Source organism: Dreissena polymorpha, chromosome 12 (genome assembly GCF_020536995.1).
Source record: "Dreissena polymorpha isolate Duluth1 chromosome 12, UMN_Dpol_1.0, whole genome shotgun sequence".
NCBI lineage: Eukaryota > Metazoa > Mollusca > Bivalvia > Myida > Dreissenidae > Dreissena > Dreissena polymorpha.
This window is the reverse complement of record NC_068366.1, coordinates 11,700,686-11,772,774: the sequence shown is the minus strand read 5'-3', so window position 1 is coordinate 11,772,774 and position 72,089 is coordinate 11,700,686. Positions and strand designations below refer to the sequence as shown.

Here is a 72,089-nt window from a genome sequence, read left to right as displayed (position 1 = left end):
ATTAAACATTTATTAACAAAAAAATATAACAAAGTTCTCGTTTAACATTGTAGCAATGTCAAAATAAAACGAAACCTTAACAGTTATTCACTTAATAGTTTGTTTGTTAACATATGCTTTTCAACGTTCATTAGGGCTGCAAAGGGCACCCAAAATATCCGATGATATCGGATCCTACTTCAGATTCGCGGGTACGGATCCACCCCTGGAAATTTCGGTTCCGAATAATTATTTTTATAGTTGTATGTAACCTAGCGCTGTTTTCACGAGAATTGTTTTTTATACAGACTGGTTCCATTTAAAAGATAAAAGAAACGTATAATAGTCGATATTTATTGACGTGTGACAGTCAAATAGCAGATCATTCGAGATCCTTCGGCTTTTATTGTATAAGAGTGTCATTTGCGACAAAGCAAAACTAATTCGAAATCATGGAGGATTTACACATAATGACATTACAAATGCAATTCATAATGGCAATAAGTAAGTTTTCAATCCTTATTGTCTTTCTGTTATCATAACCTCTTTAAGAGTATGAATTTAATTCAGCATTTTATTTTATAAATCAAATAATGGTGAAAACATTAACAAACACGCTTTAGTGTTCTTGCTGTGTAAATGATGTATTTAATAGAGTTAAAATAATATATTTCATTTGTTTACCTTTCAACATGACATCCTCAGTTCCATGCTATTTTTGCAAATTGTACAGCTTGACAAACATAATAATTAAAGCAGAATATGCATATGAATCTGATTATACACAGATCCAATAACATATCAATAAAATCATGTTTGTCTCTTTTACTTTTCGAACGCTACTAATCTTAAATGCTTTAACTTTGTGAGTAGACTTACTCCGATTTGCCAACACTGATTTCCGCACATTTACTCTGAAGATTTCTAATAAATATTTGTTGTTTTTTATCTCAAACGTCGTATTTTGCGTTAAATGACACTCGCATGAAATTATTCCCTAATAACCATATGATATCCGTAGTTAATTTGAATGTTATTTATCATTTTCGCTGCTCATTGCAAATTTCTCGTCTGCTTGCCGCCATCTTGAACGTGTGTAGAAACAGGCGGTATCCTCCACAATATAGAGAGAGATGTGTGGATATGCAACGTAAAATCGTATTCTGCTACATTCACGAACAATATGTAAGTAAGTTGTCGTTCAGCGACGACTAGACAAGCTTGATCGGCACTCGTACGAAATTAACTCAAAATGACATTGTAATCTTATTGGCTTTATTGGGAAAATTTTGTCATTTTTTGGGAAATTTTGGTCAGATTTTTGGGAAAAAACGTCATTTTTTGCAATTGGGAAGCAGCCGAATATCGGCAGTAATTGTGGGCAAAAAAAAATCACTGTAATTACCTTTAGATATTGCCAAAAACTGCAAGAAAAACCGTCTTTTACGCACTTAATATTTTTGCAAATGTATTTCAATAATTTGAGATATTTGCAAAAATAAAGATCTTAACAGTGTGTTTTCATTCTGTCAAGACCGTGTGTAAAACCCGGGAACCCCTGTTGATGCTGCACCCTGTTAAAGCGTTGGGTACACAAAATGTCTAAGTCCAAGGCCCATTAACTTTGCCAAAAATCAATGGACCGGAACAAACTTCACACTTCATCTGTAGGTCATGTAGTCTAGGAAGACTAACATCCGAAAATCAGCCCAATATCTGAAAGCCTTGCCTCATAAACCTCCGGAAAACTGTTATAATGTTATTATAGTGAAAATTTCTCAGTCCAAGGCCCGTAACTACCCCAAAATTCAACGGACCCGCACGAATGTCACTCTTCATCTGAAGGTCATCTATGAAGACTCATATACCAAAAATCAGCTCAATATCTTAAAGCCTTGTGTAAAAAAAAAATACGAAAATCTGTTATTATAGTGATGAACATTTCTAAGTCCAAGGCACATAACTCCGCCAAAAAATCAATGGGCAAAAACAATTTCACACTTTATCTGTAGGTCATGTAGGTAGACTCGCATACCAAAAATCAGCTAATCATCTGAAACCGTTCCGTAAAAAACATCCTGAAAACAGTCGACGGTAACTATTGAAAAAAAAAGTCCATGCTGACAAAATAAATGGTTTCAAAGTATCAAATTGTTTAAATATTATTTAGATTTGTGAAAGTTTCAGTAACATACCCGAACTAACCTGTGTCCGTGGATCTTTGCTCCGCTGTGCAGAAGACCAGAATGCAATGGCAATGAAATAGTCACCCCATTCCAGGTAACCCTCTCGCTTCCTCGAAAACTTGTCATCTCTAAAAAGGTCAAGAACACTAACTAATTCAAATGGCTGCAATGAAATATGGCGCTAATTTGCGCTTGAAAGGCAACTTTTATGTACTGTTTTTCATTTAATCGCTATATTCCAATTACACATAAATCATTTCGGAATTGATGACTTCCGGTTAATTGTAAACGTCTATTCTTCTGGTGCAGAAACGAAAATAATCTACTTCGGTGAATGAAGTATGTTTTACAAATGTTTTGAATCGGAATCTGTAGTAAAATGTTACCTAAATTATATCAAATTGTGTATATTTAAACGGGGGGGGGGTGACTTCCTATAAACGGGTATATAGGGGTGTGCCAAAAATATGGGGTGTGTTTTTCGACTAAAGTTATAGATATGGGTATGGTTTTGAGCATCTAAGTATTGATATGGGTAATGAAATCAGAAATGTACTTGTATAACAATTCAGACATATAGATGTGAAAGTATCAGTATCAAAATGGGAATGATAAAATTAATTCTTGTATTCAAATGGGTACCAAAAAGTAAATTTCGCCCAGCAGCTGTATCCGCAATCACTTAACCTGTAAATATACAGGTGTAACTTTGAACATTACTGTCTCTCCAGGGAGTAGAAACCAGACTGATAGAGATAATTCTTTTATTAAAATGGGTATTCTTTCTCAATGGTATCGTATACAAATGGTTCTTCTTTTTCAAAAATCTTGTATCGAAATGGATCTACTTTATCAGAGTTCCGGTATAAAAATGGGTCACATTTCCGAAGTCTCAGTGGGACACCCCTACCCTAAAATTTAGGAAGTTACCCCCCCCCCTCGGGTTTATCTAGTGCCGTAGTGGGTGGGATAAAGTAACATAAAATAACAACCTTGCATGCTACATTTCATTGGTATTTTATAATTTCGAGAAATTTAATTTTTTGGTACTGTCAAATTTGCCATATTGACATGGCCATGTTTTTAAGTTGTCTTTAAAAACTCATTTATTAGAAAATCTGTAACTTTGTATGTGTAGTGTTTGTTTTTTGGATTAAGGAATAATTTCTAGTCATCAATTTTTATTAACATTGATCCTATCTTCCATAAATGTTATGCATTCTCCATTTTTATAAATGTCACTTTATGTCCTGCCACCAGCACAAAGGACCACAATGGAAATATGGGTCTACTCATTTTTGTGTAATCCGTGGTGTTGGTGTGTATGTAATGGTATATTTATCTTCATGTATGTGATATTTTTATATTTTGTACATGTTGTAAATACCCATGTATGCATTCCTTGCCGAAATAAATCTATCTATCTATCTATCTATCTATGGCAGCTTAGCATGCTGATGATGGTCCTGTTCACCAAGCATTTAATTTGAACATATTATTGTAAGAATCTATAACATATACTTCAGTCTATACTGAAAATATTTCAAATCAAACAAATATGAAATGATGGAATACTGAATTAATTGTGTATTAAATTGTAAACAATTCGTTTTTAACTGAACATAAGTTCTTAATAAAACACACTGTATAATTTTATCCAGTCAATTGTCTTTTTTAACAAACATGTTAAAATATAATATTTTCTTTCCTTTCACTAATTGTCTTAATTATTATAAAAAATAAATCATAGTTGATTGATATTTTTGCCTGGTCATTAAATTGGGTAATTTTTTTTAAATAAATGAATGACAGAGAAATTAATGACCTTGCTTTAAAGGGGCCTTTTCACGTTTGGGTAAAAAGACAAAATTGAAAAAAGTTGTTTCAGATTCGCAAATATTCGTTTAAGTTATGATACATGTATTTGTGAGGAAACAGTAATACTGAACATTTACCATGCTCTAAAATAGCCATTATATGCATCTTTTGACGATTTAAAAACCCAGAAATTATAAAACGTTGCAACGCGAAACAAATTAATAATTTGGAGAGCTCTGTTGTTGTCGTTATATTTAGTGAAACTACGAGAATTGGTTATATGAAGTATAAAATACACCTGTCATTGTATTCGGAAGGATGGCCGAGTGGTCTTAGCGGGATACTTTTTACTCCAGGACTCCAGGGGTCAGTGGTTCGAGCCCTGCTGAGGGTTACTTTTTTTATTTTTTAAATTTTATTCTCGTTTTTTACTGGAGCTTTTTATATCCAATGATAACAGTTATCAATATTATGCATTTAATGACAAACTTCAAAGAAGAGCACCGCCTTGCGGGTGCAGACCGCTCATCTATTTTTTTTTTAAAGGTGAAGGGACTCTCATTTTCAATCACAAAGGAGGGAGGGGTGGAGTGAAGAGGGGTGTATAGTATGGGGGTGTGGACATTTATTACATTATATTCCAAAAATGCGAAAAAAATGCAAAAAAAAAACAAAAAAATGGGGGGGGGGAGGGTGGGGGGGGTGGGGGGGATTCTTTGGTGCGATGGTTGGACGGTATTTCAAACATAAAATAATAAAAATAAATATTTGTGTTTTTTAACCGTTTCAAAAAATAAATTTGGGGGATGAGGTGGGGGGGTATAGTGTGAGGGTGTGGTGGTAATTTGTGAGATGATCTTAAAAAAAAAATGTGGGGGGTATAGTGTGAGGGTGTGGTGGTAATTTGTGAGATGATCTTAAAAAAAATAATTTAGGGGGAGATTCGGGTGGGGGGAGGGGGGTGGGGGGATTCTTGGGTGCGATGGTCGGAGGGTATTTCAAACATAAAATATTCAAAATAAATAGTTGTGTTTTTTAACCGTTTGAAAAAAAAAATTGGGGGGGGTGGGGGGGGTATAGTGTGAGGGTGTGGTGGTCATTTGTGAGATGATCTTTAAAAAAAAAATAAAAAAAAAATAGGGGGGGTGATTCGGGGGGGGGGGGGGGCACGGGGGATGGTTTGGGTGGAGTCTATTGTGGTTTGTCAGGTAAGAGTAGTTTTGTCAAAGCATCAATCAAATCTAATCAAAGTGGATCGAAACACAAAATTTAACCATATATTCAAAGTTACTAAGTCAAAAAAGGGCCATAATTCCATAAAAATGACATCCATAGTTATGCAACTTGTCCTTTTACTGTACCCTTATGATAGTTTGCGAGTGTTCCAAGTATGAAAGCAATATCTATGATAATTTAGGGGTAAAGTGGACCAAAACACAAAACTTAACCAAATTTTCAATTTTCTAAGTATAAAGGGTCCATAATTCCGTCCAAATGCCAGTCAGAGTTACATAACTTTGCCTGCACAGTCCCCTTATGATAGTTAATACGTGTTGCAAGTATGAAAGCAATAGCTTTGATACTGTAGGAATAAACTGGACCTAAAAACAAAACTTAACAAAATTTTCAATTTTCTAAGCAAAAAAAGGCACATAATTCTGTCAAAATGCCAGTCAGAGTTACATTACTTTGCCTGCACAGTCCCCTTTAATAGTTAGTAAGTGTTGCAAGTATGAAAGCAATAGCTTTGATACTTAAGGAATAAAATGGACTTAAACACAAAACTTAACCAAAATTTTCAATTTTCTAAGTATAAAAATGGCACATAAATCTGTCAAAATGCACGCCAGAGTTATCTAACTTTGCCTGCCCAGTTCCCTCATGATAGTAAGTAAGTGTACCTAGTTTGAATGCAATAGCATAGATACTTTCTGAAAAAAGTGGACCTTAACGCAAAACTTAACCAAAATTTTCAATTTTCTAAGTATAAAAAGGGCACATAATTCAGTCAAAATGCACGCCAGAGTTATCTAACTTTGCCTGCCCAGTCCCCTCATGATAGTAAGTAAGTGTACCAAGTTTGAATACAATAGCATTGATACTTTCTGAGAAAAGTGGACCTAAACGCAAAACTTAACCGGACGCCGACGCCGACGCAGACGCCGACGCCGACGCCAAGGTGATGACAATAGCTCATAATTTAAAAAAAAAAATAGATGAGCTAAAAATGCCAAAATCTGTGAAAAGGCCTCTTTACAATGGGTTTTACTTCTGTTGTTTTTCAGACTTGACAAGGATAAGTAGATGGATTTGTAACGCTTTTAAGGTGCGAATCTGTGTAAAAAATTACATGAACACCATCAAACCACACTGAAGATGTTACACTTCGCGACCCGTGATTTTTGCCTAATTTGCGGAGTCAAGGCGGGCATTTTGCTTTTTGAGTGTAAAATCTGCACCGCGATTTCACGTGACTCGTCACTCCCACGTCGCGTGAGAGCAAGATTATCTTCGCGGTGAATCCCCTCAATGTTGTGGTGATTCGCTGCGATTCGCCGCAATTCTCCGTGATCGCAGTGGATATCGGTGACAACGATGACTTGCCAATTCATGCATAGAAACCGAATCGTATCGATAACTGTATACATGTACATAACGCTTCTAATGTTCACAATTATCCGATAATCCAACATCAAAGAAATAATCTTAAACATTTATGTCAGTAAATATGTTTGAGAATTTCATTAAAACAACCATATGACTACGCCATATTTCAGAAGTGTAAAGAGTACAGCGCATAATGTGGGACACGTGTTATTGCGTCATACGCCTTCATGTAAAAAAAGATTTCCTCTTGGAAGTTGTGCTATTAATGCATAATATTATCAAAACATTTTTTCGACACGTAAACCGTTGTAACAAATTAATATTCAATTCAAAACTAATATACCATAAGTATAAATGTTCCGTTAAATTCCCAAATGAGAAGAAAAATGTATAATCCGAAACACACTTCCGATGTTTAAATGTTAACACGACGTTTACAAATGCTTCCAATATATAGTCATCATGTATATTTCCCGACAAAAGAGCGCGAAAATTATGCGGCAATGTACAAGGTCAAGGTATACGAGCGTGCAAGTATTGATTTTTTATACAAACTGTGTAGCGCAGAGAACATTAAATTCTGTTGATTTCGGTTAAATGTTTCTTTGGTATTTTTAAAACAATTATATCGCCAACAATTTGATACTTCTTTTAAAGTCATTTCAAAACAAACACGTCGTATCCGTATCATTACTGATAAATGTAAAACATAATACCTTGACTTGTACAGTTTTTTTTGTTGTGAGAGACCATCTGAGTAAACGCTGAAAAATATATGCAAACTGTAAATTTTTGTCAATGCCCTTTGATCCATTCTCGCACTTAATAGGCAGCGCCATCCTATTGTTTCTGTGATTGTCACATGTTTTCACAGTTTGTACACGTACACAGAGTGCCAATTAGACACTAGAGCAAACACTTTCACCCGCTGGACACTACAGTACACAATAAATAATTTGAATTGAGTTGTTTTTGTTTAGGGCGCGAAAACCCAGAGAAATGCATGCACATTATACATCATCATCAAATTTATTGAACTCTGCGAACGCTAAATGCTACGTTGATATACTCGTTTTTTTTTCAGCAAAACAAACACAATGTTTAATGGCTTTAATATATAGGCAATGATGTAATAACAACATATTATATAACACGAGGTCATAATAACATATACTTAAAAATAGAACAGTAATGTATATCCGGCATATCAAGCATTGTGAATGTATGTACAACGCTCGGAAAGTAGCGCGAGTAACACGAGTTATCGGCATTGGAGCCTGAAACAGAAAATAAGTAAGTATCGCATAATTTAGTTCAAATAATTAGACGTTATCTACCGATTACATTTAACCTTTAAATGAAAGTGTCACGTAAACAATGGTTCGTGTCTTAAGGCGCGAATATTTTGCTAAACACTGTTAACAAAAGGGCTACACGTTATAATTCTTAATGAAATGCAAAAATAAGTCTTAACATAATTAATAACGTCAATAAACACACACGGTAAGATCAAAGTTTAAATGGAAAACTAATATCATATTCCTCGTAAATTACCAAATTATTAGTTTCGTCTAAATCAAATGCCATGTAAAGAGAAACAAGGTATTTATAACCGACCAATGACGAAACACTATGCAACTTTCAATTTACACAGTGCTATATGTATATGGCAACAATATGGAATTTGAACAGTGGTAGTGTATTAGGGCCTGGAATATAATTGCTTGTAAGTTTTAATAAACATTATTCTAATGCAATTAGTTAAATAATGTTTACATGTTATGTTCAATTATTATTGCAGGATCTTTCTGCGCTGTTATATTAATTTTCAGCCGTTAAAGCTTCCGACATTGCTTCATCAAGTTCATGTCGGAACGGGAGTATTTTAACTAATACGCCCATACAACAACAACACAAGCTTTATTATTGCAATGTACAGGTTTTTTTACCTTATATAACAGACGCCGAATATCGGCGTCTTCTCCCACCAAACTAGGCTGTTTTTTTCCCCTTTCAGAACCAAAAATTCCCCCTTTTTTTTAATAGAAAGACGTGTCTTATGATTATAATATCTCAATTTATTTCAATTTAATCTTGCAAAACGTAATAAATTATAAAAAAAACAATGAATATAGTGCAAACATGTACAAATGTATTGTAATAATGAGATAGTAAGTAAACAAATGCCCGAAAAAGGGGAACGCTGCGAACAATCCCACGCGCAAAATTTTTCCCCAAAGTGGAAAATCCCGCGTAAAATTTTCCACATATAAGGGCTAAAGGCCCCTTCCCCCACAACCCAAAAAAAAACCTGATGTATAATGTACGTGTATACATATATGTTACATGTACATGTTAGTGTAACCCTCAAAGTGAATCGCCTAAAAAGGTGAACCACGGTGGTTCGCAGTGATTTGCGGTGATTCGCGCTGATTGCGTAACAGCGAGATACATCGCGCGACGGTCACCGTGGAGTCGCCGAGACATCACCCAAATTTTCTTGTCGCTCGGAATCAACGCGATTTGTCACGTTGCATCGATTGCGGGGATGCGAGAATCACGGTAAAAATCACGGGTCGCGTAGTGTTATGCAGCAAGTTAATTATCAAAGCTATCACCATGCTGTGGTGTTTACGGAAAGCTATTTCAACTAACTATGGTAACAAACCATTTAATATTTATTTTTGAATAATCAAAGCAAAGTGTACGTATTGATATTTGTGTATATTTATGGGTCGTGTATCTATGCCATTGTTGAAATTGATTAGATGCATATGAAATCTGATTATGTATGTTAATAAAACAGTTGTTTCATAACAAATAACAATATAATCCCAATGATGCTTGTTTGTGGTCTGTTAAGTTTATTTAGTTTCCAATATCATCTTTATATGAATATCTGAAGTATATCAAAATAAACACTTCGTTAATAATAGCATTTCTTTATAACCAGCATTCACATCTACAAGAGTAATTATGCATCAATTACATAAAGAAGTACAGCAGTATTCACAAAGTCATTTTAATCAATTTTAAACAAGTGTTTTATGTGTATTTAAAAAACATGTAGTACATGATGTACGCCGGTTGACAACACATAAACGTCAATATTAAATATATTGAAAACAAAATGCAAACACATCCAACAAATAGTTTCAATATTTTTAAACGATAATTGATAGTCTTACCTAAACTGGATTGACAATTTGTCTTTACAACGACAGTAACGGAATTACGTTGCAACCGGAAGTCATCAGTTTTCACGGCGTTCTGGTCTATTGCAAAGTCGAGAATAGCAATGGCACATGGTAACATTGGGTATCGGGTCCGTTCGTCCTAGTTACACGTTCGCCCTGGGTCCGTTCGCCCTGGGTTCGTTCGCCCTATATTATCATTTGCATATCGGGGTATGAACAGTTGATTGTTCACACATATAAGCAAGTTTGAACCTTAAGTTTTCATTAATTAATACAGTAAGCAATTAGTGAAAATTACTGGCCTTTGTTACAAACACGCTTACGAGTCAAAGCGCGCCGTCTTGATTTTTCACACATGTAAGCAAGTTTGTACCTTAGATTTCATCATTAATTAATATAATTAGCAATTAGGGAATATTACTGGCCTTTGTTACAAATACGCTTACAAGTTAAAGAGCGCCGTCTTTTATATTTTGGTAATACTTTTTTATTTGATATGTTCGGAATAACCTAACTGTGAATTATCCCAGTATATAAAATGGAGCTCAAATGTCTGGTTCTATTATTTCAAAAATGGATAATGTGTTGTGCATTTCGTGCAATTTGGAGGTACGACCTAGACAACATGCGGTTACTTGCGACGTTTGTGAACGTAGGCAGCATCGGCTTTGTGGAACTGGTTAGTTTAATTTAATTTGTCAATTGCATATAATAAAAACATCTCAATAAAATATAACTATTCAGTTTTTATTACTTTATCATTATTACTAGCTATAATCATTTATAATAAACTATTTGGAACTGGTGAGTATGTAAACTCTAAATTATAATGTACACAATAAAAAGTGCATCATTTATTATTTTATATATAAGCTGTATATATTAAATTTATAAATAATTTGTACGTTAATATGTGTTGGTGACGCGGGCTTCCGGTTAACATGGCGGACTTTTTTTTTTCTCTCTTACAAATAAATAAAATTAATAAATATTTCGAAGAAATCGTAAGACATTGCAATTTTTCTGCAATTAAAGTATTTGATGGAGTATATTGAATGCCCTTAGGAAGTAATGAACGTTAATTCGCAGTATATATTGACTAAAAATCGGTTTTCTTCACTGTGCAATACAACAATGGATAACGAAGAGAGATCGGAAACGGAATTTTCGCAGCGCAATCAGAATGCATGGGGAAATGGTACTTTCGAGACAGTCCGGAACAGCAAACGACAACGTGTGGTCACCGGAGATGAATCAAATTTCAAAAATTTGTGTGTTGATGATAAACTGTCACTACTACTTTCGAAAATGTCAACAAACGAATCGAACATGGTCGACATCGGGCGTAAAATCGACAGTGTGCTACAACTCGGCTGCAAAGTAAGTGAAATTGAAAAAACACTAGAATATCAGGACAGTAGAATAACCTTACTTGAGTACAAGTCCGTAGATGCTGAAGCAAGATCCCGTAGAAACAATCTCATTTTCGGCGGGTTCCCCGAACTCATGGGTGAAGAGTGTTGCGATACAATCAAGACATTTCTACGTGACACTATGCGGATCCGCGATCACATTGTTATTGATAGGTCACATAGACTCGGAATGTTCAAACGGAACCAACAGCGACGCATAATAGTCCGATTTCGTGATTATACCGACACTGAACAGATTCTGTCCAATGCAACACAACTGAAAAACACTCATTTTAGTGTCAACCGTGATTATCCACAAGAAATATCCAATGCACGCAAATCCCTGTGGCCCGAATATAAAACACTAAAAAGCCAGAACCCAGAAAGTAAAGTACGAATCGTCTTTCCAGCCAAACTCATGATTGGGAACAGAGTTATCCGTGATTATTTCCCAAATTGGAACACTGTTATGAAAGGAAGCCGTCTAAATACTACAACTATACCTCAAAATCCACCCACACAAAATTTCAACAATACTACCGGATCAGTACCACGAGTTCCGCGTGCAAATATGAGTGACGCGACACAGATGGGCTGCACAGGGGGTGCTCCGAATCACGACAATGAACAAACGTGCCGACCTTCCCTCGTCAGCGTCACAGAGCAAAACTATTCCGGTGGTCCAATAAGCAGTGACCACTCGCGATTTCCAGATACGGTGATGTCCCCAAGACCTCCCATTGAGCCAGTTCGACGGAGCAGCCCGAGCCCTCGCCGCCAACGCAGAGGACGATCACAGAGTCGATCGCGTGTCCCAATAGGCCGACGGGCTAACGCACCATCTCCACAGGATCGGACCCGCATTAAGGCAACTAATCAATCACCCGCACAGGCGCTTAGTCAGTTTACCAGGCCATGGGACGAGCGCGATCCAACCACGGCCGGAAATGACCGCACACCCAACTAGGAAAATGTGAGGAACGCTACTCCGGACATAATAGCAGATTGTGCCAGTAAGCTAAAATCGCTTCCCTTAATGTTCGGGGCCTTAAACACAGACTCAAATTCCCAGAATTTATTGACTTTATTTATAGTTATGATATAATTTGTATTACTGAGACACACTTGGATAACACTGATATTATAGATGTTCCTAACTATACATTTATAGCCAAAAACAGAACTCAAACCTACCTGCGGAAATCTGGTGGAATAGGTGTTTTCGTAAAAAATGACATTCTACATGGGACAGAAACTAAAATATCTGATAGTGAGTATGTTTTATGGCTTAAGATTTCCAAAATTTTAACTAACACAGACGATGACATTATGTTAGGTGTGCTTTATGTTCCACCAGAAAAATCTAAATTCCTCAATGATGATGATTTTCTACAATTAGACCACGAAATAAGCATTACGTGCAGCGAATTTAAACACACAATTCTTTTAGGAGACATGAATGCCAGAACAGCCACCCTCCCCGATTTTACATGTATTGATGATTTCTGTGCAGATATACAGGGTATCGATCCCGACACCCTAAGTACACTTAACAAGTCCCATATCTTAACCAAATGTAATGTACCCCTGTCCAGAAAATCTGTGGATAAAAAAACCAATAGTAACGGATTAGCACTTGTCGATATTTGTCGTAATAACAATCTGTTTATCCTAAACGGTCGAATGGGCACGGATAAAGACACTGGTCAATTTACTTACCGGAATAGCTCAGTTATCGACTATGCCATTGCCACTGCTGAATGTTTTGTATTTTTAACCGAGTTCGGGATAATCGAGACGGATTCGCTGTTTTCCGATGGTCACGCTATAATTAAATTTACCGTATCTAGCAAAATTAAAGTAACACCGCCACACAAGCAGAAATTGCATAAAGATAGCACAAGCGCAAAATGGAAACAAAATTTAGCGAGCAGTTTTATTAATAATATTAACGAAGAGAATATTGACCACATTAAATATCTGTGTGATGTTTGCCCTTGTGCACCATCATCGATTGATGAAATAACTAACACTATTACCGTAATGTTCCAAAATGCCGCTGCCGAAACTTTCCCCAAACAATGTTCATACAATCATGCATTTAAAAGGCCATGGTTTGGTATTAAATGTAAACAAGCACAAACTTGCTATTATGAAGCCAAAAACATATATAAATGTGAGCGGTCGTTATCAAATAAGCAATGCATTTACTTTACATCCGTGCAAATAATTCAGATCTGCCACTAGATTTAACATTAAAACTTTTTGATCATACTATTGTACCAATACTGACATATGGCTGTGAAATATGGGGTTACGAAAATTTAGACATTATAGAACGAGGACATAGAGAATTCCTAAGAAAAATTACTATGTCACGTAAAAGTACTCCGTCATATATGCTATACGGTGAACTTGGTAGATATCCGCTACATGTCACTATTTACAGCAAAATGATAGGCTTTTGGAGTAGAACTCTTTTAGGAAATGACAATAAATATTCTAAAAAAATGTATATTAACCTTATCAACAATAACTCGCGTAACTTTAAATGGATATCTAAAATTAAACAAATATTGGATACGACAGGCAAATCGATCGTGTGGCATGAACAAAACTCGCCTAGTATGAAATCACTATCATTACAAGTTAAACGTGTACTCATTGATCAATACATTCAGCAGTGGCATGCAGACTTGAACCAATCAAACAAAGGAAAATTTTATAATTCATTTAAAAACAATTTTGAATTTGAGAATTACCTTAAGCTTCTTCCCAAATCTAAGTATGTACCTATATTAAAGCTACGCACCGCTAATCATCATTTCCCAATCGAAACTGGCAGATGGAACGGCACACCCGAACTAAATAGACTGTGCACTTTATGTAATGAAGGCTATATCGGCAATGAAAGACATTACATTTTAAACTGCACACACTTTACTACCGCTAGAATCGATATAAATATGTTCTCAAGACCTGTTCCTACTGTTAATAAACTCAAATATATAATGACCACAGGAAATGTTGATTACCTACATAGATTTAGTAAATTCGCTAACACCCTTTTAAGAAACATCAAATAATTCGCCCTTTATCCTAGTTGTGTGTGTCAAAACATATATAAAATTGAAGTGTAAATTGTATCGTTAATTGTTTTGTGAATTGTATTGTGAATTGTATTGTGAATTGTGTTGTAAATTTTATAGATGTTTGTTATACTTCCCATCATTTATACGAGTAAGAAAATACAACGCTATGTTGTTCCTTGCATTATCCCACTAACCATTGTTTTTCTGTTTGTTTTTTGTTGTTGTAATTTTCTGTCTATTTGTTTTTGTCTCTCGTACCTGTATTTTGACGGTACGCCGTTAACCGCGAAGCACATGTGCATTGAAATATTGTATAACTTCACATATATTGTTCCTCTTACTGCATACTTGTATGCCTGAGATGTAAATAAAGTTGTGTTCTGTTCTGTTCTGTTCTGTTCTTAATCATTAAGATTATGAGATTTTGAGTGTAACGTCTTGCGTTGTTTATGGTTCTTTCATTCAGCAATATATAACCACCGTCTGTAGGATTATCTAATTTCTTGTAATCTTGTCGATCCCTGCATAGGCAAATACATTTAAAATTCATATAAACATCATTAAATCTCAATAAAAACATCATCAATATTCAATTTACTAAACTGAACTTCCAATAATTCTCGCGTGTATTGCGCTGTGTGAAGTAGCAACTGGCCTTTATTGATCGTTGTCGATTAATTAAGAGATTAAAGAGATAACGGTCTGTGTTAATTGATTGATTGAGTGTCGTATCAACCTAATATAATTAACATTGAGAACAATTACTAAATCATATAGAAATTAGTTATGTAGAATATGATTATTAAGTTGAAACTATTATCCTAAAGAGTATACTAAATATTGATGCATGCATAAATAATATTTATAAAACAGAACTGTTATTATTAATTTTTTTTAGAAATTATCTTAAATATGATTATTAGCGTATGATTAAGTGAATAAACATAAATTATGTAAATGAAACAGAGCGGTATATTTTAAATTGTGTAGAAATTGGCATCAAAGAAAATGTTCAATTATAATAAATACATTAAGGTATAATATTATTATTATTTAATTATATAAATATTAAAATGGTAAGCAGCGCAACTTAAAGGCCAATTTCGTAAATTATGTAAACGGTCTCCAAATGAAGAGATAAAATGTCAATTTATATTATAACCTTAAGCGATATCGTCCGCCTTTTCAATTAAAAAGACCATTTATTGTATAAGCAAACCAAAATGACCGATATATATGATAAATTACGTCTTCGGTGATAGGTTTCTCTTCCGCAATTGACATATTATCACGACTAAATGTACTCGAGAGTAAGAGTATCTTTGCTTGATGTATTAATTCAATGCATTATTTAATTAGAATTTCATACGAGTAGATTTGAACGGATTTTGTAATATCCTGTTGATTAAATTTTGGAATTGGATGTATTGGATTTTGAAACATTATGTAAAGAACTGAATAAAGAACACAGAACTATCAATAGAGATATCTGCATACGAGTTATAACGCAACAGTTGTATTACGGACTATATTTTAAGCAATTAAAGCCGTGTTGTCAGTGAAATTTGTCGATGTCATTGTTAGTTCATAAATGTGTTGCATAATGTGTTCATTGTATTATACTTTATTCTGTATTGTTGTTCTGTTCACTGTATTTGTTTCATGTACATATGTATTGATTAATGTAAAGGTGTAACATACAGTTTTCATTAATTAATAAAATAAACAATAAGAAAAAATTACTGGCCTTTGACGGCTTTGTTACAAACACGCTTACACGTTAAAGAGGGCCGTCTTGATTTTTCACACATGTAGGCAAGTTTGTAGCTTAAGTTGTCATTTATATATTAAAATGTTAAAAAGATAACAAATTTCGTTATATTTATTGCTTCCCTACTTTGATAATAAAATTTAGGGCGAACAAACCCAGGGCGAACAGGATTTAGGGCGAACAGAAATTAGGGCGAACGGACCCGGATTCGTAACATTGGAAAGTTTGTACGAAAAGTCCTGGGAACAAATGTTGCTCAAATTTTATTTCGATATATTCAACTTCCTTGACGCGGAAGAAATATATCATTATGAAACCAAACCATTGAAAAGTGTTATGCACCTACTGTGAATACAATGAGCTTGATGACACAGACGACATTATCAAATATTAGTGATATGTCAAAATCTGAAAGTAAAATATTGCCGCGATAAAACGTCATGCGTCCAAAAGCCTATACCCAACTGTAAGGATACACACTACCAATATTTGCAAGTATAACGGAATCCTACAGCCATACTATTAACAATGATTACACTCTCCCAGAGATAAGCAGAAAAAAATCAACGTAATTTATTATAATTATTATAATATTTACTTGTTAACATTGATGATATATAGTAGAAACGGTTGTTTAATATTGTTCATGGTGAACGGAATAGCATTATATGAACACGGTCGTATATGGTGTCATAAAGATCTGCCGAAGGCATATCTCGAAAACTACAGGAATGTTCAAACGCTATATTTATATTAACTTTTGTATGTTTAAACATAAGTATGAAATACATGAGCAAAAAAAGGAATAACGGTATTCGCCTCAAAATAAAGCCAAATAGTACACCAATGTTTATGTACTTACAAGATCGCAAAATCCTGAATACCCTTTTATCTACGAGTATTCTGTTGGGCAATGAGATATGGATATCATATCTTTCTCTTAGCAATATCAATTTTACACCTTAAGTTAAGGTTAAGGTAATAATTTTTGACCCACTTATAAATCTTCATGATAATGATGCGTTGCGTGCAGCGTAAACTATGATATTTAATCTCGGCATATTGAAAGGGTTGCATTCCATAGTGCATATAAATCTTGTTAGTATAATAGTATTTCTCCACGACGAAAACAATAATGTTCGATAATATCTAAATGATTCAAATATTTCAAAGTTGAAATATCAAAATCAGGAGTTTTCAAGCCTCGATATTTGTGGAAAATGTATTCTGCGATTTTCTTTAATTGTTATTGAATCTAACAAATAATTAATGCGCAATTCCTTATTAACCAAACATTTTACCGAATATTTTAAGTCTTTATTAATTAACATGATCAACGTACGTTAACTGTTTGAAAATTACTTTAATGTGACAAAACACATCAATATTTGCATGCATGCATGGAAACCGTGTGTTTAAATTAAAATAATTTTCATATTGTACGTATGGCTGTTTACAATTTAAACTGACAAAACATAACAATGTTCATTAACATGATAGCCAACCTATTAAATGTGCATCCCTTATAAATAATTTTAAGCCATCAATACCGACATGTACATATGTACATGCACATGTAAAACCGACAAAACATACGCATCCGTGTAATATTCATGTTAAGCGACAACTGCAGTGTTTAAGATGGGTGTTTACAGTATGCCTGCATGGTGTTACCGCGGACAAAAGTAATGTTACCACGGAGAGCCATGGTGTAACTGCGGACATCGGTGATGTCACGGCGTACAGCCGTGTTGTCACCGCGGACTGCCGTAATGTCACCACGGACTTTCATGATGTCACCGCGGATCGTTTGTGATGTCACCGCGGACAGCCGTAATGTCACAGCGTCCCGAAACTGTTTCCTTTTGAGCGTCGTTATAATGACCCAAGATTACATCGCGACATTGCGGCTTTTAACCGCGACACCGCGTGTTTGTCTGGGGATTCGACAAGGGACAAATTACTACGAGCTGAAGTGTAATCGCCATACAAACAAACATTTAGACAAGGCTTTATCTGGGACATTGTTTACGCTTGTCGAATACTGACTCAACGGTACTGATACTGTCATGATATCAGAAATAACGTCCACATGTGGAAGTTAATCAAACAAACTGTAGGCGATATCATTTGATAATATAGTTAAAATGGCGGTCTTCGCGGAACATGGATTTATATGTTGCATTTTTATTTTTGTTTCATTTCAATGTGTGACAAGTAAGTTTAGTTTGATGTTTATTTGACAACGATGCTCCACATTCACATTTATATGTAAATCTTTAATTGGCGTCTTTTAAAAATATATGCTTTTAATGAATGTTCATTCAAAGAGAACGAAAGGCATTGTATCACATTCTTTTTAAGGATGCCAAAGTGTGGTAATGGCGCAACTATTTTCCAAACGGCGTATAGTGTGCATTGTTCAATATGGATAATTACGATTTCAATAAATGGAAATAAAACAGCATAACGAGAAGTGTATTCATTATTGCGAGTCGCGGTCTCATTGTATCGTGGTAAATGCTAAAAAGACAATAAAATGTGGCAATAGCATTGCTTTGAACAATATTAACTTGTGTTTATATAAAATATTTGCAAGCATTTTACAATGATCAATGATTATGATGCATTTCACCATACACGTATATAAACATGAGCGTTGTTTTATAATGGATTAACAATGCTGACTTTCATGCAAGAATATATTAAAGTACCGTTATGGAGGTTAAATCAATATCCGTACTGGAAGCGATTTTTATTTGGTCGCGTTAGCTGCGGACTTAATTTACAGAGCATGTTTTGCAAATCAGTATGTGCTTAGCTACGCTAAGGATGGTCACTGCAAGTCACTACGCTAGGAACGATTACCGCTGCCTGTTTATACTTCACTGGTACACTGCAGCACACACCTATAATTGTGTAAACAATAGGTTTAAGAGCTTGTGGGACATATTGGCCAGTCTAGTGTTTATAACAGCTTGTGCGACGACATTGGTAAGTTTATCATTGAAATCTGTACATATTGGCTGCTTTCAGGGAAAACGGGGCTTAATGCTGCATTAAAAGTCTGTCATGTGGGCAAATTGTTTCTCAATAATTTAAAGAAAATAGATAAAGTATTAGATACACATATTACAACATGTACATGATGATAGGCTTGTTATTCTTAAGCAAGGCAACCACATTTCTAAAGATGGTTGCCAGTGCAGCAACCAATTGTGAAAAAAGACATATTGTTGTTATTTTATCTAAGTTATCTCTATAACATAAATATGAGGATAAACAGTCACACACATCTCGACCTGTACTTTAAGACACACTCTTTAAAATTTAAATGGGTTGTGTTCATTTCAAACTTGCGATATAAAAAACTATAACATACGTTTGAAAGCTAATTTGCTTCTAAGGTTATGCAATAGCGAACACCTTCAGTGCTTTCAGCGCTTTGATTATCAATTGAAGCGTACCTCACTAAACACCGGTATCCTGTTAAAGCCACGTGCACAACGTACTGGGACAAAACCGGATGCAAAAAAAGGAAACATTCTCGCGTAACATTTATGCTAGTGGAGTTCAAATACCAGGTAACAAAACCCACCAACAAAACAAATTTATTTCAGTTAAAACAGCAATTGGCTTGAAATTGCAGCTTTAATTCGAAAGTCGTCCCACTTTCGTGCGGCAAATAGTTTATTAAGTAGGATTGCTGGGACACACTAAGTGTCCGCACATTATGCAGCCTCAGGCGCGGAACGACCTCTTAAACTTTGAAATGCACACACAAACTCAGCGGTGTCAGATCAATGTAGTTGCGCTGTGAGTGTAATCAATTAATGGTGTATTCTTTAAGTGTGTCAAATATCGTAGACTAGTGCGAATAAATAGGAAGAAACCATTTAGTGTATTTAATAATCTGAAATATTGCAAACCTTTCTACAATTTATATCTATGACATTTTACTGTTTTGTAGATTTGACTATACTTGGTTCAAACATTTTTTAGCGAGTTGCATCGACAGCCTTTAGCTCATATAAACCCTCTTTAGTCTGAGAATGACCAGCAGTGCATCTTTATAATATTTTGAGAACGCTCTCAAAGTGGGGATCCAACCCCTGACATTGAATTCTCAAAGCTGACACGATATTCACTACACCATTGCAGTAGTAGTTATAAATATATTAAAGCTATAGCATGGAGTCTAACCTCTGTTTTTGCTATGTTTTACAGCTGACTCACCACTGTATCCTTACACATTAACCCAACGTGCCATCATCCCAACAGAAGGCAGCTACCACCTCATCAGTAGCCCCATCCCAGTTGTGTATGAAGAAAGATCGTTTTCATCGTTTGTGGTAAGTTTAGTTCTATTACAGCATTAAGAATGGGTAGTTCTTCTTAAAGGCTCTGAGCATTTATGAGTGCATACCTATAGCGAATAGCTCGGTGGGTCAATAGGTGGGAGTTGGATTACTGCAACTATAAGATAGGGATGCTCACTTTAATTGCATATTTACATGAAATAATAAGTATATTGCGATCTTAAATCTAAGATGTAGGCCGAATCACATATTAAAGCTTCAACTCGGGGTTTGAGTCAAACTCAATCAAACATACATATGTGAAATATACGATAAGCATGGTATTAAATCGCAGCTCTTAACTAAGGAAAAAAATCAACTTTGAGTCAGAATATTAGCCCTAAGTATCTCTCTGATACTAGGCCCATAATCTAGGTTGTTGCAAATTACAATAAAAAATACTAGGTAAAGGTTACCAAAATAAATCAAATAGTGATAAGCACATATCAATGCACAGACTCCATTAAAAATATACATTGTGAATTTATTTAACATGTTTTGTGTATGCAGATAAGTACGAATGGATTGGTTGCCTTCACAACTGACACCAGTAAAGCCGAGTTCAATAATGTGGACTGGAGCAAGGATGATGTATCTCCTTTCTTAGACGTACCGTTCATAGCTCCTTACTACCACGACGGAGAAAGAATAGGTGTTCATAGGGAATACAAAGGCAGTGTGGAGTATGAACAACTTGGACCTACCAACCCATACAACAGAACATTGCGTGACCTTGGGAAATACTGCAGCTCCCAAGTTGTAGGGGCCAGTTATTTCGCACCAACTTGGGGGTTGGTCATAACATGGAGAAATGTCACATCTAGAAACGTACTCACTTGTACAGCAAGTTCTTGTGCGGTAAATGTCTTTTATAATACTCGCTCAGTTTATTTTAAGGACATTGGTTGAGCTTTATCATAAAGAATTTCATATGAAATGTTAACTTTAACATTGCAAGTTTTTAAGAGTTAAACATGTTGCATCGCGTAAAAGAATTCATGTAAAAAATATTGGTGCAATTCTATACTTCTTACTTTGAAGTATGCAGTGTATTCATGATACCAGATCATCGCTGCTTAATATTTATTTCTCCATCAAACTTCGTCCAATTAATTATCATCTTTATATTGGTTTAATAAAAAAGATACATTCAAGTATTGTATATGGATGTGTTCAGTTAAGATTTTCTTTCCAAGTTTATTAAGTTAGATTGGTACTGGGGTGGTGAAAAAGTGTAGATGCTTAACTTACCGCATTGATATAACTGAGCAAAAACAAAAAAACAAACAAACAAGGATTTGATGATAGTTGTAGGATACCATTTTGTGTTTCAGAGTAACACATTCCAGTTGGTTTTGATAACTGATGGAACTGATTCCTTTGCAATTTTCAACTATGAGAAGATGGACATGTTTCCTTGCGAATATTGTCAGGTAACGTGACCAAAGCTGATTCAGAATAAAACATATCTTTCCCTACGAAGCTTGTTATTATTCCTTTTTCCATTTGAAAACACTATTATTAAATTTTAAACTACTGATTATCTTATTAGTTTAAACATATTTATTTCAAACAAGCATGTTTATACATACGATTTCATACAACATTTATAATAAATATTAACATGTTTGAATGGGATGAGAACGGAAGACAAGGTCTTATATTGTTCTTCTCCCTCGCCTCAGTATAAATACAGTTGCATGGGTTAGTACGAACATAATTGGATTCAAAGTAATTGGTCAAGAAAAACTAGGCAAAAAAAAAGAAACTCAGATTAGAGAGTGTCAATTGTTATACATGTAGGTAATAGTTGTGTTAAGTCGTATTGTACACATAATTCATTAATTTTACGTGACGATAATTCGGCAAGAGCGTTTATATTAAAATCACCTGTAATAATTATATCATCTATTCGTGTTTCACTGGCTAGTCTTATAGAATCTTAGATGTATTGCATATACAATCTATCCGCACTAGGCGGTCTGTAAAACACGCCAAAAAGAATGGATTTATGTTTTGAGGCGAAAACTTCAATCCATATACATTCAACATTATTTAATTCGAGATCGTGTCTTCGTTTGAAAGCAATAGTTTCATTAAAGTATATTGCAACGCCCCCATGAGGGTCGGATGGGCGATCCTTGCGGATTGGCTGGTGGAAGCCTTCAAAGAGGAGATCGGTCGATGGAATAGAACTATTTAACCATGTTTCAGTAAAACCAATTATATCATATTCACATAGGCCTGTGTAAAGAAAATCTAGTTTTTGCATAAGACTTTGAATGTTGTAATGAACAAAACTTAATTTGTTTGTTGCTGATGCATTGGAAATGGATGAAGAACTGTTTGCCTCTGTATTAAGAGATTGATCAAGCGAGGTAGGCCCTGGGTTTGGATGAATATCACCTGATCGTAATAGGACTATAGAGATCCAGCAACATGTTAAGACAATCAAGATATATTTAAGAAGCGTTTTGAAATAATAGAATATCCGCATGCATGTTTTTTCCTATCAGGACACGTTTTCGTGGGTGTTCAACACTCAATGTTCATAGACAAGTATATATTAATTTGCAATGAGAAGAGGCTAAACATATTTAGCCATAATTGACATGCATAAAAAGCGTGTAAGAATAGCGGACAATTAGCTGACGATTTATAAGCAATCATGACCGCGTTACCAGGTCTCTTTTTACTGTGCATTATAATGATATGCCCCAAGAAAGACAAGATGAGCCTGAAACTCTGACATGATACGTTTGTTGCATTTGACAATGCGATCTTTCGACGAGACTAAAGTTAACATTCGTTTACGCTGTTTGCGACAGAACGGCGTCACATAGAAGTATACGATATGGAGGAGAGTAGAAAATAGAGAGGCAAAGAGACAGATGATAAAGGATGATGATATGTTTGGTATCATTATCATGATATGTAAGGTTATGTTGGGTTTATACATGAGCTCATGATAACAACCTAGGATTAACAGCTAAGCATGGGATAAGTACAATTGAAAGTAGTGTACTTTTGATTATGCTAATTGATTTTTAGCTGATATATGATAAGCTGATTGATGTTAAGCTGAGCGATGATTAGCTGATGAGTAGCTGATGTTTAGATGATTAATTATTAGCTGAATAATGATTATCTGATTTTTTTTATGATCAACGTTATGATTAGTTACTTGATGATTAGCTGATGGATGATTATCTGATTTGTTGTGAGCACATTTGTTATTAGTTAATTGATGATTAAGTGATTTATTGTTTGTTTCGTATCATCAATCCAATTTTCAGGCCGGTTTTAATGGTGGCAACAAGATTGGCTGGACTGACATCATTTCTCGTAAAACAAACCTCCAAAATCTTAAGAACCGACAGAGCAGTGACATCGTAGGAAGATACGTATTCAAGATATCCCCAGGACGTGTTGTCAGAGCAGGGTGCTCTACGGATTCTTATTCAGGTTAATTGACAAAACTAACAAAATTCCTGAACTCGTTTAATAAAATATGGTATGATATGACAACTAGTGCCAGATCCTATATTTATTTTACATATGAGCCTGGCTCTGTTAAGATGGTGCTTAATTCATATGCGTAAAGTGTGGTTCATGATGCCGTTGCACTGGCTAATCTGGGACGATACATTCCACCTAGACAGAGTTTTTGCTCAGAAGAGAATTCAAATAAATGAAAAACACCATAAAAGCTCAAAGTGTCATCTATGATTAGCCTGTGCTGATTGCAGATGCTAATCTGGCACATTACACTTTATGAACAATAATAAAACTCTCTTTCCCAGAACCAGGCTCATTATTGTTTTATGGTGTTTTTACTTATGTTTGTAGGTAAGTTTTACATATATTTACATACTTTTTTATGTTAATTCGTTCATCCGTATTTTTTTTATAATTACAAGATACAAATTGAGTTAAATGCGACATTAAAATTTGTTTTGCAGTTAAATCAGTGTAATTTACATGTACATTGTATCATATAATATTCGGGAATGTTTATGGTAAACCTTCACCTGGATGACTTGGCTTAAGAGGAGATATATTAAAGGAAATTGATTATATAATAATAATGTTTTGCTTAATACAATCAGGTGTGTAAAAGTAATTTTCTTTTCCAGATCAACTTAGTATTTACCCAACCTTTGCGGGAATGTTTGGAGGTAAAATGATTGATGTATCCGGTCCCTGCTTTGAAAAGAATCAGCCTTACAGATGCAGATTTGGACAGGTTAGTGTGGAAGAACTTCATGAAGGTGGATGTACTAATGCAAATCAAATGGGAATTAACTGGCGCAATAGCCCATTTTTGATATTTTGAGCCACAACATTTCCTAAAATACTTGTACAAGTGTTAATTTAAATTTAGTGTGGGCAACTATGGCCAAGGAATTAGTTTTTAAACCCTTATAGACGTTAATGTACAGAAATATATAAAAGAAATGTATATAGATATCAACATTAGTGTTGAAATATCACAATAGAGCAGAGCAAGATAAACTTGTCTTTATCTTATGTTATTACAAGTTTTTGTATTTATCATTTCCATAATTTTTCATAATTTTCTTTATGTTCTTGTCTTTTAAAATATGCACTGGGATACACTAAGAAGAAACAAAATCTGTTTGAAGAAGATTTAATATTTTAAGCTCAAGACTTGGTTTACTTTTAATAATGTATCCACACATGTAAAGCCGATTGAAAAGAAAATCGTATCAAATACTCATATATAAGGACATTTTTCTATGTGATTTCAACTGTCAACAGAACATGTCATCTTGAGTAAGAGGCATAAGTAACCCCTTGTCTTTAGAAAGATGCCTACAATGTAATATGCACTTTTTTTATACATCTATCAATGTGCAATACGATGCTTTTAGTTTTTGAAAGAATACACATCCAAGTGCCATTCACTAGTTTTATTTTGTTTTATTTTTAACGTCATTAAGTACATTTCACAGCAATTAAAGAAAAATTTCATTTAGCAAAATGCTTGATAAATTGTATGCCTTAATAAAATAAGTAGAAATTATGAGGTGAGCTAAATAGATTAAGATTCATTGTGGGAAAACACTGCTTTATGTGTGTGTGTGTGTGTGTGCGTGTGTGAGGTGTGTGTGTGTGTGAGGGTGTGTGTGTGTGTGTGTGTGTGTGTGTGTGTGTGTGTGTGTGTGTGTGTGTGTGTGTGTGTGTGTGTGTGTGTGTGTGTGTGTGCGTGCGTGCGTGCGTGCGTGCGTGCGTGCGTGCGTGCGTGCGTGTGTGTGTGTGTAAAGTGTAACTCCAGATTAGCCTGTGCATTTAGCACGCAGTACTCAGGAATGACTGAACTTTTGTTCAGAAAATTGCTGTCCCTTATTAAACTGTGCAGCAGGCGTATATTGAACGACACTGCATTAAGCTCAGTTTTCACAGTGAGGCTGAATGTGACATTTGCATTTTTCTCCTTTACGTCCAGGGTACAGATGAGAGTAATGCCACGTACATCAGCCCTATTCGTGTACGCTGCATGGTTCCACGTCTCATGGTCAGAGACAACATCACTGTGTCTCTCATTGGCAATGGCAAAACATACTATACAGTTATCTTCATAGGTGATAATTTCCGATATTTATTATCTGTCTTATTTTGTTTAAAAATTCAATGATACAATTTCAGTTATCACCAGGATCGATTTTCTCTGATTGAAAGTACCCATGGCATAATATAATGTGGGCTGTCAACATTTGAACCCGCTTTAAAACTAAACAACGAGAAACAAACAATATAAATTAGCTGGTCTGTAGGAACATGAAGCTTTATGCATGTGTAAAGTATCATTTCATATTATTCAGGCTAATCAGGGAGGACACTTTCCGCCTTGACTGGATTTTTGTTTAGAAGAGATTTCCCTTAAACAAAAACAATCCATTTAAGTGGAAAGTGTCGTCCTTTATGAGCCCTGCAGGCTAAACATGCGTGCATGCATTTACATAAAAGTTTGTTGGTGAAAATTGAGATGTGCAGGGACTTTTGTGTTGTATATTTATGTTAAATGTTAAACAATTAATAATTCCTTACTGTGAGCAATGTATTGTCATTAAATATTTTTATAAATTAAAATGAACGAAAAAGCACACAAATGTATAAACATTGCTGTTTCATAGCACTAAAACATATTCATCAGGAATTTGTCAGATTGGGAATATACAATTCGGAAAATGTAATTTCATTTTTTACTACTGTGTTATCCATTTCACACAGCGTCTGTTTTCTAAAAGGCTGAGTTTATGTTTTTCTATTCAATATTGTACAGCCTACATCATATGCTACATCATATATATTTTTTCCGATTAACTGACCTCTCCTTGCTCTTGTCTCTGATTATTTCTGCAATGGAATAAAAATGGGTTTGTTTTAATAGTGCTAGTTTGCATCACAGTTTCGGTGAAATTTTGTTCAAATAACTAAACAGTGCGAATATGAGAATATCAATTCTATTATTCGAAAACTGACCATTAAATCGAATATTTGAATATTATAATAATTTTACCATCCCTACTAAAAACATTGGTACCGCGTAACTCTTATCTGAGATAAATATGAGATACAATTGTTTCACAACCTCATATTTAAATTATTATTTATTCAGTGTTTCCCGGGAGACTGTCTCGGGGAGAACATGTGACTACTGTGTCTAGTAAGGATAACATAACCTGGTACGATCGCGACCCCTCACAGTTGACCTTGACCTGGAAGCCAGAGTTGCTTAGCAACAATTCTAATGACCGTGTGGAAATAAACCTGATTGGCTATAAGGAAGATAATGAAATGGTAATGAGTACTAGCATTTTTTACAGAAATATTGTATACCATTGTTAAAACACACTTGTTTAATTGTCAGAAATAAAATGCTTTGGAAGGAAATTCCAGCCAAATTTGTGTTTGTTTTTTTTTAACCAAATTCTTGCTTTTTTATTTTTTCTGTTGGACAGGCCGATTATTTTTTGCTTTTAATACTTTTGACCAATATTCTGGTTCTTCAATTAATTGGACTACCATTAATGTCGAGTCCTGCAACATAATATCATATAAAAGAACACACACAAAACATGTGTGGTCAGTAACTTGAGTACATTCACATTAATAAACCGTTTTGTATGCCTGATTATATGTGATGCATCATTTGTCACTGAGTGTTATGTCCCTTTGACACGTAAACATTAACCTAATTAAACCCTTGTTTATGCATTATAACTAGGGCTCATACAAGCTTTTAACGAGTCTGGGCAGCAACATCCCTGCCTCAGCGGGCACCTACACCCTGGACCCGAGGCAGCACCAGTGCTCAGGGAGCGACTGCCAGTATGAGATTGGACTGCTCGAGGTCAGACTGATGGATAACGCCTTCCCAATGAAATACATGTAAGCATTTTGGCTCTCGGAAAACATGGCGCAATACATGTTTGTAAAGTGTTGTCCCAGTTGGCCGCAGCATTGGGTACATTTTATCAGGTACATCACTTATGCTAATAAGGAAACACAATTTAACGGAAGTCTCTGCAGAACAAAAATCCCGACAATATGGAAAGTGGCTTTCCTGATGAGCCTGTGAGAACTGCACAGACTTATATGGTGCAACACTTAACGCACATGCATTAAGCCCTTTGTCCATAAAAATGTAGATTTTCTGATGGTTTGATTCTTCATGCATTCTATCATTGATAAGCAATTCCGGTTGGTTGCATTATGATAATTCTAACTGAAACTTAAAACAAATGATTTGTTTCAAAATTCAGATACTGTTATTTATATAATAACATGTTACAATTACCTTTGCAATAAATAGTTTTCCTGTTAGTTCCAATATCTCTGAATTAGTAACAGAGTTATTTATTTGTCTCATTGCAGGTTTTTGTTTTTTGAAAAGTGTATTTAATGTGGAATTTTAACAAAATTGACATTTTCTTTCTTAAAGGTATCTGTCGAGTGAAGTGATACCCATTGCTTGGTACGTCAGGACATCAATGCTAACACAGTATGGAACCACTTGGCCTACTGACATGTGTGTTAAGTGGTACAACCAGGACAAACAGGTAGGGCTATTTTTTGGTCCCAGGCATTGTTTCGTAATTATGTATAACCACACCCAGAACAAAATTTAGACATGAGCAGTAGAATCACCGAGGACATCTGCCTGACTCTACAAAGAACAATTCTTTTCTAACAAGAAATGGCATTCTAAAAGTTCTTCAATTTCAAAATTCAAACCTTTAATGCATTATTCCTGATGTCACATGTAAAGTTAAAGTACATGTTCATGTCCAGCTCAAAACTTTGGTTTTTGTGTGAATTTTGGAAATAAATTGGAAGTAAGGATCATCATATCAAGACAATGTGTAAGTTCAAGGTACAGTGGACTCTTAAAGTATTTGCATAGTCCTTATATGGGTATTTTCAAAGTAAATGTTCATGCCTGACTCATAACTTTGTTGTACATGATGGAAATAGAAACAAATTACCAAATAATGCTAATAATATATATATATGACATGTTGCATGACCATATCAATCACTTCAAGGCCAACGTCACAGGGACACTTTGTCCATGCTCCTTATATGTAAATATATGTAGTGAAAATACATGTAAGTGTCCGGGTCATAACATTGTTTTCCATCTTAGGATTTTGAAATTAATTGGCACAAATAATAACAAATTCAAACGGGAAAAAATCACACTGTTGTTTTTTTAACCAATTTACTATGAGGCACAAAATATATTGAAATCCAGCTTCAACTACTCCTGCTTTGGTGTAAATCCAATATAAAATGTCCTTACAATTTTTTAATTGTCATTTCGGCAACATTTCATATGCTATATGTTATTACAAACGTTAAAAGCACAATATAAATATGAATCACATTATAAACAGAGGAACTGACATATAAATAAAACTACGTTTGTAACTTGACAGTCTCAACCAAGAGCAGTAGTGACATATTTTTATCACTTTTTAAATCATTAATGTACAATTTATTGGGGAAATCAATACCTATCGAGGTACATCAGTATAATATCGTTAACATGTGGTATGTTTGGCAGTTCAGTATTGTCCAATGTATCACATATTTATATCAGTGCTGCGTTTTAAGTCAATGTTCGGGATGGGAGTGGGTAGTTTCAATCAACTGTCAAATTTCGGCAGTCTTTGCTATTAATCTTTTCTCATATTTATAGGATGGGTTATGTCAGAAAATATATTAACACTGTTTAGGTAAAGGAAGTCAGAAATACCTTCTCTGACATACATTTTTATTTGCAATATTCAGATTAAAACACAAAGTTCTGATTTAGACCTTAAAATGTATAAATGTTGTTGGACAAGATATTTCATTTTTCCATAATCAAACAAATTTATTGATATTGTGATTACTATTTGCAAATTTTACTTTAATTCAATATCTCTATTGTCCAAAATCATACTATATCGACTATGAATACTTATTTGCACATATGGACTAGCTTTTGTGTAAAATTAATGATTCACATTTATGAACATGGGCAAATATGAGCCACAGAGGTGTATACTTGCAACTTGTAAACAAATATTTTAACTTTTGCACTTTTATTTTATTTATCACCATAAATTGTATTTAAGCATTGAATAAAATACCAGGTTGGTGGCTGAAATAAGAAACACATGAACAAAAGTGGCAAATTTGTCTTCATCTGCGCTCGAAATGCTAAGGAAGAGCAATTGTGATTACACCCTTTGTCCTGCGTCGTGAGTCATCAACTTAAAGCTGGTTAACTCAAGATTCCACATGTGTCATCAAGTCTTGATAATACCTGGCTAAAATTTGTATCTCGACAATATATATTTAAAGTTTGAATATGGATCATGACCATACAAAAAAGGTCCTGTCAAATCCTAGAACATGTTCTTACCACTCTAGTGGCCATAGTTATTATTCAATCTTTATGAAAAATTGTCAGAAGATTTATTTGGACACAGTGTGCATCAAAACACAAGGTCACCAGGTAAAATCACCATTTAGGCAAAATCTATGACTTAATCTTGATGAACCTTTGTTGGAATATTTATCTTTACATTTTCTACGCTAACTTTGAATCTGGATGTCATGTGTCTAAATACTAAGTCACCATGTCAAATCTAACAAAAAAATGCTTACACAATAAATGCCACAATTATGATGCTATTTCGAAAAAACTTGGTCAGATTGTTTATCTTTAAAATATTTTTGCCATGTTAACATTAATTTTGAAATAATTTTGTACAAGTTTCCTCCATTTAAGATTTTGTAACGAGCAGCACACATCTTCTTACTTCAAAGGGAAAAGTCACAAGTGAAGGTCATAATTCAAAGTTTGAAATAAAAAAATTGAACATTCTTGTCGCTACCATAACTTTGCCATAAATCGATCACTTTTGACAGTTTTTTGTAAAAATGCATCCCATCATTTCTGAACAAGTTTTATATAAACTTTTTTTCCAGTAACTCAAAGTTCAAGGAAAACATTAGAGTTTAAATATCAAATATGGCTCTCAAACAGTTTTTTGTGAATGTGACTTTTTCTTCTATCATGACTTATTAAGAAAGTTTACCACGAATGCCAACTATGAGGAGCTATCATTTTGTGCCGAACAATAATTGCATTATCTCAAAGAGTAAGGTCACACTTAGAGGTCAAAAGTAAAATTTGGCCCTAAAACAGCTTTAAAATTCCTATCGCAGCCATACATTTGCCATGTAATGAAGGATTAAAAAATACATTGGCACAAATGTCATTTAGCATAAATAATATATTGAATGTAAAACTCCTCGATCTTCCTTAAGGTCAAGGTCACATTTAAATTATAGAAATTGGTGCTAAAACAACCTATTTGGCCTATAACTTTGTCATTCATCATGCTATTTTATCACTTATGGTACCATGAGAACACAACAATTTGTGTGTAAAACCTTTGTCCCTTATTCAGAGGTCAGAGTCAAAATAACAGCACAAAGTTATTTTTTGTAATAAAACAGCTTGTCCTGTCTGTAGCTTTTTTATTATATACAAAAAAGATGTATAATTAGATTTTAAGAAATGCTATCTCAAAGGAATGCCATGAGGAGACTGAGTTTTGCATGTATTAATTTTCTTATAACCTCAAAAGTAAAGATCACACTTAGAAGTCAAAAGGTGCATTATTTTTTTACCATTAATAGCTGGTGTTTGACATTAGCGGGGAGACAGAAGTTGAATGTGGAGGCATCTATTCCATTTGAATTCATGACTTGTTCATTAACATCTATCCTATTGTTCTTTTACTAAGGTCGTGCTATTTTATCAAGTCGAGGCGTCAATATTTGGTGTCCATGACATTAGATGAATGCTAAAGCGCCATCATGGTCCTCTTGTATTCTATTTTGTTCAAATCCAAGAATGCTACTATCTAAATACAATATAATGCAACTTTATAATGCAGAATTCAATATAACGTAGGCGGGTCTTTAGTTTTTTCACGAACCTTCCATTTTATCCATTAAATAAGTCATCACTTATTGTGCTTATTGAATAATTGCTCAATTTAATCAATTACAACCTAAACATTACTGGGGAAATTGAAAGTTAAAGTGTGACACTCTATTGTTTGTTGCAAATTAAGGTGTGAAAAATTGCATGCGTTTAGCAGTGTTGCAGGTTCTTATGCTGTGTCTATGTATGGTTTGTATCATTGACAGCTTTCACAAGTCTATTGAGGCAAGTTTCATTTCATTGTTGTTTGTAGCCAGTATGTATTAAAACATTGTCTGCTAAAATGTAATTGAAAACTGAACAGTTTTTTATGTAAGTAAAGCACCACTTTGTAGTTTAAATATTCGTTATGTAAACAAATGAATTAACATAATTTGGTTTTATGATAAACTCTTCAATGTAATTAAAGAAATTTCACCCAAGTTTTATCTTTATCTAAAAAGTTTAGTGTAAACAGGTTGTGTTACAGTGTTTGCCAAGATTGCATTTATTGATACTTGCTGCATCAATGAGTCTTAGTACATCTGAGTGCAAAGTGCAATTTATAAGGTGTTGCAAAACCTTATATTTGGTTTCTGTTGTTGTGCGGCATGCAGTGCGCGGTGTGTCATCGAAGTTGTACATTTGTATTCTGGTATATTCAGGATATGAGCTGGCTGGATTACTTGCTGAACTGCCCTTGCTCGCTGACTCAGGCTGTCTCTGATTTTGGCCGATGGCAGCCAGACGGTTCGTGCAACCTTCAAAATGCAAAAAATCCAAACAACTGCTTCTACCACACTACAGCAGTCCACTGTGTGAGAGCTGTGCAGCCTGTGTAGGTGTAAACCATGTGAAATGTTTCGCATTTACAACTTGTTATAGAAATTCAACAGTTTGTTTACGCCCCCAACTTTAGAGGGGGGATGGGCATATATATTTCCACTTTCCCATCCGTTCGTTTATCCGTCCTTCAGTCAGATTGTTAATGGACATACAAATAATTGATGTGAGAATGCAGAACCTATAATAAAATAATTATTAACCAGCATCTGCTTGCACACCTCCATATTTGGATGTGTTTTTTCATAAATGTAGTTATGACACCTTTTTTTAATTGAAACATCACAATTTATGTAACGTGTAATTTAAAAAGTATTTCTGCTACTGAGCGAAAACTGTACAACCACATGAAGAAGCATTTGCTGTTAGCACCACTATTATTTGGTTTGGATGTTTTCCACGCAACTGGACTTGTGTACTGTGTAACTTAAAAAGTAGTGCTGCTTTATGGCTGAAACTTTACTTACTTACTAATCAGCATGTGAAGTTGCATATCTCTATATGTTGGTTTTTTTTTTGGCAATACAACTCAGATTTATTTTTCCTTCTGTTATAATGACCGTTTTTCACAGTTTTGAGAAATTCGCGACTGAAATTTCAAAAAGTTTGCGAATAACATTTTCACATTTATATGCAGTATGCGACTTTAAATTCCACGATTTTAGAAATTGGCTACTCATTTTTTCACAATTTTGAACCGTTTTTACAAAATTGTGGGGGGGGGGGGGGCAAGGTCACTAAACAAAAACAGAAAAAAGTCCTGCAACTGGAGTTAAAGTTCCATTAATTTTAAAACAATCATACTTTCACTTGTGTTGCATGTAACTCAAATGGTATTTTTGCTTGAGGGCTAAAACCTACAAAAACATTATCAAATTTGTGAAGTTAAGCAACTCTATTGTTTTGTTATGGATGTTTTTGTCACAATTAAAGTAATGGGCCCTTCTTTGCAATATGTTGGATTGTATATTATGTCAGGCGTTAATTTATGTATCGCTACTAGAGGCTTAAACTTCACAAACATTTTTAAAAAGCGTGTGCACCTGTGCATCTTTATTTTGGTTTTCTTATTTTCAGACACAACCAGAGTGATGGCCCCTTTTTTTATTGTTTACAGTTTTCACTTGTGTTATGGGTTTATAAATGTTTGTGTCATGGAAGTTTCTTTTGTCAAAAGTGTCGTCTCAGATAAGAATGTTACGTCCGCACTTTTTGTCTAAACTTGATTTTTGCTAAGAATAGACATCCATGAAACAAAAAATAACAAAAAGAGTAGAATGACACTTCATGCAGATTCTTAAGGCACTGTTTTCCCAGAACAAGGTCAAATAAAATAAAATCATATCTAATACTCTTTTAATTTCAGTCACGGAGCTGGCAACCAGTGCTGTTACAGTAGTACAGGACTTCTGATCTACGCAGAGGACACGTTCCAGGGCAGTACGCCGGATAAGGGGCACGACTGGGGGGCAGCCCCCTATGGGAAAAAGTTTTATGTTCCCAGCCTTTCCCACTGGCTGGAAGATGTGGTTACATTCTACTATTGCTGCCTTTGGACTGGGTACAACTCATGTGATTACTACATGGATCAGAGGCCTACAAAAAACTGTGCCGGCTACAACCCACCAATACCTGGTAATTTTTGTTTTGTGTTAAATTTGTCTCTGTTATGCTGTCATTTTTAAAGAAATCTTTTAAATTGTAAATTGCATTCTTATATTTCTCTGTTTTATATATGATGTACACAAGATGTAAATTTTGTTTTTGTAAAACATGTAGTCATACTTACATTGAACTTTTAAGATTTTTAATTTAAAGTTGGTAGCAAACGGGGTATTATTTCGCTCAATTAAATGCATGCCTATTAAAATATAAACAGTCATGAAATATGAATAATGTCTGCTTCACAGCCAGTGTTTACGGTCAAGGTCATGTGATGACATTTAGTGGGGTTTCACCGCGGCGTATGTATGGACCAGGTGATTACGTTCTCTTTAGGAGTGGAAACACAGAAATCCAGGGGCGCTTTAATAGGAATCCATACCCGACAGAAAAGACAGGTATACTGATTTCTTAATATTCATGTTTGAAATACTATAGACAAAATCCTTCCATAATTTGCTGCATTATTTACTTTAAAGCCGAAATTGTTAAGAACCATGAATGTATTTGAATTGAGATTTTACAAGTTGCATATGTAATAAATAACCTATAATGCATATACCACAGGCGCTCGATGGCAAAGACTCAATGATCGACTATCCGTTGTGACTTTTTGAAAAATGCAGCTGCAGCCGTGATTTTTATAAACCTGTTTATTATAATGCTTACACATACTGAAACAAAAAAAAAAGATAGTTCGACTATGTATATAGATATTGTCAATATCTATATACACAGGTTTATAACAATCGCGGCTGCAGCTGCATTTTACAAAAAGGCACAACGGATAGTCGATCATTGAGTCATTGCCATCGAGCGCCTGTGGCATAAACCAGATGAAAATGTTTTTGATTACTTTTAAATAACGAACATTTACTGTTTTCACTCTCATTTTCATTGAATCCTGGCTTGGTCTAATGTATTTCAATCACAGTTAACTTTTTTCTTAAAGTAATACTTACACTAGTATATAGTTATAATACTATACTAATTAAATATAAGGATATGTATTCATCACTTTTTTGTTAAACGCCTGTCTCTTGTTAGGACGTTTTACAGGATTAGCCTTAATGGATGAGCTGGCGGAGGGTGTTTTCATTGTCTCTGCTCTCTAAGCTGTACATTTTGCATAGAATCTTCACCAAACTTTCTGGAGTTTTTTAACATAACATTAAGACCAAGCTATATAACCAACCCAATTATTGCGTTTTATTCATACCATTCATACCAAAAATTGTGTTCTCTAATATCATACAGTTGATATCCAATCTTTGCCTAACTTTCTGACATAAAATCATAACAAACTTTGATAACCAGCCTAACTTTCTGACATAAAATCATAACCAACTTTGATAACCAGCAAATTCACATCAGGTTTTCGACGTTATTGCCATTTGTCAACAAAAAATACATTTTCATTTTCTGCTCTCTTACTCATGTGTTTTTCATAAAATGTTCACCAAACTCTGCAAAATGGAGGTCAAGTTTGATACCAGCCTTATTACCTTATGCACTTCAGAGTTATTGCCCTTTCTTTATAGTTGAATGGAACATTTTGTGTTTTTTCTCTGTTACTCAGATAAACTTATACTTATGATCAAATGTTCACATAACTTCTTACAAATAGCACACAAACCAATCAAAAGAGTGTGAAAAGATGCATGAAATGCGTTAAAACATGAGGAATATAAATGTTTTATTTGTTACCAATTGTCAATAACAAAATATTGCCAATTGTCAAGAAAAAAAAATGTAAATGTTTGTTACAGACTTTTTGGGGGCACATTGTTTCCTTCAGTTGTTATGAGACAATCGACTGCACTAAAATTCAACGTTTTCGTCTATATGCACATAGCATTATTACATTTATTATTGATGTAATTATTCAAGAATTGTATCAATACAATATGGCCAAAGAAAGCTAGTGGCATCAAATGAGATGCGTTGTTTTTTTAACGAAAGGCATATATTTGTGTCAATGACCTTCTTAGTTATAGTTTTGAAGGGATTTTTTATATGCCTAATTTAAAGTCAGTATTATGTATTTGTTTGTACATACAAAATATGTTAGAATCAACTGTAAACTTTTACCTACTTACATATACATTCCAAGCTTATATAAACTTAACATTCCTTTACACACAGGCATGTTTTCTTTCTATAGAGGGAATGATATTTTAGTGTTGTCTCCTAAAATAAAGCAGGTTAACCATCAAATTTATCTTTAAACCCCTGATATTTCATTTCACTGCTATTTTCCAACAATGCTTCAAACTATGCTGTTTCCTACCCACCTATAAATTCTACAAATAACATGATACCCCCATCCCCTCCCCCCCCCAAAAAAAAACAAACTCAACCATGCTATTTTCCCTCAAATGCAAACATTTTTTTTTATTGTTTTTTTGGGCGGGGCTGGGGCTGGGGCTATGTTAACCCCCCAAAAAGGTCAGATGGCTCAATTTCCATGAGATAAATAAAAGCCTCAATGGTCCTTCCATTTTCAGACAGTCATACTGTTTTGGACATTGTTACTCTCGTGGGGATTGCTGTTCAGGACAAAGGGACGTCAGACCGTGTGGAGATTCAGCTACGAGGTCCTGACTATGACCGCAGCACTCAGCATCTCAACGTGCGAGTCAACGGACAGAACATAGCGTTCAACGAGAAATCACTGTTCTGGCAAGATTATAGGGGTAAGAATAGCTCATTGTTTTGTTAGTGGACTATAAATCTTACTATATGTTTATGAATAATGGTAGTACTACTTTAAATCTTCTTTTTCTTGATTATTACTTATGAAAAGCATGCCTCAATTTCTGAAAGGAGATATGTGCTTTTTCAAATAATGGGTTTCTAGAAATGGGTGGTGTCTTAAACAAAATAGTGAATATTCATCCAACAGATGTATATTTAACTTATACCAACAAATCAAAATAAAGAAAACAAACATTCCAATATTGAAAATGACTGACATTCCAATATGTGTATTTGCAGGCGTGGCAATAGTGAACACGGACGACCGCAATGAGCAGTCCAACTTCACTGTTCTGCTCTCCAATGGTATTGGCTTCCAGATTGCAGAGACTGCCAACACTCTCCAGATGGACCTCATGGTGCCGAGAGCATTTGTATGTACATGTATGCAGGTCTAGTTTGATTAATACAGGCTGATTTATCAAATTGTCTGACAAAAGGTGACAATAATAGACGTTAATTGAAATAAACAATGAACACAACAACACCAACAGACATTTAATCACAACATAAGGGCTTAGAAATCATCATTGGTTGCAGACTAGATCCAAAAACAATTAAGATGAAAACCATGTTGTAAATACATTGTATTCACATTTTGTCTCCATTTTACAGTTGAATTTCTGCGATTAATATTGGTGGGGTTCACATTTTGCAAAATATAAATTGCTGACGGTGAGGTCTTATATTCGCACAATGCCCTTTTTATTAAAAAAAATGTATGAATATTTTCATCGATGTTATACTCAATCTGGCAAAACCCAAGTGGACAGCTCCTTATCAATGCTAGCTTTGGGTCTGAACAGACACGATCCAATTCCGCATTTCCGAATGATATCAGTTCCATCATTAGACCTACACCACTGATAATTTGTATCATTTTGTTACATTCTGACACCTTTTTGTTTATTGAAAAGCGTTTTAAATTTACACTTCATATCGGGAGGATTTAATCTTTACTAATGATGTCAACCTGAATATCATACAATTATTTGTTTATGTTTTAAAACACAAATGAAATACGGGCCATGCTCTTTGAAAAGGGGGTTTACCGTTTAATGCATTTTCGAAAAGTGTCGTCCCAGATTAGCCTGTGCAGTCCCCAACTGCTTACCAAGGAAAACACTTTCTGCAAAACTGGATTTTCGCTAACAAGAGACGTTCTTTAAACAGAAAATATTATAAAAGCGGAAAGTATCGTCCCTAACGACTCTTTACGCACATGCATTAAACCCTTTTTTCACAGAGCATGGCTCATATATTTTAAATACAGATATAACACATAAATATTCCTGCTGAATGAAAATGTACCTACAAAGTGGCAAAATGTTAAAATCTTTACATATTTGCTGTGGTTATAAGTTTGCATCACGGTAGGACGCGATCCACTGTAGCCACCTTCCAGGAGGTGTCATTTTAACAAGTATGGGATGTTATGTGAGTCTTATTGTTTGTGGACCACTTTTAATGTTTGACTGTTAATGGAAGCATTTCTATTTAAGATTTATAGAGTTTTATTTACTTTGCAAGTTTTTGTGTGTATTAAAACAATTGTTTTGTATCATTCGTTACCCATACGAGATATAGGGGTTTAGGATACCAAAGACATCTTTCCATCCATATGTCTTAGTGTATGTCTTCTATACAAAACAACAAAATATTATAATACACTTTCTTATTAGAGCCAACATTTAAAAGAAACTTGAATGCCGTGCTATTTATGATACCATGTTATGCATGCGCAATTTTGATTTTCCAAAATTATAGAAATCAAGAACTTTGTTTCCCCACATTTTGGTAACATTATTATAACACAGTTCTTGATATTGTGATAAGTCATTATAGAGATATTTATTACTACTGTGACAACTCTAGTTAATCTTGAGACGTCATTACCTATGTCACGAGTAAATATATTTTAGATACTGTATAATCTCTAATAAATGCTCCTAAGTTTGAATTTGGGCAAACAAAATTATTCAATTTATCGAGAGATTGCATGTGCAAAAGGGTAAATGGAGTAAATATGTTATTGCCCTCTGCAGTAAAATTTTATTAGCTAAATGTTTGTAAAATAGATTTAACAATTAAGTGTTTTGCAAGCGATTGATATTCCTCTTGCCTTACAGAATAATGTCTTGGGTTTGTTTGGAACTCTTTCTGGGCACATGCTCTTGCCAAATGGAACAGCAATTAACATGATGTATCTCCGTGCATCTGATGAATACAACAAATTCCAGCTTGCTTGTAAGTACCTTACTTGAGTTTTCAAGCTACTGACCATTTCTATGCACCTCTTTGAAGGAGAGGGTGTATTGTGTTTTGCTGGATGACAGTCGATCGGTCTTTCGATAGACCAGTTTGTTTCCGATCAATTACTTGTAAACGGTTTGAGTAATTTGCTTGATACTTCTCGTGTGTATTGGCCTTTGCTAGTAGATGACCCCTATTGAAATTGGGGTCACACTGTCAAATGGCAAGGTAACTATTACACTAAGAATCTAAAGTGTTTCCAATCAATTACTTGTGAACAGATGGACCGATTGGCTTGATATTTCGCATGTGCATTGGTGTTTAACAGTATATGGGCCTTAATGACATTGGGGTCACTATATCAACGGTCAAGGTCACTGACACACTAAGTGTGAAATCTTTTCCGACCAATAACTTGTTAACTGATTCACCGTTTTGCTAGATATTTCCCATGTTTATTTGCCTCGGACAGTAGATGATCACTATTGAAAATGTGGTCACTAGGTCAAAGGTCAAGGTCACTGTCACAATAAGACTTTCTCATCTAACAATGAATAATCGATTTAATTCGATCATCGTGACATCACTAGTTATACTACTCTAATATTCTCAATCCAATTACTATAACGATGATTTAACAGAAGTGAATAATTATTTGTCAGCTAAGAACTCATTTTAGTGGCTAAGTCACACTAATATGATAAGATTAAGTCGTATGATCAGTTTTGTTGCAAATAATTCCTGTGTCAAGGCCCTATTTTGAGGGCATCTGTCTCCGACCGCCGAGCTCTTGTTTTTGTTGAAATTATTAAATCCAGACATGTATTATACTGGTATGCTTTTCTGGGGTTAAAGGGAAATTAGTGATTTAAAATTCGTAATTCACTGTTTCAAACATTTAGATTTAGCCCTTTTATGTCAACAAAAGGTGTAAATGCATAATAATCGTTTGTTTTGATTTTGTATCCTCACATGATCATAGACAAAAATACATTTTTGCAAGTGCTCCATTTTCTCTAATCACTCATGAATCAAAATTGATAATTAACAGAAAACAACAAATCTCCTTTATATACTTAAACTATATAACTATGTATAAATCAGTGCAAGATATAACATACTAATAAATGAAATCAGTTATTTAACTATCCAAATATTACCTAACATGCATTTATTGTTTGTTCTAATTTTATTACCACATGTATTTTTTTTATATTATTTTATGCTGAAATGAACATATGTAAGTAATGATGTGTACGATTGGTATTCAATAACATTTTACTTGTGATTGTTTAACAAACCCACACCCTTCATTTACAAGCATGTATGTTCTATTCTGTAAGGGGCTGTGCAGGAGAATGGTAGCCTGTTCCGAACCCTTTTGCCTGCCAACCACTCCCTGCTGGGACCAGTCAATGTTGAGCCAGCCCATCTGAACACAGACACTCCAATCTTCTGCAAACAGAACCAGGAGTGCATCTATGACTACAGGTACTGGAATTAAAATGTTAAAATGTTGGAAAATCAGGGTAAAATAAATGTGCTTTAAGTGCCATCCCAGATTAGGCTGTAAAGTGTGCAAATGTTAATCAGGGACATCACTCTTTTAAACTCGATGTTCGCTAAGAAGAGACTTTCATCACATGAAAAATACCATATACGCGGTAAGTCTCATACCTGATTAGCCTGTGCCGACTGCAAAGGCTAACTTGGAAAAACACTACACACATGCATTAAGCCCTTTTTTCCAGAGCAAGGCATAAATGATCCCAATTATTAATAATATCCACAGGCATACATTCTGTACGTCCCATTTTGTCACAGAATGTCCCAAACATGTATCGGTTCTTTTTTCTTTCATACATCGTTATTTTTTACTTCTAAGCAGATCAGAAATTGTTAAACAAGCGTAATGATCAAAATCATGCTTCAAACCATAGAACTCTTGCTGACGACCACTAAAGAAACAAATAATGATGATTAATCTTTGACTTCATTTGTCAACAACTAAGTTCAGTTTTTCTATTGAACACATCTTTGACCTTGACCTTGGCAGGCACACCGGATCCGAGGCTATAGCCAGGAGCAGCATTCAAGCAGCAGAACGATATGCTGCCCTTCACAACAACTTGCAACCTGGTAAGCCAAGTGTTGTTGTTTTTTTCTTTTTGCAATATTAACAAAGGGTTACCATGTGTGGATAGTGTGGATATATTTACAAAGGCACGATACTGTGTAGGTTATCATTCTAAAGAAAATATCTTCAATACATTTATGTATGTGTATAATAATGCATTATTAGTAAGGTTTTGCCTTTAAAAAAGCTTTTTTTGTGGTCCAGGTGCTTAATTCAACTTTGTTGAGTTTTTGGTACATATGTTTTGAGACATTTAGCTAAGACTATGTTACAATCTAGTCATAACAGTCTTTATAATGATATTATTTGCAATTAATTGACGTTGTTCATGCTGATTTTTTTTAATGTAATGCACAATCTAACAAACAATTGGAACTACGATTTTGCTGTTACCTTATGAGTATGGAAGAAGAAAGTAGTTTTGTTAGGTAAAATGTATGTCAATAGACTAGGAAAAAGACATTTATTATTTTCATATTGATTATTCACCAATTAATCCAAGCTATACTACTCACCAAACTGTCAGCATATTTGACTGCGTAAGATTACAATCTCCATTATCACTGTTACTTCTACAGGTATTTATTTGAAACTTCGCACATGTGTTTGGGTGATTGTAAGGGTCCCAGACCAAGTTCCATAACTCTGACCTGCAATATAGCAGAATTATGCCTCTTTTTGTACGTACACAATTCTTGTTAACATTATTGTGCTACTACTCCATATCTCTAAATAGTGCATATATTGAATTGACAAGTTCTGGTTCTTCATGAACAATCACTCATCAAGATTTTAACTGTGACAAGCGTTTTAGAAGAAATATGCACCCCAGTTATACTTAGGAACGTCAAGTTAAGGTATGCATTAAATATGAAATGAAGGTAAGATGTGCGTGCAACAACTACATATCTCTGTAATTATGACTGATATTTACAAATGTTTTGAAGATCATTATGCGAGTTGACAGACCAAAGCTCATAACTAAAAAAAAATATAATTCTTGGACATAGTCAAATTTGTTGTTAAAAGTTCAGAGATCTTCATCGTTTAGTTAATATATACCTTATGACAACCACATATTGTCAACTTCAAATATGCCCCTGTGGTAATTATATTAGAAGGCATATACAAGGTATATGCAATACTATCAACTAGAAGTGTGGTCGAGCAAACGTCTTGGGACAGCTCTTGTTCAATTTTGTTAAGTTCTTGACATCTATTTCAATACAACCTGTAGTAAGGTCATGTGGCATACTTGACGTGCCCCGGTCCAGGAAGACAAACTATGATTACACGTTGGGAACCACGACCACGATAACCAGCTGCAGAGTGGGTCAGCTGCAGGGAACCGCTACCTACACATGTGTAGAAACCTCCAATGAGACCCAGGCATGGTCCCCAGCTGTAGATGCAGTCTGTCACGGTAGGTTGTTGGCAGCTTTACTATCTTTAAATTGTCCTTTAAATGATAATATTAGTCAGGATTATTTCACCCTTTACCACTTAGATACGCATTTTGACGCATTTTGACGCATTTAGTAGAACCTTAGAAAGTTACATTTAATTAGAGACCTTTCTTACTAGACTCAAGTCTTCAAGGCTTCATTTCCAACCCTTAGCTACTGATGAGCAGCAAACAGCATAAAGCCTGAACCGACTGCGTGTTCTCGCAGGCTGTTCTAGTTTTATGCTGTATGCACCCATTTTAGACTACTTCACAATTCCAAAAAGTAGTGTTTGTTCACTATTCTGAGCTAAAAATTCAGAATTGGAATAATTAAATTTCCACTTATTTTGATTGTTTACATGTGTCTGCATTGTTATTGTAAACTGATTGGTGACAGGTCATGTGACGTGATTGCATATTAAACTCTTGATTCTTATTTTTTTATCTCTGATGTTTCACCCATTATCTTGCTGCATCATATTTACTGTGCATTATATGTAACTGTATCAGGAAGCGTTGACACTCGTTGTGCTAATGCAGAATTAAGTGCTAAAAACTTGAAACGATTTGTTTTGCCAATATCAAATGGTATTAGTTTACTTCTATAACAGTTTGACATTTAAATGCTACTGACATTTCCTATCCTTTCATGATGGGTCCCTTAACACTGTTAGCATATTTAATGACGCAAATAGTATTATTATTTTATTGTGATAATTTGGAAGTATATTACATGGACGCATGTGAGGTTATGTGTTCAAAGTGTCATTCTTTTTCTCCGTAATTATAATGTTTACATGTATGTAGTGAAACATTCAATTTATAAATGTAACACAAAAATAACTCGTTAATATTTCTATTTTGGGTTTGATTTATTGAAGTACACGTTGAACACACGGAATGAAACAAGTAAACGCAGAATTCTTTGAAAGGTGTGAAACTACCAGAATATTCAAAAATTGGTTATAAAAAAGTAATATATTAACATGTTCCGAATAATAAGGCTTCTTATAACGCATATTCCAGAAGGAGCTAAGTAAACAATGGGGGTCGTTTTATCAAATATCGTACGACAATCTTATTTTACGACTAAAATTTGAAAAGAAAAATTTACAAGATGTCGATAAATATCCAGGCAAAACATATTCCGACGGTAAGACACTGCTAAAATGAATAAATTTACTGGAAATTAGTAATGATGTGCTTTCGTGATTTGAAATAATGTTTCCTAAAAATATGTATTGTATGTTAAATTTATCGTACGATGTTTGTTGAAACGGTCCACAGGACATGATAAACAAATTAACAAATATGTGCTATGTAGTATGTGTGTATAAAGCTTTATAATCAATTATTAAAATATCCCAGCATACATTAGGACTTTTATTTCACTGCTTCTGAATATCACAACTGGTATCTTATAAAGAAATCTTTCTGAAAGCTTGATTTCATAATTACTGGGGATTTTGATCTTTTAATACCCAATGTAAAGCTAAAATTGGCAAATTACCTGTGTGAATAACTTGTTTTAACAACCTAAACAACATGATGTAAACTATTGTTATTTTAGTTCTTGGTTGAAGATTTTAAATTAAACAACTTAAAATATAATCAGTACAGTTATTCCAAATGGATGCTTCTATAAACAAGTGTGTATTGATAAAAAGTATTTTATTCTTGTAAACACAAATAATATGAGAATGTTCCAAACAACCAACATGTTTTTAGGTTGCTACAGTATGTCAAGTGACATACCTGATTATTCACATTTCATTGCCGAAAACGGATGAAAATAAACACAACAAAATGTTTCAAAATTTACTGCTTAAATATCTGAACTAGAAGAGCTTGTTTCAACATCAAATATGTCCTCTGTCAAAGCTTGTACAATAGGATGTGCGTACAAGTTACAGTCCGGACTACCGCAATCATATTGTTGTTCACAAAATATCACAACACAAGTGTTTTACCAGGCCCTTATTAACATCAGTATATACTCAATAACAAATTTCGGCGACATTTTGAATCATCACTCATGTTATTCTTCATATCCCTATCAATTCCTTTACACTGTTTGCCACAATATAATAAACGTACCATTGCCTGAGTTCCATCTCTACCCGCCCTTCTAAACTGCTGAATAAATGTATCCATGTTCTTCGGAACCCCATAGTTTATTACTTGATTTACCCCTTTCCAATGAACGCTCATGCTAGCAGCACTAGTTGCAACTAACAGTCTAATCAAGCCATCATCATGCCCCATGTCTTTTTTTATATCCTCATTGACATTTGCTGCAGTCTGCGAATGATACATATGCACATAGTTTATGTCTTTATCCAGTTCCATTCTTAACAGTGTATACACATCAATGCAATGTTTAATGGATGTACACAAAATAAGGTATCTTTCACTTTCTTTCTTTCTTGCTTTTGATTGAAGTTAACAAATACTTGAACACTAAACTAAGAGGCAAGTTTTCCTTATACATATAACAAAATAAATTGATATTTGGACGATCTGGACTGTCAACAATTTCAAACCATGTTTGCATACAAAATAGTTTCACTTTAGTTCGAGCAGCTTTATTTGCCGTGGAGTGATTAATTAGATGGGACATTCGACCAAAGAACGAACTTCGCCTAACTTCCCTAACCACTCGCGAAATGGCTCCTTCTCCTGCTCACTGTCGGTCCCTCCCCTAAAATTAAGAAGTACATGAACTTGCAAGTTGTTATTTGTGATGTATATTTTATCCAATCACATGGCTTACTCATTATGAAATAATAATAATATTACATGTTTATTACTAGCCAATAATATTTGTTTTTTTATTTAGACAGGCTCAAATACGGGTGATATGTCACATGTCCTAAGAAGTTTGACTAACACGAAGACTATTTTGCTATCAAATATAGAATTGACATTCAAAATGACATTATTAAAATGACAATGAAATTCTTGTATTATACATCTGTCTGCACTTAAAAAATTTAATAACATAACTTTGGTTTATATATTGTAGCAGCAGCCTCCTATACAAATACTAGCCAGCTAAAAGTGCTACACAATAACTACAAGGCTCAAAGCGCCAAACAATTACTACGCAGCTGTTTAATTTATTACAATTATCAAACTAAAGCTGTTGTTTTTTCACACTGTAACACAATTATATGGTAGGTTGATATTACGTATTACCAGTGTATTATTGTATGAGCCTCATCTACAACAATAAGTTTAATGGAAGTACTGTTCGCCATCATGTCCCTCTACTTTTGAATGTCAAGAAGACTTTCCTGGGAAGAATAAACAAAGTCATGTATCCCAGATACATATCTGATTCTTCATTAGGATCTCGTCCGATAAACGTAGCTTTGAGTCCGAGGGAAGCCAGGTATTAACATGTTTCTTCCATTATTGACACAAGTGGAGTAACGACAACAAATTGACAGCCAGTGCACTGATTTCTTTTGATAAATTGATATATTTGATACATCAAGTTTTTCCTGCCACCTGTCCGAGTGCTTAAAAAGACATCGCAACCACGTAATAGACTTTAGATACTTTTACTCTGAAAGTCGTTTAAATTCTCAATTTTATAGTATTTGCATGCACGACGAATTTCCATTTTTAGGGACGATGCCATTTTGACAACAAACCCGAAGTCTCTATAGTACGAGTTGTATCATTGGTAAAAAAAATATCCTCATGAAACCACGAGGGATTCAATGAAATTACTTTATTTGACACACCCTAAAACGGTGAAAAGAGTTCGTAATGTCCGACGGTCTATAAATGGAGAGTTGCTTGATGGGTCGAACGTGGATATCCGACGATGGGTTATGAGATACTCGGAAAAAACTCCATCACGTGCCAGGAAAATGGGATATGGGATACACTTGAGGTTTATTTCACAATCAATGGTGAGAAAAGTATATGCACATTTTTATAATGAAAACAAGGGACAAAATTGTCACAAAACCAGGTTTTCATTGTGAAAAAAAAATCTGATAAAGGGAGAAAACTCAAACTGAACTTTTGAAATGAACAAACAAAATAAACCCCCTTTGTAAGTTTGTTTTTAAAAAAAAACTATTTTTAGTCGTGGCGACCTTGACATTGGAGACATTGACGTGATTCTTTCGTGCGACACACCGTCCCATGATGGTGAACAAATGTGCCAAATGATTTTAAAAATCTCAAAATGAATGACATAGTTATGGCCAGGACAAGCTCATTTATGGCCATTTTTGACCTTTGAACTCAAAGTGTGACCTTGACCTTGGAGATATCGACGTAATTATTTCGCGCGACACACCGTCCAATGATGGTGAACAAATGTGCCAAATGATTTTAAAATCTGACAATGAACGACATAGTTATGGCTCGGACAAGCTTGTTCCGCCCGCCCGCCAGCCCGCCAGCCAGCCCGCCAGCCCGCCAGCCAGCCAGCCAGCCCGCCCGCATTCGCCAATCTAATAACCAGTTTTTTCCTTCGGAAAACCTGGTTAACAAAATCTCCAATTGTATTAACCCACGATAAAAAAAAATCATAAGATCGACATAAAACTGGAGTTAAAGTAAAATTTAATCAAAGTGCACTTTCGTGACATGTTCCTTTACAAATAGTTATTGTTATTTTTTATTAATTTTAAGCGTGTTGGTAACGTTCATTTCCTTTTTTGTTAATTCGTGTTAAAGTTTACAAATTGTCTTTTTTTTTCCTAGTCATTCACCTGTATTGTTAGATGTCAATGTTTTCAATTCTGCCGAACGGCTCCCACCGTCCAAAAGACAACCAACAATTCCACTGTCATAAATACGTGTAAAGCGGTTAAGGGTTTATAGGAAGGCCAACTCGTACTAAAATGACAAATATTTACAATGTAACGGCTGGTTAATCGAAGCTGGGAAACGTAATTTGATTACGGTCAAGGTCGCTGTAATTGTTTTCAGCGAAAGTCCGAAGTTGCCTTTTCTTTGGTATATATCATCGCTCATTAATTGAAACAAAAAAAAATAATATTAAGAAACATTAAACAATACATCTTAAAATGTCATTTAAAGCTTACAAACTTATGCATTCTTATTTAAAATGGGATAATTCTTACACGTTTAACCAACGCGTTGCAAATATTTCTACTAAGAATTCTATACAATAATACACACACGGCAGCTAAATCATCAGGTTGGAAACCTATTGTATTGGTTGCGTGCAGAATAGCAATGAATGATTTCCTGATAATAAAAGTTTAGCCCAAATGAAATGAAGTTTGATATTTTAACTTTTCTTTATTCTTTGTTCCAATTTTTCCTTCACCGTTATAAATAATTTTTAATAATATGTGAGTTATCTAATCTTTCGTATAATATTCAACCTGTTCAAGATAAAAATTAAAATATTATAAAATGATATATTTTAGCAACAGGGAATCATAGAGAAATGTTCTATATCGCTCCAATAGCAATTAGCCTTATTTTATAATGTGATGTCATAGTAATGACGTCAAAATACGCGAAGCGTTATATCGTTCAATGATTTAATTTCTGAGTATAATCGTAGTTTAATTTCATATGTGTTATTATACAAATAATAACACATTTTCACTCGTTGCCTTATGTTTTATGAAATCACTTATTTAAATATAATGCGGTGTTAAATGTAAAAACATAAACGTTATTCTATATCATCTGCGATTCGTACAAGTGACGAATCCCCTTGAACACTGTTTGTTAATAGCACACATTCAATATGTTCGATAACATTGATATATACGACAAATATGCGTGTATTAGATAGTATAACAACCTTTCCAGTATCGTTACTATAAGATTAAAGTGATAAATCCTTAAATAAACGATTTATATTCGATCAACTATTTTTTACAAGAAAATTGTGTGTAACGATGAAATAAATTACATTGCATTGTTATGTTTTTATGGAAGGGGTTAATCCATAAATTATGCTAATGCACATCACGACGTTTGCAAATCGTTTTACTGTAAATACCTCCGCAACTGAACAAATGGTAATATAATGCCAGAAACGTCTTAACAATGCTCCTGCAATATACGCATGCAACCAAGGTTATACAACGTATGGTTATAGTTAATTCTACCACAGACTGAGAAGGGAGCTTACCGTGGGTTAAAACCCCGATATACCAACGGTTGTTTCAAGTGACGTCACTTTGATTGTCCGCGCACTGTCTATGAAGACGACGTCATTTGATTTGCATTGCTGTGGTGACGCCGAGTTTTCGCGGAAAAGTGGAGGAAGTTCCGTTAATATAATTCTCATTTATAACCTTTAAATCGCGGATAACTTGTTAATGAAATCGCGTAAGAATCGAAATAATCGACGTGTAAGCGTTGATTATTGTGGTAATAACCAACGGTTCGTCGTTCCGATGCTTGTTACCAAACCACTCGGGCTACGCCTTCGTGGTTTAATTACTACGCATCGGAACTCTGAACCGTTCGTTATTACCGCAAAAACCAACGCTTACACGTCGATTATTTCTTAAATCACCCGCATTTGAACTGGGATGTTGAGCGAACTGCTTGTTAATTGCACAATTAAAGAATGCAATTTATGAGTCATGATCATGCCTTTGTACATATATTCGTGTACGTACAATGTCGCAAAACAAATTGAATTTTCGAACATATAGTTTGCCAATCGGTTCGATGTGAATAATGCTAACGTATATTTATTTTTTAAGTTGTTACTAGTGTAAAATATTGTAATAGTCCGCCAATCCTGCAAATATGCTTTCCCATCGCCTTAAAAAACCTACAATTCCACATCGAGTGCGTAGCTTTCGTTTGTGTATTAGTGTATGTTATGCACAGCGAGAACGTAACCACATGCCTCTCGTCTGGAAATTGGAGTTGAAGTGAGGCGATCTGCAACACCAGTGGTGGAGTAATTCAAATTATTTAAAATGCTAGACTTATAATATAGTGCAAACCAGTGTTGGCCTTCTTGCATTTTTGAGACCGACGCAAAAATAATTAACAAAATATGACTTTCAACGCCGCACATTCAAATTTACTTTCTTAAGAAGTACCGATGTTAGAATGAATATGGGAGGTCTTAAAATATATGTCCTGTATATGATTGTTAATTCAATACTATATATATATTATGATTCGTCATGCAAGTTGCTGAAGTCTGGTTCTCGTTAGCAATTGTGGTCTGCATATTTATAACTGATACTGTTCATAAAAATGGCTGTTTGAATAAACAGTCTCTATCCCGTTACACAAGGTTTTTAGGCTTCACCTTAGGTGTCAAATGTCTTTTTCCTTAACACCTGTATTTCCATTCGGTGCTTCCGATAGATTTGTTAACCGTGTACTTGAACATAATTCTAGTAAAACATTTGTGTAAGGTAAGATGAATTATATGTTTGCCTTAAGAAGAAAAATATGTGTATAGTATAAATTGATGAACAGTATCATCATGAGTATGATCTTTCAGTGTAAGTAAGTATCTTAATTTTAGTATGGGTTTAACATATCAGAAAGCTGTAGCCGCAAACACTGTTTCCGAACCTAGCCGAATGTGGGATTTGAAGACTTTTCTACGCACATGCAGACTTTCCTAAAGCAACACTTTTCTTACTTGAATATGTTGTTTTATACCAAAAGCTTCACTCATAACTCAGATATTCAAGTTGTTAACGTGTTAATTAGAAAAGTGTATTGGTATTGTTAACCAATGCTATATCTTAAACTGTAAATACAAATAATTTCATTTATGTTTAAAGCTGATCATGTGTATGATTAAAAGGAAACTTGAAGAAGTGTTTCCTTCTTTTGTGCGTTATTCCTTGAGAATTGCATTTCAAAATTATGTGTGAAGTTACACTTATTGCAACTTTGCAGATGTATATTTTCAGATATAACATTAAAAAGCAACAATTAAGAAAAAAATAGTTCATCTATCGTTAATTTACACCGCCAGCATTTCAATCACCTGTTGGGATTCTAAGTCACTGCATATAAGACGGATAAGTTCACTTATGTTTACAATAGTCACGTTATGGGTTGCAGCTACTACGTCAGCCACCACACCAATATTAACGTCAACTGCATACAACTGGATGTTTACCACACAGCAAACGACAACAACGATGTCGACTGCAACAAGTACCATCAACATTACAGGTAATACCGACGGAGAAAACTGCCTGTTTTAATTGATGTAATAGAATATCATATATACTGGTTAACAAAATTATTTATTAACATTAAGTAACAAGAAACTAAACACAATGCTGTCGACGAACAGTTATTTTATGGCACCTCAAGATGTATTGTCTTTATCAGACGCATGGTAATATAAACATCGATTCCGTATGTTGTGCTGCGAAGAACTCGTGTACTTAAAATGTTAAAGTATATAACTTATAGTACTTTGCATATAATTATAACAAATAAATAAAAATTTAGGTTGCGTCGATCTCCACTTTCCCGAACACTGGGAAACCATCGGACCCAATATTCAACATATCAAGATCCTGCCGAGTCCTAACCATGCTCTGGTCTACTGTCAACCTGGTTATAACGCATTCCTGGCTAGCCAACACACATACTCAGACCACTTTCAAATCACATGCAGAGATGGTTCCTGGAAATCCCACTCGGTTTGCCAGAAGATAGGTAATTATATACTATTACATCTCTTATTAAGTTTATTAAAGTATATAATGCTGTTGTTTTTTAATTCCTTAGTGATAAAATAATTTTCTTAGAAGCCTGGCTACATTTTTTAAAAATGAAGTTGCATTTAATTTTGAATGTATTGTGAGCTTACATTTACACAAATCATCTTAATCAAAATATGACTAGTAATGTATTTAAATAAAACCATAATTGCATATAATATCTCAGAATAAATAAGAAAAATACATTATATATATTTTTATTCTCTTATCTCTTTATTCAACACTGCTATGTCTTCTACAATCATCTTGAAAACATATACTTTCTTACTTAACTGAAACATTAAGCAATCACATATATTCTACAGATTCATCTTTAATCCATACGATGTATTTATTAATAATTCGTACAGAAAACTTTCTTTCAACAACGTACTATCTTTGCTCATCAACGGCTTGTACATATTCTTTCAATATTATTGTTTTTGTAGATGCAGTGATTGTTGGATAGCAAATCGTCTTTGACATAGGACTGGAATATTGTGCTGCGGTTAATGAAGTATTGAGCAATTATAACTTTGTAAATTATTTGTGTCGTTGGTCATCCAGCTGTAATAAGTACACAACTTATATTGAAAACGAATTTAACAATGAATAAATGTGTAAGAGAATTGTGCAGGGATTCATCTATTTGAAAAACAGATGGTCGTCAGAGCGTGTAAGGTTATCCAAACATAAAATAATGTTTTAAAGCGATAGAAAATATACAGCAAAACTCAAAATTTTGAGGCAGCTTCAAATCAGACTATAACAGTTATTTGAACTTATTTGAACTAATTTGAACTAATCATCTGACATTAAGATGCAACGAAGAAAATAAAATAACATTCATTATAATACATGCTTTTGCAAAAATAATTGTATCGTTAATCGCGAAGTGAAACATTGCACATAATTGATTCAAGACAATGTAAGCCTATATAACTGTCATTGTAGATGATCATGGAAAACTCAATTTACCATACTGTGGAACTTGTAAGCATAATTGGAGATGTTTAATTAAATTAATTGTATTACATTTAAGTGTCGTTTAAATGAGTTCCACATGACTGACATTACCAAACACAAACACACGAATTACTTTAATGGCATCATTATCAAATATTCACGCAAAACGTGTGTGTTTTTACAGATTCCTTCACACTTACACTTATACACGCATATTTGTAAATTGTTTTTAAGAGTGGTTATCAAAATACTTACGCGTGTTGTTTGAAAGGTGCTAAATCAATGCCATCGAAATAAACAGGCGCTCGATGTCCTCATAGTACAGGTTTAAATCAATGAACAAGTTGTTGACACGTTTGACAAGTTTAGCTCTACCGTTGAAATTGTAATGTCATTTTGAAGTATTTTTTGCCGGACTCACCACATTTTGTTACGATATGAAACTATATTGAATCTAATAAAAAACTACTATTTGTTGTGAATACATAGAATTAGAGAAAATAGAGAATACACGCATATTTGACCAAGATTGAAACAATTTTGGACCCACCTTCGTTCCCTTTTCAAAGTTAACATACCTAAATCTATGTTTATTTTGCACTAGACAAGGTCGTATGCTATTATTGATAATCTTACTTTTATAAACATCGATTATTAGGCAATTGCTTATTTAATATTGAATGTAACAACATCAAATAATAGTTCTCAACAAAGTAAGCTCACATTATTACACTAGTTTGAATCTTGGTCAACCACGTTTATCACAAAGTTGTATAGATTGATATTGAAAACTTTAATAAAATATGTACTGCTCACAACCTATGAAAGTGTACTGGTGTATATGTAAAGGCGAATATTTATTATCTACTAAGTTTGCTCAAAACCTGTTAATGGTATGTCACGCCGCGGGTTTCATATTGAAAATATATAGATTTGTATTGCACAATGACGTGGATGATTTTCCACGATGCAATCACGAGGCCCGATGGTGTAAAATACAGTATGACCGGCCATATGCTATCCGCGTCCGCCTTGGATGGGCAGAGATGGAACCAGTGACAAGCGAGTTGACTTCAAGTTCTGTGAAATTCAACTTCCAGCGAGGGGACTCTCCACACAAAAAGCAGCATAAAACAGCTTCTTTGTGCAATTAACAACATGAATCATGGAATATTTTGGTCAACCGCATGAAGAAAATGATAACATCAGGTTGTTATTAAGTTTGAACTAGTATTGTAGTTTTCGTGTCTTAGGCAGTAGTATTTAAATCGATTTATTAACGGTATTTCCTCGATAATTTAACAGTGCCTTTAGCTTTTATGCTTACATGTATCTACTTACACAATCATAATATATTTATCTATTCTGCACATGCCTCCAGTGGTATTTGAACTCACGCCTACAATATCCGCATGTTTCAATAAGAATGTACCTCACTGCAAAATTATAAGTGCAAATGCATATACAGGTCTTTCATGTAATCTTAATACATTCGGATGGATTTTACTACCCATGTGGATTTCGTGGCGCCCTCTTACAGTTTCTGGTTGACAACTTATTTAATTTTATTGTATTTCATGTTTGCAAAAATTAAGTACTTGCCTTTACAGTAATCATTAAATACATACAAATGTTTGTATGTAATTATCTGCTGGACAGTATCTTTCATATATTTAAACAAAAATCAAAGCATATCGATGTTTATCCTACAGCTAAATGACTTTATAGAATAATATGACCCATACAGAAAAGATAATGTTACCCCACAGATATTTAAGATAAGGTTTATCCCACATATATTTAGAACAGGTACATAGGGACTACTTTTTGGCATTTCACCCCTGTTTGCGTCATTCAGGTCATTAGGTACGCAGTCGTTTAACGAGTTAACGAATGCGTGTGTTTACGATGGATTATTTAGAAGATAATACAAGGCTTAGCCGGGCCGGGCAGTGATAATCGGCCCGCTGAGTGCATAACAGCCCGAGGGCCGTTTTCGACCTGGGGCCGATTATCACTGCCCGGCCCGGCTCAGCCGTGTATAAACGTATATAAATTATATCTTACTTTTATACTAAATCATAGATGGGCAAAGGTTTTGAGTCATACTATTTTGGTCGTTCACTGAAATTTATGAAGAACCAGCTTTCCGTTCTTTTATTTTCATTCAATTGATTACGCAATTTATGACGTATCTCAAGTGACGTAATTTCAATGACGAAACTAGCTAGACGCTTTGGATTTAAGGACAACAATTCGGACTTGGAGGGTTTTTATTGAACAGTTAACTGGAATGAAACCGATATGACTGCATTTTCGATTTCGTTAAAATGTCGAATGTACGCGATGTTTTGTTGAGCAATTGATGAATAAAATTTAAGAAAAGTGTCAGTTAATTGTTCTTTTACTTTTCGAGGGAAATCGATGTTGAATTAAAAAGGGAAATTTCTTTGATGTCGTTCCTTTGTCAGTCGATCAAAGAATGTCTATCTACAAAGAATTGCATGCTTACATCCAGTTCTTTACATGGAAAAGATGGATGGCGATGAAGAAATGAGTCCAGAATTTTAAGTAGTCATGGAAGCAAATTAAACTTTACGAAAATAAACATGGTTATTACACAACTTCGGTGAGTAGAACAATAACTCATGGATGTTTAACTTTTTTTATGTCAGTAACTAAAAATTTGTAAAAAGAAGAGTTTTAAAATAGACTAAAATTAACAATATCGTCGAGGTTAAATGCCGAATCATGCTTCACGAAGGTGTCTACACATTTTGTAAATTTCAAAATGGCAGACATTTTTTGTTTTTTGTGTTTTACAGTGGTGAAACAAGAATTGTAGTTTGACACAACCGTCTGTGTTCTACTTGAGTGTGCACCATTTGGAACGCTGATTAAATTAGAATTGAGGCGTATAGCGATATTTTGTCTCGTTACCCTTCTTTTGCGTGGAATTTTTATGGAATATTTTGAGTTCCGTAAACGAGAAAGATCACAATTAATATTACTATGCAATGTTAGATTCAGTTAATTTAATGTGTTTTTGCTTTTACTTTATCAAAAAATACTACTATTTTGATTTCATCAGGAATAAATTAAATAAAAGAAACTATAATTAATATTAAAACAAGTTAAAACAATAAATCATCTTACACAGATATACATGTCTGCAAATACTGCATCATACAACATGAACAAATACATACAAATGACTATTTTAACACAATTTACTCACTGAATATGTGCTATTCACGACCTTCTGTTCCTATATATGGCTGGTGAGGTTAGTTCTGCTAGCTGAAATATTAATTATTGCAAAGTTAAAGTGATAATTCATAACAACGTATTTTTACCGATAGCCCGTTAGTTTGAGTAAAGAAATAAAAGAATAGAAGAAAAAATCGGGGATAATACACACAAATACAAAAGCAGTAATACCTCTTAATGTTATAACTTACTTATCTTTTACTGATTCCTATTGAGATATATAAAACTAACTGGATTTTTGTCTCTTGCTCTAAATACGTTCTATGAAAAATTGACTAGCGAATGACTTCCGCTTGGGACAAACCAAAACATGACTAACCGCCACCTTAATGTACAGATTACACTATACTAAGTTTTACGCCTAGTTAGACAAAGCTTCGTTTTTGTGTGTTTCATATTTGTTTTTCAGACAGGCCGGCCTCGTCCTATGATCAGTTTGAAACGGACGGTGCAGGTTTACTGAACATGGTTCGAGTACTTTTGTTTTTAATCTCGTTTCCTGAAATAATCCCGATACAACCGATGCACAGTTAGGCCGGAATAGATGAAGTACACAGCAGCTGTCATAGCAATACTCTAACGTAGGTTACTAACGCCACGTAGAGAGAAAGTGGAGCCTGAGACATGTACTTCATCACATATTGTTGTTAATAAGACATTACGGTTCAACGGATGGTAAACTGCAGAGCCTTCTTTGTGAAATATAAATCTGCCCACAGAAACTAAGTGAAAGCAAAAGAATATGGCAGGCCATTATTCATCGACATGACCTAAATGTGAACTATTTTTCTGGACATAACAATGTTGAAGTTTTTAAGGCCTTGTACGACTGTGTAGATCAGGATTTGATAACAAGTTATACAGAATATCCTGAATAAATTCCAACAGCTTATTGCAACACTAATAAATTTTAGAATTAGTTCATTACATTATGATGTAATGATTCAGCTTGGTGCATCGAATGTCACAATATCGCACACAATCTTTAAAGTACCTGAAACGTTGTTCGTGACATTACAATCAGAAGTAAATTTGCCGACACGGCATGCAAAAAAAAATGTGCGCCTGCACCCACTTTAGATCAAAGGCAGCATTTACCTTTGACTGGTTTGAGATCAGTTACGAGAAAACGTCCAACTTGATTGCATTAAGCAAACCCTATTCGAATTATAAGTATGCAAATTTGCCTTCAATGCCTGCCGAGGAAGAATTATAAACAAACCCATCACAGAAAATTTTAAGATTTTGAAAATAAAGATGATAACAGGTGATACTTCCGGATGACAGAGGCTTTAACTTTTAGGACAGAGGTGGTACAGTGACTGCCGATGTCTATATTGCTTCTTTCACACGAGGAAATTCTCACTTGGGTGCCTAAATCAGGAAAAAAACACACTATAATTACTAACAGCAGAATGGACGCTAAACGGGTGATTTATTTGGTGAGACTTAGGTACACTACACCGTCAAATGGAACTCCACATGTTTTTGTCCTCTCTATAAAGGAGTTATTTTATAGAATTTTGATGTAATGATTAGGTTTGGTGCATTGAATGTCACAATATCAAATATGACGTTTGACGGAATAGATTTATGTAAATTTAAATAATTTATGTAAATTGAAAAAAGCAACTTATGTCTCGACGATAATTGTCGAAGACGTACAATCTCACAACTCGCCCCAACCCGAAAAACTCTTCAGGTATCACAGTTGTATTAAATACTGTAAAGGTCCTCTTAAATAATATCGATTAATAGTTATTTCGGGATACCAAATAGGTCATTCAATCTGTATAACACACAATTTTGATTAACACAGCAACCTGTGGATTCCAGGTACGAAGCACGTTTTTACTTAAAAAGAAGAGTTCATCGGAATGTTGTCGGGATGCATTGAAATTCATAGCGTATACAATAGGTGACCACACATACTAAATTGGTAGAATATGCGTACAGGAACGTGGACGTTCGTTCGGTACCCAAGTGCTTCCGGTACCCAAGTATCAACAAGATCGTTATCAAAATCGAAATATATTAAATGTGAGTAGTTATTCAATACATCAAACTATGTTTCATTTAAATGTGAAATATAGACACACCGAAGACGTAGATATTACACACGTAGGTCTAAAGTCCGGGCTATATCGCCTTTAACAAAACACCGCTTACGTAACACTTGATGTCGAGGGCATTAGAACTATGTAGACAATTAGATCGCATTATAATAACCGTCATAGATTTCTAACATTGTTTAAGAAAATATGCAATACGTGAATGCTGCGAACGAAAGCCAAATCGACGTGTGAATGTGTATATTTATTGCATATTTTTTCTGCGACTTTCAATTATAGTATACTAAAATATTAAGCTGTCTAACGAAGTTGTATTTATTGAAAATTCATTCAAATGAAATAGCTCATGCACAAACGCGATTGTTGTAACGGTTAGGCCAACTGAAAGTACTGGTTGTTGGTTTCATTAATTGGTTTTTCATATGAAACTAAAACGTGACAATCTCGCTTTACTCGCTTAACTCCGAGCATTCAACTTGATAAGATAACACGAAACAATTTGTCCGACTGCAATGTTAAAATTGCATTGAAGCGAATGTAGTGAATTTAAAAACGCCAAGGATGTTAGCATTTTTCGTCGCGATATACGTTGGAGTTATATGCAGCGCATCACCTCATGCAGAGAATATAAGTTATTTTGATATTCAAAATTTGACCTAATTAGTAGTGTTAAATACTGCTCTTTAATAAGTAAATGCATTTAACAGATACAAAACATGTTTCAATGTACTAAAACATGTCATTGGTGAGAGTTATCGTTCTCACATACATACTAATTACTATTGCATACGCAATTCTACTCATAGTATTTCACAATATGCACATGGTTGCTACGATCAATACAAGCATTTTAAGCCGAACATATTCCTATTGCTACAGTACGCAATAAATATGCAAATGTGACAACGACGAATTGCTTCTTCATAAATAGTTTATATGGAAAAAGAAGTGATTTAAAGCTAGCCATGTATTGTTTCACGGAAACGACTTCACGATTTTGCCGTCAAGACATTATTATTACGGATACATTTTTAACCCTTCCTATTCAATATGAAAACAAATTATGGACACGCATTGAATAAAAGAAGATGCGTCTGTTTACTTAGATATCGTTTGTATCCACTCGTGATCATATAAAATAAATATGTTCACTTACGTTTATTGATCCGCTCTTGAGAATATTGATTTCTCTGGAAACCTTGTGAATAAAAAAATGTACCTAAACAAAAAAATAACATATATGTTATAGCTCTTTTCATGTTAGTTTGGAGGCCATAAGATATACATGTATACAGCCTAATTAAATATACACTAAATCATAAATACATTGAGGCATAGAACTACTCATCTTAAAATAGGCGTTATTAGATTTTTTTTTCTTAATGTAAGTAGCACATATGTGCTTAAACTAGGTATACTAAAATTGAAGCTGCAACATCACTATGTGTTGTTTGCCACTTACTTAAAATATGCAAAGGAATACTTCAAGACATTGCAAATGAGACACCAATTCATTGAATATGGATTTCACCAAACAGCAAGGAATATAATAAGTAAAAAAAAACTGTTCATCGCTCAGTCATTCACACGAATACTCTTTCAATTAATGATCATTGTTTAAATAGTGTTTACCGTTATACAATTACCATGAAATGCGTTGCAGCTACTTCATCCGTCGCCACATCAATATCTACATCAACCACGCACATTTTGATGAGTACCACACAACATAAATCAACAACGATGTCGACATCAACAAGTTCGATCAACATTACAGGTAACATCGACGAAAATACTATGTGATTTATTGTCGATTATATAATATCGTATAAAATTTCAACAAAAGTATAAATGAAATTAAGGTCACACTTAAGTAAGTACTTTAGCGTATACTATCGACGAAATTGTCGACATGTTGTTCCAGTTTCTTATGGAACGTCGGATTTCTCACTTAAATTTGTATTTTTTGTTTTGTTTAATAAGGAGATCATCTGATGTTTATGTTTCTTCTCTTTATTTTATACCTAGTTTAGTTCATACAAAAATAAAGAAAATTGTGTTTCAAATTCGATAATTTTTAGATGGACTTTTTAAGTAAAATGAATGCTATTCTATTAACCCCGACGTCGGTTTCCGAGCAAAGTACATCCTATTATTGTGTTGATCTAATATCGATACACTCCACAGACAAGGTTGCAAAGACTGCAATTTTGTTCTTGATCCGACAACATATACGAAAACATAACATATACAAATGATTACTTAAATTCAAAAACAATGTTAATCCAACTGCGAAATAGCTACTTTAATAAAGCAAACGTTTATGTTGTGTTTCTATAGTAGCTTATACGTTTGTATGTACATTACGTATGTTTATATTTGACACATTTTACGCTATATATAGCTTATAACCTGTTTGTTTAAGAATGAAATCGACATATGTTAATCCCATTTACAATAACAGATCTCTAACGAAACCTTTATATGAATAGTCTTAATAATGCGCATGGTAAATTGAATACCCTATGTTTTGTTGCGGTGATTTATCTTCTCCAAATTTATATTACTTACCTTATAGTACTTTGCACAAAATAATATCAAATAAAACAGTTTTAGGTTGCGCCGATCTCAACATTCCAGAACACTGGGGGACCATCGGACCCAACATTCAACATATCAAGATCATGTCGAGTCCTAATCATGCTATAGTCTACTGTCAGCCTGGCTATGTCGCATTCCTGGCTAGCCAACATACATACTCAGACCGCTTTCATATCACATGCAGAGATGGTTCCTGGAAATCACACTCGGTTTGCCAAAAGATAGGTAATTATATACCATTACATAGCATACCAATTGTTTGAATCTAAGTAAATGCTAAGTGATTAAAGGTAGAAAATTCTCTGACAATTCATTCTCACAAGATTTCTGACTAGTACTAGATTTTTCAAATTGTTAGTTGATTTGACTTTAAATGGTCTGTCAGCTTCAATCATAGTAAAGCGCCAAAAGAGAAGATATTATCAGTAGCAGTATTTTCAAATAAACCCGTTATCGCTCACAAATGCTATTTTTATCTACAAAGAAATTGAAAAACATTACATTGAATTATTTTGAAAATACCTTACCCCTTTAAAAAACACGGATTTGGCGACATCGGTCATCTTGAAAAAAACAACCTCACTAAACTGAGATTATTTATGTCGAGTAAACCCCGAAAGCAAAGAATATCCTCAAAAAAGTAATCTGTAATGTAAACAATACGTATTTTATTACTACTCCGTATAGAAAACTTTCTTATGAAAATCAGGAATTTAAACCACTTGTATAATGTATTAAACATTATTATAGATGCAGTACATCTGATCGGATAGTCAATCTTCAGTGATGTTTTGTTGTAGACCATAAGTATGGGAAAATAATTTTTAAAAAAATCGTGGGTCATCTAGCTGTTTTCGTTTGGCAATACGTACAGTACACGTCCTATATTTAAAACAAAACGATTGAATATTTAAAATCATTTTTCGTGTGTTTATAATTAAAACAGATGATCGTCTGTAAAGTTATAGACTCACACAGTTATGTTGTGAATGTCTTAGAAGAATATAGTTTAAGCCTCAACCATATGGAGACAGCTTAATGCCATTTTTAACACGTCTGTGTAGAACTCATATCCCTGACATTACGTTACAACGAAAACCTAGTGATTAATAAAATTATAATAAAAATATGCATGTAAAATTAAAATAATCATTCTTTTCGGCGATTGAGCCAACGCATACTAATCATTATACAAAATACTCAAACATAAATAAGTATATCTGCTTGTCGTCAATATCATTTTTGCACAAAATGAACTTTCCTGGAGACTATGTAAGCCTACCTAACTGTTATATCATATATCTGAGAAAAATGACAAAAATCATATACTGTTAACTACTTAAGCTTAATGTGATTTCTTGTTGAATTAATGATAATACATAAGCTGTCCCATGTGACTGACAATAGTAAAAACATATATTACTTTAAATGACGTCGTTAGCAAATATTCACGCCACGCTCGTCTGTCTTCATATAACAAACACACTAACGTATACATGCACGCATCCCCCACACATACAGCAACACCGACCCGCACACGCACACGCACACGTACGCGCGCACACCCGCATGCACACACGCACGTGGCACGCACACACTCCTACACACACGCACGCACACACCGAATTACCCACATAATTGTATTTCAACATTATCAAAATTTATTGAATGGGATAATGATATGTTATAAATTCATAGGTTTAGGGACTTCTTGTATAAGTAAATCTGACTTCGACTGAAACAAGTTCTTAACCACCTTAATTCCCTTGTGAGGTTATTTTACATACCTTATCAAGTAGTCGCATATATTTGATACGGGTGTATGTTACTATTGGTGTACGTTTTTGGTCTGAAATAACGATGCTCGGGGCTTTATGTACGATAACAAAACAAGGCCGCCCGGCGATAAATGTAGTATGATCAGCCGTCTACTATTTCTTCGATGTCATAGTAGTGAGAAGACCAGTGTCTTGACTACAAGTGAACGTCAACTTCAATCAGGCGAGACTCTCCAGAAGCAGCTTGGTACAAATTCGATGTAGAAATATGCTTTGATGGAACGATCTTCTTCCTCGTTAACAAGAGTAAAGAGTTAAGGCTTTTTTCCTTGACATGTCTAGAAAAAACATTATGTTGGATAATTCTATTCGGCATCCAAAATCTACAATATTGCTGACCATTTACGGCCCATGTGTTCACAGACGATGTTGGACAAGAATAAGAATCATGAATTGCTATGTAACATTAAGGAAATTTACTGGAATAGACTAAAGAACATGCGAAGAAGAACCAGGCCTCCCTGCATAAGGCTCAGCAACCCTTTCCTCAAAGAGTTAATTTCGGTCAATATTGATTAATAATCTGCCTCCCATTAAGAACAATACACTAGCTTACGACGCGATCCTTTATTTAAGTCTACCGAAGGTTAACTGGTACACGCGAGACAAGGAGAAGGTTTGAATATACATCCTTATTTTGTAATCTGGCTGTTTACACCGTAAACTGTAAATCACGGTTTCTTCTTGTTGTTTTTCTATTTGTTGCTAAATTCTAAAATGTTGCTTACAGGAATGCATTTAGTTGATTTTCGTTTTGACCCCACTTTATCTTGCCTCGGAAAATTAGTCGTATGTTGCGCTGGTGCATAATTAACCATTAAGAAAAAAATGCATTTTAATGGAATGTAGTTTCGCTTTAATTGCTTTTTAATTGCATTAGTATAAGGTTAATATTTATTTACACTGGTATGTTAGTGATACATTCTGGGTTAATAATGAATTTCTACGCGTCATTGAACCGGTCTTAAACCTCAATGTTTCTTTATTGACCGTTTCAAGACGGTGATCACAGCTTATAACATTTAAATTTGTATGTCGTGTTGTTTGTTTCGCCCAATATTGTAATGGCATTTCTTCAATAAATAAAGAACGAGTGTGATTTAATATGCATTTCTTTTCGGATAATGTATCAAAAGTAAACATACGGCGTTGACATATAAAAAACATTTTTCAAACGAATAATTCAATACTTTTATGTAAACGTAGTCTTTGTGGGTTACCGCATTGTCATTTATCATAAATTCTGTAAAAACTCGACGACAACGTAGATGAAAAGGGTAGATATTTGCTTCTAAAGCACACCTATCGTCGAATCAAAGCGCCTTGTATGTAGATCTCCTTGTTCAAGAAATACTCACGGGAGATAAATTCCTCGATGAGCACTATTATATTTTCAATGTATCAATCTTTTGTCAAGAGAATATACACGTATGTTTATGTCGCGAAAAGTTATTTTGTATTTTGTATAATTATTGAATCAAAGCTAACTTCCTTGATGCGAACAACCTCGATTTTATTGATACAATTTCTGTTTGTGTGATTTAATCAATAGTATTTGAATGGACTTTTTAACGATATTTTCCCCTAAATATAACTTTGCATATACCCTTTTCAGGCAAATATTGATCTGTGCCGGATTGACTTCGTAGAGGCACATAGGCAAAGAAACTGTTGGGGCTCGAGCCTAATGCCTCTAGTCAGCCTTGTGAATATATGAAAGCGAGTGTCTAGTCGATTTCACTCTTTCACTATTCAACTCCCACTGCTGGCAATGCATACAATATGACAATGTGATTCGAACCCACCCCTTTAAAATGTCAATAGGGACAACTGTTTATAAATAATAAACCAATATTGTATAATATCACACACTATGTGTTTGCCTAAACAGTATGTGACCGTGAAGGAACCATTACATAAATACTAAATAAATAATATCACTGAATAAAACTTCGAATAAAATTAACTTTTCAAATATTGATGAAAAGACATTTCGGGGAACGACTTTTTCTATCTGAGTAACATAAGCCACAATTAGTAGTACACAGCATTCTGTTCAATCCGAGTATGAAACACGGAGTGTGTTGAGCAAGGAGATTGACTCCAAACTGTCGGGTCAATTTCTATTTTGGGCACCGTAATAGGTAAACGGCGTGACTGGTGGTGGAATGTATTGCAGTCCATAGAGTATACAATAGATAAACTAATTTATTTAATGCTTTCCGGTGGTTTATAGAGAAATATCAGTGAATTAAAACTGATAATTTCACTGTTTCAAACAGTCAAAATTATCAGTGAGAATTATCGATAATTTTCATTGTTTACTGTGAAATGACGTCATTTTTTTGACGAAATGACGTCATTATCCCAGCAAAATTCGTTAGTTAAACTCTTGAACAATGTATATAAACTGTGAAAAATGCATTAAATAAAAAGAAAATTTGTTGGATTCGGTGGATTATCGACTTTAATTCACTCGTGATCATAGAAAACATATATTTTCACTCGTGGCTGCGCCACTCGTGAAAATATTATTTTCTATGATCACTCGTGAATTAAAATCGATAATCCACCGGATCCAACAAATATCCTCTATATAATTTTTGCGTCTAAAATTGATTGAATGCGACGAAAACTACTTTACCTTCAGTATGTATTTGCCACTTGGGGACGCTGTAGAAGCACGATGATATTCGTGCATGAGAGCACGGTGGTCAGTTTTTATTCATTTAGCCTTGGGAACTCGCATGGTGGACATATTTTTTTGTAGTGAATATTTCATATTATGGGAATTATATATGGAATTAAATAGTAGTTGATGCATGAATCGAACTAAATTGACATAGGATACTACTGTACGATGGCTGAGTAACGATTGTATTATCATTTGTGTTATTGTGTGATGTATATTTTATAATGGTTGTTAGGATGTTAAGTTTAATAATAAACGGACAGCCGGTGTAAGGAAAACACGGAATTAATTGGTAGAATGTCCTTATAGGAACGCTGTCATGCTTTTGAATACTCGTGGCTCTTACTTCCCGTACCCAGGTATCACCGACATCGTTGTCAAAATCTATATATATATACATGGATTGATTTAAATAAATAACCGAAGTCCTACAGTCCTCGCAATGTCGCCGTAACCAAGTACCGCTTACGTTATATCGTGCGTGTGAGCATTTCGTCGGCAAATTAATAATCGTCATAGATGTTAAAACATATATTAGGAAACAATGCATGATGTTACTGCTGCGAAAAGAAGATAAAAGCGGCTTGTGAATTTTAAATGTATTCTACATCTTTTTACTTCAGAGTGATTGTAACAATTTTCAGGTAATATTAACAACGTGCTGTATAAAAGCTATTAAAAATATGTTTCATCCACTTCGTATAATCTGCATATTTGCCACGCATAAAGTTGACCTACAGAAGTTGGATTAATAAATAATCATTCAATTAAAACTATACACAAAACGTATTGTTTTTAAAGATTATGTCAAATGGCAATGCTTCCTGTTGTCTACATTTGATTGGCTGTGCTTTGAAGACAACTCTGCAAATCGCATATGATACAACGAAGTTTTTATCTCGCTTTACTACAAATGTAAGAAAGTTTACTGTGAATAGATAACACAAACCAACTTCCTCTGACCACAAGTGTGTTATAGCGAGTGTAGTGAATTTCAAGACGTCAACGATGATTGTACTAAGAAGTCGATGTTATTCACCAAATATGTTATAGGTTGGTTAAAGCTAATTATACCTCCTTTGATTTTCAAATGAGCAAACTGAAAGGTTTTGACCAAATTTTAAAGATGAAAATGCCGATCATGCTTCGTGACAATTGTCAATGCGGTTTATAATAAACTGTTTGCGCACAATGGGCGACCTACGACGGACAAAGGCAATTCCAACAGCCCATCGCTGTAAATTAAACATATAGATTGTATCACTTTATAGTATGAACCTGTCAACACAATTAAGTTATATAAACAGGCAATCTTGAGCCCACTGTGCAAAGAAAGCCGTGCTCGACTTGAGAATTTCTGCCAGCATCGATATTAATATGTTATATATGCATCTGCAATTTAGAAGCATATCTGTATGCTCCGTTATTGCCAAATATATCAGGCCATTTACTTTGGATCCATGTGTTTTCTTAGAAGAACACGACGGCTCTTTCAAAAGTAGGGGACAACATTATTAAAAACGTAATCGAACTGTCATGTTGCGCAAACGTTCAGTCCCTTACCCCCCCCCCCCCCCCCCCCCACACACACACACAAATATCGACGAAAAATAATAATACGTACATTTAGGTTAAACGATCATCCGCAGTATAGGGCAAGCGGCCAGATTATTTTACACAAAAAGTCCTATGTTCTACTCTGCGTCTACACAATCTGATCGCCTGTAATATTATGCATGCGAGCCGCTGTACGTAATAAAGTTTTATGGCATTGAAAAATGATTGGTTTGTGATAATTACAAGAAAATCTTTAAAATAAAATATGTCTGAGTAGAGCACACTTTAAGAAAGATGCATCGCTAATTTAACTTTAGTTAATTAGTAATTTATAACGTTTAAGGGAGCTACACGAATGTTACTTCCAGTGCTGCTCTGCAGATGGAGGTAAGAAATACTGACAAACATACCCGGAGATCAACCTTTCTGATTACTACTTAGTAGACAGTATCAGCGATAAAATACCATCCGTTTGACGTACCGGTGATTGTGGAGAAATAAGCGACCAAATCCTCAAAATCGGGTCGTGAGAAATGTACAAAAAGATGGTGACCAGATAAAATCTGAATTAACTGTTGACTGTTTTGATGACAAGTCAATATTCAAACGATTGTGAATAATTTAGACAAATGGGTACTTAAATAAAGCAAAATATTATTGATCCCGTCGGTAATCATAGTATATGATATTGTCGACAGTTTAAAGTATTACATGTTTTGTGTGTTGTAATGGTTTTGTGTAAATTATGTCGTGTTTTTTCTGCATATCGTAAATATAATTGTTAGATACATTTATGCATGCTGATATGATACTTTTATTGTTATTGTACTGAGATGCAAAATATTAATATTCTTTGTTATTAACATCTTCATAAGAAAATGCAGTTATATTCACACAATTCTTAAAATTTACAAAATCATTTAAGGCATCACCTGGTTTCACTTACTGTGAACAATTTGTTTCATTTTATTGCATATGTCCGCTTGTTTTAATGTAGGGAGCTGTGTATGAGAAGTCTTAATATACACGTACGATAAACTGGGGGAAAATAAGCATTATATCTTTATTCGTATGAACACTATTATTTTTACCAAAAAAACTATATTTACCAAAATATCTATATCACTAGTGGATCAAATGGATGCGGATCCTGCTTCTAAATCTATCGGAACATATGGACATATACGAATATACAACTTTCAAATTTGAAAGTACTTTTATTTATCAGTTCATTGCAGAATGCGTTGCACTGTTATTTTCCCGGCTATGTCCGGTATCTTCTGTATCGTAGGAAATGCTTGAAAGTCAATAATGCTGTTTCAAACGCAACTACAGCACTTTAAATGACACTACCCAATTAACACTGTATGGTCAATTTATTTTCATTTTCTATTTCGCCAAATCGAACGTATGATAGTAATACCCAAGATAGAAATATATGTTCAAATGCAATCAATATTCAACCAACGTACTATTAGAAATAGAAATACATACATTGATAAGCATAAACTTTACATCACAAAACACACTGGTATCACATAATATATCAACATCTCAACATTAACCACACACGTTTTTAATAATTAACATAAACAAATGATACACACAATCACATAGCTCGCGACAAACGTGTATCTCAAAGTTTACATCAGCATCTCAACACTGGCCCAACGGGTCTTGTATGCGCCACAACCATACAATAATACGCAAACATCGCATTTCTCATGATTAGCATGCATCTTTTCAATTCCCATCAATATCTCAACACTGACCCCTTGGTTCATTTTACACATAACAAAATTACATAAATAGATTGGAACACAAAGATCTCACCTTTCGAGAGAAAAAAACAACGTTTTCATCATAATTTAAGCCAACCACTCAACGCTGATATCCGGATCTGTTAATACATCAGATCAAAACATTGACACGTACAGATTGTATATCTTAACACTGTGTATCTAATATTTTACATCAATAGCTAGATATTAACCACACGGGGCTTTATGCATCACATCCACACGTTGATACACAAACATCTCAAACCCCGTGACAAATGTCATTTCTCATAATATACATCAAGCTCTGAGGACAGATCCCGCGGATAACTTCTTGACTTATAATATGCTTCTGAAGAAGCTGCGTTATCTGAATATGATTTAGGCCGTAATAGCCATATCACTTACGAAGAAATAATAATGCGTATTAATACATTAAAAATGAAAAGTACACAGGGGTTCGGTGATATAGATGCAGAGTTGTATAAATACACCGCTAATGTTATATGTCCAGTATTTCACTCGCTTTTATTTGAATCATATTCGTAATACAGGAGTATTTCCTGACATGAGGGCCCCTCATTGAGGGGTGAAAGAATTATTGGTCCCTTACATAAATGCTGTTCTAAATTTGAACCGAGAAATTACAGAGGTATTTCTAGGATAAATGAAATGTATAAAATATTTGGAAATATTACTTATTTACGACTGTGCACTTGGTCCGAAGAATTTGGCAAATCAGATGAGTCGCAATCTGGTTTTTGGAAAGGTTATTTTACAATCGATAATATGTTCGTATTGCAAAACATGATGCAAAAATATATAACTAAACCAGGAGGAAAGTTTTATGTCTTATTCGTTGATTTTCAAAAGGTCCATGGTAGGATATTTCACTATAAAGTATTTGACATAATGAAACAAATTTGGGGAAAACTATATAAAGTCTTTGTTTCTTTTTTACTCAAATTAACGGAGTCGATTGCTTGCCATAAATAACTATGTCACCACTGATTTGAAGTGTCATATTGATACAAGGCAAGAGGGCGTAACTAGCGCGATTTTTTTATTTAGTCATCAATGAGTTATCCCTTTACCTACTTTACCTTGGCCATAAAGGGATTTTAATTACTGAAGATATACCAAATATGCAACGTATATTATTTGCCGATGATCTTGCGAGTTGTTCTGAAACCTATTGAACTACAGCGTCAATTATATAATATTTTTGAGTATGCCTAATAAGTGGCATGACTGTAAATGAAAAGAGAACCCAACACATTTCATGAAGAAATGTTGGTTCATTGCGGCAATATTAACATTGGTTCTTTTATGGAAATCGTGTGAATGTTTCATCAGTGTACAAGTAATGAGTGTACTGTTTACTCTTAAATTAAATTGGTTCACGGCTTGATTTAAGTTGGCAATGCAAGCTAAAATCTATTTATGCTGTTAACAATTACCAAGGATTAAAAAAAAAGACATTCAATGATAGTTTTAACTTTTTTATTCAATGGTAAAGTTCACCCTTACATAGAGGATATTTGTTGGATTCTATGGATTATCGATTTTATTTCACGAGTGATCATATAAAATAATATTTTCACGAGTAGCGCTCCCACGAGTGAGAATATGTATTTTTTATGATTACGAGTGAGTTAAAATCGATATTCCATCGAATCCAACAAATTATATTTTTTATTTTACGATTTTAAAACCGTTTGTTGTCATTATAAAAGAGTTTAACTTAAAAATTTCGCTGAATTTATGACGTCATTGCGTCGAAAAAATGACGTCATTTCACAGTGAACAGTGAAAAATATCGATATTTTTCACTGTTTTTTTCACTGTTTAAAACAGTGAAATGTCAGTTTTATTTCACTGATATTTTTCTATAAACCACCGGAAAGCATAACATAAATAAAATATTACATATGTGGTCTAACCTTTTCTGAAAATATCAAATAACTCCAGGCTCAATTTTGAAAAGATTGTCTTAGTCTAGGTCAAGAAACAATTGCATGGCTCAAGGGCAGGTCGCTAGATTAGACTTATGTGTAGAATATATTTTCAAGTGTGTTAAATACTGGTGTAAACTTAGTCACATGTCATTGCATAGATATCCCAAAAGCTTTTATAATATATTGAAACGCCAGGATATAATCGGAAAGACAAATGGGTCTACTTTTGTTAAAATATGTTATTTAGTTATGGATTTTGTTATGTCTGTGCTTATAAGGATGTTGGTAATGTTGATGTATTTGTTCAGCTGTTTATAGATCGCCTTATTTGTTGTAACACACAGAAATGGTCAGTGAGTTTATTCTACTCGTCTAGATGTGAAACATATAGAATGCTTAAATAATTTAAATAAATTTGTTGAATAAGAAAATATATTTCGCCAAAAATTCCATTCTACTATTTTTTTAAGCATTTGCAGAATTCAGATGTTCCAATCACAAGTTTCTTCTTGAAATCGCACGACATCTTGGTATAGAGCATGATCTTAGTCATTGCACATATTATTTTAATGAAGATAACACGTGTGTCATTGCAAACAAATTTAATGTTTTTTAATTGTTCTTAATTTCACAAAGACCGTAATATTCAACTTTTTTTCTTGGTATAGTGGAAACAAAGAAGACATCAATTTTATTTTTTTATTCATCTGATGAAAACAAAAAGTGACCTGACAGTATTTGTATATATCTTAATGCGAACAGCATAAACATAAAACTATTCATGCGTGTATAATTTGACATGTTTGTAAGTAATTTGATCATCGCCTCACGCAAGGCTGTAAATAAATCCGTATTTTTTACCAAATCAACAAAATCGGACTCGAAATATGTTCAATGCATTGCTTCGTGCTCATGTCGTACCATGGTATTGCGTCTCTGTCAAAATTATTTATTCGATAAAATTAGTTGATTGTTAGTATCCTTTGCCAAGTACCTTGTTCATTTTAATCCGTATTTCTTGCACTGTGTTACGATGGTCATGCAAAAGTTTCTGCTACCATTGTATAAAGTGCTGTATATCCAAGGAACTCCTCTCCTATGACGAGTTGTTCGTCATCGAAAAATCTCAGTATTGAGATATCAGCAGTCTCATCCGCTAAGATTTAGAATCCAGTTGAACTGTTTGCTGTAGTAAAACTAACCTATCCGATGTTCTTCACATAGACTTATCAGTTCATTTTTTATTCGAACAGAGGTATAAATTGTCACATGCGAGTTTCATAGGTAACATCAACACATCATCACATCACATTCGGTTCGAAACGATATTAAATCGTTTCAATAGCCGGACTTTAAATCTTTACCCCATAGTGCAATGCTGCCATGGGTACCACAGAAGACAATGCTTGACACAATTGTAATCAATTTTCCACGGTTCCTTGAATCATTTTCATTGAAGGCACTGTCTAAAAATTTGTCGATACGACGTCCTGTATTGTTCGTGTTATAGGTCGTTATTCTTTCGACAAGGGGCACTTACTTGTAACCTCCCAGATACACTTGATGATATATCATTATCTTGCCTTTTTCTCAAAATATTCATCCCCGC

At 34.3% G+C, this 72,089-nt stretch overlaps 1 protein-coding gene across 2 annotated transcripts; it reads left to right on the top strand.

Annotated features, from left to right (window-relative positions):
- The first annotated feature begins 18,161 nt into the window (after nucleotides 1-18,161).
- On the top strand, nucleotides 18,162-52,529 carry LOC127854086 (sushi domain-containing protein 2-like). Of its 2 annotated transcripts, none has more exons than XM_052389077.1 (22): nucleotides 18,162-18,279; nucleotides 20,290-20,414; nucleotides 20,931-21,278; nucleotides 21,755-21,853; nucleotides 23,717-23,885; nucleotides 24,557-24,666; nucleotides 25,891-26,026; nucleotides 27,064-27,245; nucleotides 27,673-27,836; nucleotides 28,390-28,507; nucleotides 32,601-32,773; nucleotides 34,145-34,413; nucleotides 34,689-34,838; nucleotides 36,948-37,136; nucleotides 37,438-37,571; nucleotides 39,327-39,444; nucleotides 40,794-40,941; nucleotides 41,507-41,589; nucleotides 42,825-43,010; nucleotides 51,096-51,209; nucleotides 51,495-51,704; nucleotides 52,198-52,529. In XM_052389077.1, exons 1-22 carry the CDS (start codon nucleotides 18,210-18,212, stop codon nucleotides 52,215-52,217), a joined length of 3,315 nt encoding a protein of 1,104 aa, XP_052245037.1. In that variant the 5' UTR covers nucleotides 18,162-18,209; the 3' UTR covers nucleotides 52,218-52,529. The 2 variants fall into 2 exon arrangements, with proteins under 2 accessions (XP_052245037.1, XP_052245038.1); XM_052389078.1 differs by lacking the exon at nucleotides 18,162-18,279 and adding an exon at nucleotides 19,517-19,646.
- Nucleotides 52,530-72,089: the final 19,560 nt, after the last annotated feature.

Coding starts and splice junctions, on each gene's coding strand:
- LOC127854086 (XM_052389077.1), top strand. CDS start 18,210: ATGGCGGTCTTCGCGGAACATGGATTTATATGTTGCATTTTTATTTTT. Junction 41,590..42,824: donor TCACAACAACTTGCAACCTG/GTAAGCCAAGTG, acceptor TACAACCTGTAG/TAAGGTCATGTGGCATACTT. Junction 51,705..52,197: donor CTCGGTTTGCCAGAAGATAG/GTAATTATATAC, acceptor TTGTTTTTGTAG/ATGCAGTGATTGTTGGATAG.